The 58,190-nt window shown below is 31.3% G+C and overlaps 6 protein-coding genes across 9 annotated transcripts; 5 read left to right on the top strand and 1 right to left on the bottom strand.

Annotated features, from left to right (window-relative positions):
* Nucleotides 1-11,777: 11,777 nt before the first annotated feature.
* On the top strand, nucleotides 11,778-13,867 carry LOC114183775 (high affinity nitrate transporter 2.4-like). Its single transcript, XM_028070905.1, has 3 exons — nucleotides 11,778-12,669; nucleotides 12,763-12,878; nucleotides 12,971-13,867. Exons 1-3 carry the CDS (start codon nucleotides 11,860-11,862, stop codon nucleotides 13,626-13,628), a joined length of 1,584 nt encoding a protein of 527 aa, XP_027926706.1. The 5' UTR covers nucleotides 11,778-11,859; the 3' UTR covers nucleotides 13,629-13,867.
* A 9,547-nt stretch (nucleotides 13,868-23,414) lies between these two features.
* On the top strand, nucleotides 23,415-24,148 carry LOC114183129. The gene has a single exon (XM_028070024.1). It carries the CDS (start codon nucleotides 23,472-23,474, stop codon nucleotides 23,778-23,780), a length of 309 nt encoding a protein of 102 aa, XP_027925825.1. The 5' UTR covers nucleotides 23,415-23,471; the 3' UTR covers nucleotides 23,781-24,148.
* Nucleotides 24,149-29,763: 5,615 nt separating this feature from the next.
* LOC114185847 (ABC transporter G family member 3) lies at nucleotides 29,764-35,257 on the top strand. 2 transcript variants are annotated; one of them, XM_028073784.1, is made up of 12 exons: nucleotides 29,764-29,986; nucleotides 30,748-31,383; nucleotides 31,487-31,566; nucleotides 31,666-31,952; nucleotides 32,070-32,241; nucleotides 32,494-32,607; nucleotides 32,712-32,840; nucleotides 33,411-33,602; nucleotides 33,729-33,815; nucleotides 34,210-34,482; nucleotides 34,635-34,742; nucleotides 34,866-35,257. In XM_028073784.1, exons 2-12 carry the CDS (start codon nucleotides 30,912-30,914, stop codon nucleotides 35,124-35,126), a joined length of 2,175 nt encoding a protein of 724 aa, XP_027929585.1. In that variant the 5' UTR covers nucleotides 29,764-29,986; nucleotides 30,748-30,911; the 3' UTR covers nucleotides 35,127-35,257. The 2 variants fall into 2 exon arrangements, with proteins under 2 accessions (XP_027929585.1, XP_027929586.1); XM_028073785.1 differs by lacking the exon at nucleotides 29,764-29,986 and adding an exon at nucleotides 30,207-30,278 and having other exon boundaries at nucleotides 34,866-35,233.
* A 576-nt stretch (nucleotides 35,258-35,833) lies between these two features.
* On the top strand, nucleotides 35,834-43,698 carry LOC114185301 (dolichol kinase EVAN). 3 transcript variants are annotated; one of them, XR_003604779.1, is made up of 15 exons: nucleotides 35,836-36,260; nucleotides 36,337-36,449; nucleotides 36,550-36,738; nucleotides 36,940-37,044; nucleotides 37,487-37,557; nucleotides 37,653-37,733; nucleotides 37,808-38,019; nucleotides 38,673-38,862; nucleotides 39,722-39,787; nucleotides 41,009-41,097; nucleotides 41,210-41,324; nucleotides 42,343-42,394; nucleotides 42,473-42,573; nucleotides 42,731-42,834; nucleotides 43,262-43,334. XR_003604779.1 is itself a non-coding variant. In XM_028072957.1 (14 exons), the coding sequence occupies exons 1-14, from the start codon at nucleotides 36,079-36,081 to the stop codon at nucleotides 43,373-43,375; spliced, it is 1,680 nt and encodes a 559-aa protein (XP_027928758.1). In that variant the 5' UTR covers nucleotides 35,839-36,078; the 3' UTR covers nucleotides 43,376-43,698. The 3 variants fall into 3 exon arrangements, 2 of the variants coding, with proteins under 2 accessions (XP_027928759.1, XP_027928758.1); XM_028072957.1 differs by lacking the exon at nucleotides 42,731-42,834 and having other exon boundaries at nucleotides 35,839-36,260; nucleotides 43,262-43,698; XM_028072958.1 differs by lacking the exons at nucleotides 42,343-42,394; nucleotides 42,731-42,834; nucleotides 43,262-43,334 and having other exon boundaries at nucleotides 35,834-36,260; nucleotides 42,428-42,573.
* A 6,143-nt stretch (nucleotides 43,699-49,841) lies between these two features.
* LOC114182977 (auxin-induced protein 6B) lies at nucleotides 49,842-50,468 on the top strand. The gene has a single exon (XM_028069787.1). The coding sequence runs from the start codon at nucleotides 49,915-49,917 to the stop codon at nucleotides 50,308-50,310; it is 396 nt and encodes a 131-aa protein (XP_027925588.1). The 5' UTR covers nucleotides 49,842-49,914; the 3' UTR covers nucleotides 50,311-50,468.
* A 3,140-nt stretch (nucleotides 50,469-53,608) lies between these two features.
* Nucleotides 53,609-57,762, bottom strand: LOC114185331 (ABC transporter F family member 1-like). The gene is made up of 6 exons (XM_028072997.1): nucleotides 57,526-57,762; nucleotides 57,205-57,423; nucleotides 56,075-56,148; nucleotides 55,766-55,976; nucleotides 55,442-55,676; nucleotides 53,609-54,818 (listed from the first exon to the last, which is right to left on the bottom strand). Exons 2-6 carry the CDS (start codon nucleotides 57,412-57,414, stop codon nucleotides 53,761-53,763), a joined length of 1,788 nt encoding a protein of 595 aa, XP_027928798.1. The 5' UTR covers nucleotides 57,415-57,423; nucleotides 57,526-57,762; the 3' UTR covers nucleotides 53,609-53,760.
* Between the last annotated feature and the right edge of the window lie 428 nt (nucleotides 57,763-58,190).

The following is a 58,190-nucleotide window of genomic DNA, read 5'->3' as shown; positions in this document are numbered from 1 at the left end:
CCCGTTTTATGCCTAAATAGAAGTCATTCGGCTAAGCATAAGATGGGGATAAAATTTCCATAATCTGATTAATCTAAACCATTTTGAATGAAGCATGGTTTGAAGAAGGGTGGGTTTGATTGTTCAAGAAAACAGTGAGATAAAGTAGTTCGATTGTTATTATTTTGAAAAATGATTTTTTATTATTAAACTTTAACAACTTTCTCATACAATCTTCGGAAGCATCTTTAAAGTGATTTTTTATTTTTTTACTTTTTCATTCTTAATATTTTAAAATCACTTAAAAAATGTCACATCATGTTGTAAGTAGAGATTATCAAAATTTAATAGTCAAAAATTTTCATTATTTTTAAAATGTTGGAAAATGAAAAGGTTGAAATGAAAAAGAGTATTTATGTTGGTTGGAATGGGTAGTGGTGAGTGGGGTATTTTGGTCCCCATGGTTTATGTGTATTGTACATTTTATGGTATGATATGGTCCCTCACTGTCACTCACAGTGTGTATGTCATACTACTAGGTGTAAATGGGGCAGACATGCACTTCAAAGGACTCTCTTCGCTTCCATCTATAAACTCACTCATTCAATTCATGAATAATACTTATAATGTTTCATGGTATACCTAAACTAACAAATCTATTCACTTTATTACACTTATTCACACTCAATTTATGGGAATCTTTATACAAAATTTAATTTTTATACAAATTTAGTAAAATGTCTACACCAAACTTAGTCACATAGAATTGATGAATCATTATACAAAATAGTTATAATGTTTCATGGTAATAAATGTATTCAGTTTATGACACTTATTGACAATCAATTTCTGGGGAATCTTGATACAAAATAGTTTTAATATTTCAGACTTTTTCGACCAACTACGTAACATCCCAAAACTGTATCAATTAATCAGCCTCAAAATAATATCATGCTCTCAAAAGAAAAAAAAAACATCTACTCTTTCAAAATAGCGATGTAAAAAAACTGAAAATCACGTCTATTTTATTAATTAATAATAAATAGAATAAATTAACAATTTAAACATATATTTTAAGAAAAAAATAATATCTTTTTAGACCATTTTCTCTTTATGTTTTTTCTACATTTTTCAAATAGTTGTTTATCCTTTGTACACTCCGATCTACCTTAAGAACAAGATTGTTCTATCAAAACCTGTTTAAAAGCAAGTTCCATTTTGATTTTGGAAGTTTTATATGTATGAAGACTTAGGGTCTTGCCTGAGGTATTTAGAATATTGATAAATCTTCCTTAGTCCAAGATCATAAAGTATGTTTACGTATATATTGATCAAAGTTTTTATGTATAGGTTTAACTTTCCTGTTTGATATGAGTAGTTGGAAGCTTAACTTTAAATTTAAACAAGATTTAACAGGTAGGGATAGTTAAGCTTTTATAGCACCTTAAGGTAGATCATATAGACCTAAAGTTTATGTGGTCATAATATTTGATTTTTTTTTGTAAAAATTATGTTATTCAAATTTACTTCAAATGTTTGAGCTTGAATTTAAATTTTTAGAAATATGGTCATAATATTTCATCTTGTAATATAATTCATTTATTTCTGGTTTATTGTAAACAATTTTATTTTATTTTGAATAAACAAGATATTAAAAGCTTAAAAATATTTGAGACTATTATTTTTATTTAAAAAAATGAATACAAATTCAAATATTTTTTTCATGTTGAGCAGTGAAAAGTTATAATACATCAAATGAGTTAAAATTGGTTTAAGTTAATATTTTAAAACAAAATAGTTCATGTTAGGCATATGAAATAAAAAATAAAAAAAACAGTCTTATTGTACCCTTTGGATCACTTGTTATATTTTGTTGTTAGAAATGAATTTTGAGTGTAACTCAATTCCATAAAATCATTTATCTTGTGTATGGGACAAGAAATTAGTGGGTAATTCGTTAGCGGTCCGATATCAGGTAGAATAGAATGTCCAAGAGAAAGTTCGCTAAGATAGACTTTAATTTTCTTTTAAAACAATGATTTTGATACTATGTTAGAAGTGAGTTCTAAGCCTAACTTAACCTCATAAAACCAACTTGTAAGATGAGGATTGCACCGATTTATACATTGTAAATTGGCTTTATCTCTAGTCGATTTGGAACTTTCAACATTTATTTGAATTTTTAAATCATACAAAGTGGTTAAATGAACAAATTTCTTGTTGCGCGAAATTCAATCAATTGAAATTTTGAAAATTTTAGTCATTAGACTAATCAAATTTGTTAGATAAACTATTTAAATTAAACTCTCAATGATTTGATCATTGGACAGGTCAGTTTTCGTATAGTATTCATTCGAGTTATAATTTCTTCTAAAAGTAAAATAAAAACAAAATAAAGTTAATATTTCTAAATTATTCAAGATGTGATCCATCTCTACTATAACAATAAAAGTTAAATTATATTTTTTGTTAAGTTGAATAGAAAAGAGGTTTACTTGTACTTTTGGTTTTTATATTTTACAAAATCCACAATTTAAATCATACTTTTTCTTTTTCAATTTTTGTCGCTTAAGTTTCAATTATCCACGATTTTAGTCTTTTTTTTTCTTGCGTAATTTTAATTATTTATAAATTTATTTAGTTTTCTTATTAAAAGAATATATTAAACCATTGCCAAATTATATTTGGTACCGAGTACATGCAGCAGCTACACTTCTTAATCTTATAATAGAGAAGCCATGACCATAATGTAACGGTCATGTCCGAGTTAAGAACAACTAAACTGAACATAATAAGTTCAAAAAATAACTGAAAAACAAATTAAGAAATCAAAATCATGAAAAAAAACAATCTAAATACTAAAATTTTTAAAAAATAAATTGGAGACGAAAATTACGTATTTAGTAAAATGTAAAGAACACAACTATAATTCAGCCTAGTAAGAATTGTAATCTTTTGTACCCTATATTTTAAGTATAATACTTTTATGACGATTAAATTGTCAGATTCAAAATTGATATTAAAAATTACATTAAGAAAAGCTAAATGGTACATTTATGAAAGTGACTATACTTATTAAAATAAGTTTGATTGAATACAAATATATGAAAAATGTATAAAAAGAGTTAGATTAAACTAAAAAAAAAAATGTTGTGTAAATTGAAGGGGACCATTTTTAATCCGACCCATTTAATCCATATTCTAAAAGGGTTGGACCAGTCTACAAGTGTAAGTCAACCTGTATCATACATATTTATTATATAATATTTTTAATTTTAAAAGTAATATTACTTTTCAAAATACATACATTTATTATAGTTTATATTTATTTAAGTGCCAAATTGTTATATATAAAATTAAAAATAATTTAATAAATATGACTTAAATTTTAAAAATATAAGCTCTTTATTTAAATTTTTTATTAAAAAAATAAATTCGCTTAGAAATTGGGGTGGATGAACCTGATACAATTTTTTAAGTGAGTTATTTTGTGGGGTTCATTGATGAGGTTATAGTGAGGATAAGTCACTAAATAAATGAAAGAATTTGAAGGAAAGAAATAAATAAAAGATTAAAAATGGTCAGTTTCTTTTTTTCAGAGAAACTAAAAATCAAATTAAAAAATATTTTAAGGTATTTTTTTTATTTTAAATATCATACAAATAATTTAAATCTTCCACCAGAAGGCAGATATAAGTTTATTTTTACATACATTCATTTTATCTTTATTTTTTTCATAATATTTAATAACTTAGTTTCATCAACCAAAGAGTGTTGAATAATATTTTGTAATGTTTACAATGTTTCACATAATTAAGTAATATGTGCATATGTTTTTTTAGCTTTTGAATATGTGAGTATTTTTTTTCCTGAAAAAGTAAAAACAAGATTCATATCAATATATGTTAATAAGAAAAGTTTTAAATATTGTCTAAATTTTTGTGTATACTTAATTGAATTTTTATTAATTTTTTGTTTATTAGATGATTAAAGTTTTCATATTTATTTTAGTTTTTTTAATTAATTGAATGACATAATTATCTTATTCCGTCATTTATTTTTTATCTTCACAAGTTTAATATTAAAACAATTAAAGACATTGTCATTTAACATTAATTAAAATCTTATATTATTAATCGCAAATTTTTCACATTTCTTAATAGGTAAGAACAAAAACAAGATAAAAAAAACAAAACAACAACAACACCATTCAATTAACAAAAATGAAATTACAAAACTTCAATTGAAAAAATTCAAATATTTAATAAAAAATATTAAAAATACAACTATAAATACCCTGATTTGTTAAAAAGAAAAAACTCAGAACTTAATTAAATCTATCAACAAAATCCAACCAAAGAGTATTGTGCTATCTCACAGCATAACCATGAAAAAAACAACAGCCACTACTAGCAACATTGCTATTTATACTTTATTTAAAATACCTGCATTTCATCATAAAGATAATAGATTAATTTTAAATAATTATTATTTAAAATCACTCCTTTTATGGGTAGAATGTGTTCTCTTTCCTTTAGACACTCTTTTGATTTATTACCTTACATTTAAAAAAATATCTATATTGATTTATTTAATTTGTGCAATCATTCTAATAAAATAAGAAATATTATATATATATATATATATATATATATATATATATATATATTGTAGGAATGTTTTCTGCAAAACTTTATATAATAAATTCTTTGTGGATTTCAAATTTTTAATTAAACTAATTATCAAAACAACGAATTACCTGTTGATCAAAATTTCCAAAATTTTGTAAAGAAATTAAGTTCTCTCGAATCTATACAAAATTCGGAGATTTTTTGTGTGAACAATAACTTTTGTTAGTATTGGCAAAAAAACATCTATGTTTTCAATTGTTAATTTACGTGGGCTCCTTCGTTGAACAATTGCTGCTGTCCAAATAGTGAAGCAGGCTCCACCGTCCAGTCCAATCACTGAATGGGCTGAATGAAATTGGGCTGATGTTCTTAGCCTACAACTGCACGGATTTTAACATGGGCTTTAAATTTCCAGTTTACTGGTGGAAATGCTAATTGCATCCTTTACATTTTTTCTACAGCTTCGTTTTTATTTTCCATTTTAATATGCTAAATACAATTGGCTTAATTAAGTTTCACATCTGCATTCAAAATCATTATGTGTTTGAATTAAGTTTTTATGATTTAATTATAAATATGAGGCTAATATATTTTTAATTAGAGTAATAAAATTTATTCGTTATTTAATATCGTTTTACATTAAACATAAAAATCTCACATTTAAAAAAAATGCAGAATAAGTAGTTAAAATAGCAACCATATCACGCAGTAAAAAAAATTAAATCACATATATTTAATTAAAAAATATACAAAATTTGAACAATTAATAGAAACTTAATTAAAAATATTAAAATTTATCAAAAACTTAAAATTTAATTAAATCATTATAACTTTAGTTATTTTTATATTTGAACCCATTTTTTTATTCTTTTCCTCTTTTGTTATATTTTAATCCTTATATTTTTTCAAATACACAATTTCCATTCAGTTATCAATATTTGTATATGTTATATTTAGTTTACTTTTTCATCCAATTGAATTCTAGAATTCACACAATAATTTAAGGTGCTGAGTAGTATTTTGATTAACTAAAAAGTAAACAATTGAATATATGCATAACTAAATATTAAACTAAAATTACAAATTATCTTAAATCTGGAGACTATAATCAGTCAACGATAAAGCAAAAAATATCGCAAACTAAAAATTGTGACCGAATAATGGGAACAATATGAATTGTAATTTAGTTTTTAATTTTTTTTAAAGTCTTAATTGAAAATTTAGTGTTAGATTTTTAGTTTATTAGATTTCAATTGCACAAATCATGGAGATATAACATTAGCCTGGTTATAATAGTCGAAGAAAGGGATAGGGTGTAGATATGAATACTCAACTGAAAAGAAATAATATATTAATATTTGTCAATAGAAAAAAAAAATTGCGTAAAATATATAAGTTAGGTACTTCAAATGTGTAGTTCTTTTCTTTCAATTTTATTCTTGTGGATTAGATTCCGTGTGTATTCCAACTTAAATTGATTATCCGTTGACACAATTAAAACCATTTTTAAAATATCCCCACACTCTCTCATAAACTATGCAAAATACATATTTATTATAAAAAAAAAATCAACTAACGAATTCTTTGATGACTCGTATAAAGTTATCGGTGAATTATATAAGTTATTACTATTACAAACAATATAATTAAAATAAATTATTAAAAAACAATAATAATTTGTAAGTAATATCTAAATATTCATAAATAACTGATAATATTTCAAGAATGGTTTATAAAATTGATCTAGTATTATCAATATTATTACATTCATATATTTTCATCTTTTAAAATCACTGTCTCCAAATTAAATAAATAAATAAAATATCAAGTTCATGTAGTTAGTGAATGCTTAAAAAGATAAAAAGAGCTCTTTACCATTAACATGATAAACACAAGTTCTTATAAAAAATGGAAAAGCTCTTATATTCAGCGAATATGCGATTATATAATTATTATTACAAAAAAGGTCTACGCTTATGCTAATTACAATACTTCTTAAACTCTAAGAGCTCTTGAAAGGGTAGGTTGAGTGTGTAAGTTATAGTTTGTGTTGCCATCATTTGCAACAACTTTCAATTACACACCTAAGAAATTTTCATTAACCAATTATTATTGCTTAAGACTTTTTCATTTTTATTATTTCATATATAAAGTCAACTTCGACAACATGTAAACAACAAAATGGATTGAGATGACGAGTAATACATATGTATACATACATATTATACGATGACATGATATCATAATATGATTTTTTTAAAAGAATTAATTATATATATACGATTTTATGTTAAATCCACTGTCTGTAATTAATTAACCAAAATGTTGTTTAGTTTTGTCAAACCTCGATTTTAATCAAGTTGGCCATGTTGAAATGTCGTTTTAATACAACTTGCATGCTAACAACATGGATTATGGATGTTTCAAAAGTGGCTATATTTAAAATTCAACTTAATAATTTGATATAATGCCGACAAAACCCATAAATTTGACTTTTTTTTTAACTAATGAATTTCAGAAAGGACATCACACACTATATGTGGGAAATAAATTTAATAATCTAGAAAATAACACATGTCCGATCGAAATAAATTGTAAAATTAATCATTAAATTTGAACAGAGTTTGAAAATTTGACTTTTAAAACTATCAATTAATAAGATAGTATTATTAGTATACATAACTTTTGAAGCTGTTATTATATAATCAATAAGTAAAATGTATAGACGTAATACTTTATAATTAAATTATTATAGAGAAAACTTGTAACTAAATTATAGTGTACTTAAGTGTTTTAATAGTCGTTGAGAAAGTATCATTTTTATTAAAAAAAAAATCACCAGTTATTTTGTTTAATTACGCTGGATTTCATTCGTTAACGAGACATATTTTGTTAACTAATCCAAAAAAATGTTTAAAACTACCAAGTTAATGTCATTCAAACTAAAAGTTGTTGTAATATATTTAAGATGTTTTGGGGGTCTTTTACAAGCTAAACATGGTGTGATTTTAGTAAAAACAATTTAAGGTATTACAATGTATTTTAAATTAAAGGTTTTTTTATAAACAGGTTAAAATTTTGTAATATAGAACAAATAAAAATTATAATATGGCTGCATGACAGATTCTACCTTCTTTTCCTTCATGTATTGAATAATATTTTAAGTAACCATTAAAAAAAAAATCTTTCTGCAAAGCTTATCCATTGGGCATGTCTAATGTTAATTAAAAGATAATTAAAGTTAGATAAAATAATAATCATAATTTGGCACATATATTACGACTTAGCATTTCCGTATTTTTGTTCCGTACAAATTATTGGAAAAGCAAATAACAAAATATCTTTAGTAGTTGACGATACGATGACGTATACTACTTCGCTTCCTTAAATTTATCCCCAAAATTGGCTTTTTTAATCTTAACAATTTCATTTTTCAATTCAGTAAACAATTCCCTTTTGGTCAGCATTAACCTCTCTTTTAAATTGAAAAAAAAAATACTCCTATTATGGAATACATTTTGATAAGAAAACTTGTAATTCAGAATAGTTTAATTATTTACAGTTTACTTAATTTCATTAACCTTTAAATATCTCACTTCAAATAATGTTAAAACTATTATAAAAAATTGAATCATAAATCTTTTTTCATAATTAATAACTAATATAAATAAAAAAAAGAGAGGTATTAAAAATGTCTCAATCCGAATATAAGTATATCAATTAATATATTGAAAGTGTGAATAAGAAAATTTCAGATACTAGATTCACTTTTCAAAATACAAAGGTCATACATATAACACACAACTCGAACAACACCTTATGATCTTTGTAAATCCAAAACATTACAAAAAAAGTATATTTATACATATATTCTGTTATGTTGTATAGATGAGGTATCATTTGAGAGAAACAACACCAATGAGACATAAGTACAACCACATAAGGATTTAACACCACTCTCAACCCAAAACCTTACGACAATGAGTTTATGGGTCTTTATCCTTATAGTCAATGTGGGACTTAAACTCACTTGAATTCCTAACAATCTCCCCCTCAAGGGTAAGTCCCTTCCCTTCAACCACGTTGGTACACTCTCCCTCCAGCAGAAGCATTCCCAACCATGAGTACTCATTTTTCTGCCCTTTTCTATACCGTCGTTCTTCTCAATGGGACACGCTTACCTGGGACCCTTTCCAGAAAGACTTTCCATATTAGAACCATACTGCACTCGTCTGAGCCAATTTTAACCATCGGTTCTGATACCACTTGTTAGGACTATAGAGGGGGTATCACTGAGGAGAACAAACACCAATGAGACCTGCGCCTAACCACATAAAGTATTGACACCACTCTCAACCCAAAACCTTAAGACAATGGGTTTATGGATCTTTATTCTTATATAGTGCTCTACTTTCTCATTTATAGTCAATGTGAGACTTAGACTCACACTGATTCCTAACAATCTCCCCCTCAAGGGTGAGTTCCTTCAACCACATTGGTACACTCCCCCTCCAGCGGAAGCATTCCCAACCACGAGTACTCATTTTTCTGCCCTTTTCTGTACCGTCGTTTTTCTCAATGGGACACGCTTACCTGGGACCCTTTCCAGAAAGACTTTCCATATTAGAACCATACTGCACTCGTCTGAGCCAATTTTAACCATCGGTTCTGATACCACTTGTTAGGACTATAGAGGGGGTATCACTGAGGAGAACAAACACCAATGAGACCTGCGCCTAACCACATAAGGTATTGACACCACTCTCAACCCAAAACCTTAAGACAATAGGTTTATGGATCTTTATTCTTATATAGTGCTCTACTTTCTCATTTATAGTCAATGTGAGACTTAGACTCACACTGATTCCTAAACAATCTCCCCCTCAAGGGTGAGTTCCTTCAACCACATTGGTACACTCCCCCTCCAGCGGAAGCATTCCCAACCACGAGTACTCATTTTTCTGCCCTTTTCTGTACCGTCGTTCTTCTCAATGGGACACGCTTACCTAGGACCCTTTCCAGAAAGACTTTCCATATTAGAACCATATTGCACTCGTCTGAGCCAATTTTAACCATCGGTTCTGATACCACTTGTTAGGACTATAGAGGGGGTATCACTGAGGAGAACAAACACCAATGAGACCTGCGCCTAACCACATAAGGTATTGACACCACTCTCAACCCAAAACCTTAAGACAATGGGTTTATGGATCTTTATTCTTATATAGTGCTATACTTTCTCATTTATAGTCAATGTGAGACTTAGACTCACACTGATTCCTAACAATCTCCCCCTCAAGGGTGAGTTCCTTCAACCACATTGGTACACTCCTCCTCCAGCGGAAGCATTCCCAACCACGAGTACTCCTTTACTGTACCGTCGTTCTTCCTAACAGGACACGCTTACCTGAAACCCTTGCTAGGAAGACTTTCGATACTAAGACCATACTATACTCGTCTGAGCCGATTTTAACCATCGGCTCTGATACCACTTGTTAGGTTTTACAGATGGGGTTTCACTGGGGAGAACAAACACCAATGAGACCTGAGAAATCATATTTTTCTAATGAAGTCCACATGAGATATATTCTCTCACTACTAAAAAGGACTCATATTTCTTGTCAATTTTGTTTTGAATTTTTTTCTAAGAAATACTTACAAATTTTGTTGTTAAAAAAAATTGCAAGAAATTGCTACCAATTTTCTTGTAAAATATTTTGTACAAAACACTTTTTACAATAAATTTTGTAAGAAATACTTGCAAATTTTATAATTTTGTAGGAAATGATTATCCATGAAAAAATTACCTGCCAATTAAAATTATTGGAAAAAATGACAGAAAAAAGTCTTTTCTTACAAATATTTTAATAAATTTACAAGAAAATTCCCATATAATATGAAAATTTGTAATAGTACCTTTAATGTGTTTCTTTCTTATAATTTCAAAATGTAGTCATTTCTTTTGTAATAAGATTGTTTAAAAAATTTAACAATATATAAACACTGAGTTAGAATAAAATACAAAAATAAGAATATAGTATATGTGACCTCTATTTTTAGCTCACATTTGAACTGTCTTAACACATTAGATAAATTTTTTTTGACATAAAACACCATTCAGATATGAAAAAATTGTTTTCAATATTTTTTTTACCTATGTTCTAAGCTTTTAAATATGTCATTCTAATTTTTTTTATCATCCTTTGTTTGTTTTTAAATATTCCTATGGTTACGTATACTTGTCATAGAAATTCACATAATTTTTCTAATCCTATTATCTTTTATATTCATTCATACAAGGCATATAAAATCGATTGAAATGTCCGATTGTGTTATATTATTGTTATTCATGTGTATTTATAGCAAATATTTCAGACAAGGTAAGTGCTATAGACTTATAAAATAGGTTTTTAATTGATTATTTAGTTGCACACAAAAACACATAAAATTGAAAGATAGTTGTATTCTTCTCATCCCCCTAAACTATCTTTGCGTCAATCATTTTGTAATGCATATTTTTGTGTAAAAATATTTGTTTTCCATTGCATCCATTTTTTATATATTATAATGATTTAATAGTAAAAGTTTTGGTATTTTCTTCCTTCCATTTTCATGTGTCCTATTCTTGATATTCTTGAGTCGATGATATACATCGTGAAATCTCTTGCTTGAAATCATTAACCCCATTTAATTCCTACTAAAAATATTCCCTCCTTCAGATAAAACTTCATTCCAACATCCTATTATTCAACTGCTCATCCGTTAAACCAAAGCTTGGTTAGCATTTGATTTATTATACATTTTAGATAACTTGTGTAGCAAAGATTTTAATGAATCTAACTGATGAATTATAAAATATCATGTTGTAATTTTACCGACCTCATTTGTTACCTCATCATATTTACGTACATGCATTCCGATGAAAACATGCACACAAGCGTGTAGCAGCAGGAAAGTGTTATATTTTATTTATCTATTCATTCAGTATCATCGCGAGATTCTTTACCTTTGGGATATACCATGAGACATCTACGCGTTACACGCTGCAGATATATGCGGCGAAATGGAAATATTACTTTTTATTTTTGAGTTCCACTCTCCTTGGGAACCCACTTGCCTCGTACCACATTCTTACACAGTCAACTCCTTCTTCACTATAAAGCCACACCACACCTCTTCCCTGTTCTTCACAGTACCAACACTTCAATCCCTATTCTACCTCTTCATCCGCCATTGTTGTCAAGCTCAAATGGCTGAGATCGAAGGCTCTCCTGGAAGCTCCATGCATGGAGTCACAGGAAGAGAACAAACATTCGTAGCCTCAGTTGCCTCTCCAATGGTTCCCACCGACACCACAGCCAAATTTGCTCTCCCTGTAGATTCTGAACACAAGGCCAAGGTTTTCAAACTCTTCTCTCTCGCCAATCCCCACATGAGAACCTTCCACCTTTCGTGGATCTCCTTCTTCACCTGCTTTGTCTCCACCTTCGCAGCAGCCCCTCTTGTCCCCATCATCCGCGACAACCTCAACCTCACCAAAAGCGACATTGGAAACGCCGGCGTTGCTTCTGTGTCCGGAAGCATTTTCTCTAGGCTTGCAATGGGTGCAGTGTGCGACCTCTTGGGTCCACGTTATGGCTGCGCCTTCCTCATCATGCTCTCCGCCCCCACCGTCTTTTGCATGTCCTTTGTGAGCGATGCTTCTGGGTATATAGCGGTTCGGTTCTTGATAGGGTTCTCCTTGGCCACCTTCGTGTCTTGCCAGTACTGGATGAGCACCATGTTCAACAGCAAGATCATAGGGCTAGCGAATGGTACCGCGGCGGGGTGGGGGAACATGGGTGGCGGAGCCACCCAGCTCATAATGCCTTTGGTGTACGAACTTATCAGAAGAGCCGGGGCTACTCCCTTCACCGCTTGGAGGATTGCATTCTTTGTTCCGGGTTGGTTGCATGTCATCATGGGGATCCTGGTCCTAACTTTAGGTCAGGACTTGCCTGATGGAAACCTTGGGGCCTTGCAGAAAAAGGGTGATGTAGCCAGAGATAAGTTTTCTAAGGTTAGTGATCCAAAAAGATATTTTCAATATGGCATAACAAATTACAGTGATTATACTTTTCCATGAAGTAACGAATTTCAAATATTTGTTCAGGTGCTATGGTATGCCATAACGAATTACAGAACATGGATTTTTGCTCTTCTCTATGGGTACTCGATGGGAGTTGAATTGACAACAGACAATGTCATTGCCGAGTATTTCTATGACAGGTTAGTTCATTCATGCATTACTTTAATTCCTGTTCCGCAACAAATTGGTGTTTGAACCTTACATAATGAATTATTGAATGAATATGAAACAGATTTAATCTGAAGCTTCACACTGCTGGGATCATTGCTGCCTCATTTGGAATGGCAAACATAGTTGCTCGACCCTTTGGAGGGTATGCTTCCGATGTTGCAGGGAGGTTGTTTGGCATGAGGGGAAGATTGTGGACCCTTTGGATCCTCCAAACCTTAGGAGGGGCTTTCTGTATCTGGCTGGGCCGTGCCAATTCTCTTCCTATTGCTGTGTTGACCATGATTTTGTTCTCTATAGGAGCTCAAGCTGCATGTGGTGCAACTTTTGGTATCATTCCTTTCATCTCAAGAAGGTCTTTGGGGATCATATCAGGTCTTACTGGTGCAGGTGGAAACTTTGGGTCTGGTTTGACCCAATTGGTTTTCTTTTCAACCTCGAAATTCTCCACTTCCACGGGTCTCTCCTTGATGGGGGCGATGATAGTGGCTTGCACTCTTCCTGTGACTCTTGTTCATTTCCCACAGTGGGGTAGCATGTTCCTACCCCCCTCAAAAGATGTCAACGAAGAACTCTATTACACCTCTGAATGGAATGAAGAGGAGAAACAGAAGGGCTTGCACCAGTCAAGTCTCAAGTTCGCCGAGAATAGCCGATCTGAGAGAGGAAAACGCGTGGCTTCAGCTCCAACACCTCCAAACACAACTCCCACCCATGTCTAATTACAGAACAGTATTCAAACTTTAAATTCCCATATATAAGTGAAGCTTTTTCTAATAAAAGACCTTGTACTTAACATGTAGACATCGAATGTTCTGGTTTACTGATTCGTGTAGGAGAGTTGCTTAGCTGTGCTGAGTGCTATACCATAATCAATATGTCAATGCAGATCTTGATGCAGAGTATTGATAGTATCAGTTGAATATTCCAGAGTTGAAATGGAATCGTTTATATTATGCAACTCAATTATTGTTCAGTTTTTTAGGACAAATTGACCTGTCTCATTTGGTGAAGCATAGAATATGCCACGAAATATATAATTATCTGATAAACCACGCAAGCAGCCAAAATTTATGTAAACTAAATGATTTAAAACTCTCTTGTAGATATTTCTATCATTCTCTTTACTTGGTTTGTACGGTAAGTAATAAATAATTTTCATATGAACATAATATAGAAATTATTTATTCAAGCCAGGGGTGACGCATTTTTGGCTGATGGGTGAGGAAAAAGAATGGTGGCCAACTAACAAGTGTGTCGTTTGCTACAAGCTACTTTACGTACGTTTCATTCATTGTTCATATATTTGGCGCAAAAAACAAATATGCGCGCTTGACAACGTTAAAACATGCTATAATTCTTGGCCATTTAGGATACACAAATTCATATTTCAAACGTTAAAATTAAAAATTTGATAAACAATAATTAAGAAAATAAATTTAAAGACTGGAAATAATATTTAAGTTAATGCATCGACGTACGTTTCTTTCTTTGACTGATCCAAGCCCAAGTTTGAACATACATTATTGGCCCAAAATGTTTGCCGGCCCAATGAAAGAAAGCCCACACTCCTAGAGTACGACACATAAAGGTGATTCATTCTAGATTTTTTTTTTAAAGAAAAAAAGTGATTTAATTTAAACATAAATATGATAATAAATTGATTTAAGTATGATAATAGTAAATAATTAAAATATAACAATTATCAGTTATTAAAATCGTTTAAGTTGAATTGTAAGATGAAAATTGTAATATAAATTAATATTATTTTTAATTTTGATTTTTTCAACTTTTTGTTTTTTTTTTATTATTATTCAAAATATTATTTTAGTTCATGAAAATTACCCACTGATAAAAAACCATAATATTTTGAATATACAACTCAGCATTCCAGCAAGATTGAATAAAACTGAAAATACCAATCGTAATACTCGATCCAACACTAAGTAGATTACAAAACAAAATCCAACATAATCAAATATATAGTATGCTTTTTAAGTAAATCTATTTCAATATAAAACATAGGAGTCATAAATTTTTAAAACGAACGCAACAAACAACTTCCAAACTAATTCAAAACTGATAACTTGGAGAACATTATTACAATAAATTTTGATTTAAATAAGGGTTTAATATTCAGTGCTTATCAATATGAAATTTGTTATATTTTATTTTAAAGCAATCAAAACTGTTTTAAAGTAATTATTGTAAAATTTAACAAACTTGTTATGCATGAGAATATATTATTATTGGATGATAGTGAAAAAAAAAAGCATTTCCATGGTTAATTATGCATTCTAGTCAAATTCATTCAAATGAAGACCATAAAAAATTATTATATAATAGTTTCATAAACATACATCTATACAAGTATTATATATATACACACTATTACTTGATTAATTTTTTGAATTGATTTTGTTTTTATTTTTGAAATTAGTTTTTACGAATTACATTGAATGGATTGAAATCATGAGAAGTACTCAGAAAACAAGTTTCTGAAATAACGTGAGAAAGTAAACAAAAACAACACGTCAGTTGAGAAATTAAATTAAAAAATGTCTCTTTACAACAACATTTGTAATTGTAGTGGTTGAGAATAATTAAATAGCAATGCCACAAAACGCAGCATTAATTTCTGTTAACTATGTTGAATTAATTTACTTTGGTTATGAGAAGCATCCGTGCGTGAACGGGAAAAGAAGTGAATGAAGGCTTCAACTATTACGCCTTAAAGATTGCAATGAATTTGCAAGGTGCTTCACCCAACACAACAGAACAACCCTCCAAAAATTACACCCATCTTACCATTATTTATTATGTTGCCTTTACAAAGTTTTGTTTGGCATACCTATCACATATCTATTCAATAATAATTTTTTATTTAATAATGAAATCCATAAAATTAAATTTGAATAAAAAAAATATTCAAGAAGTGTTACATGATTTTTGAAACATTTCGATGGTAAAGAAAGATACACAAACTACACTTTATTTACGTATCATCCGTACCATGTATTCCGGCACAATATTCTATAATTAAGATGTAGATTGCTAAAATAAATCAAAATACACACCTTTTAAAGACACTGTATATTGAGCATCTTTCACAAGAATGGTCTATATATAACAATTATTTAATTTTGAAATTTCTAAACATAAGTTAGTTAAGGAATTTTTTTCAATTTTCATATAAATATTAAAACATTAAGATGTATTATATATATATATATATATATATATATATATATCATAATGTATTTATATATTTTGTTGTGTATTTATATTTACTTGCTCATTTTATATTCAAAAATTTTAAATTAATAAAATTCTTGAAAAATTAAAGTCTGAGTGTAAATTTAATATTATTGAGTGAAAATGATAAAATTAAACAATGAAATACATAAAGATATTGTTTATAAGGGTTTATGTTTAAAATAATGTCAATTTTTATGTGAATTAATTTCATCTTTCACTAACATTTTATTTTCTTAATAAATCAAAATTCATCGGTATTTGAGTTTTTGTTTTCTATTGTTTAAAATATATAACTAAGATTATAATTATTTTTTATCTAAAAAATATCTAAAATCTTGAAAAAAAAGGTTAAATATTTTTTTAAATTAACTCTATTTTTATTACTTTATAAACTAATTTTATAAGATTTATTTAAATTTAAACTTCACTTCTTATCACATGACATTATCAATCCATTAATATTTAGTTTTGTATTCGAAATATTTATATCTCAAGGAATGTGTTAAAAGATCTTATGACTACAAATATAACAAACTGGTTAGTTGAACTAATTAGATCACATCTTAAATCTTTTGATATAAACTAAATTGTATTCCACGAAGACTTACCTATATTGTTTGTATGTCAAATGTTTGACTCTCTTTTTCTACTTTATACCATGTTTACAGGTATGTAAGTTAATTAATATTTACGAGAAAGGATATATATGCACATTGAAAGCTAATGTAGAAGAAAGTAACGAAGAAAAAGCATGGAACCATATTTAAAAATATTGATTAACCCTACCAAAAGAATGTTAGATTTTACAGAGGGGATTTCACTGGGGAGAATAACACCAATGAGATCTGAACCTAACCACATAAGACACTGACACCACTTTCAACCCAAAACCTTAAGGCAATGGGTTTATGGGTCTTTATTCTTATATAGTGCTCTACTTTCTCAATTCTGGTCAATGTGGGACTTAGACTCACACTTGGATTCCTAACAATCTCCTCCTCAAGGGTGAGTCCCTTCAACCACATTGGTACACTCCCCTCCAGCGAAAGCTGCCCAACCACGAGTACTCCTTTTCTGCCCTTTTCTGTACCGCCGTTATTCTTAACGGGACACGCTTTACCTGAAACCCTTATCTGGGACTCTTGCCAGGAAGACTTTCGATACTAGGACCATACTGGTACTGCACTCGTCTGAGCCGGTATTAACCATCGGCTCTGATACCAATTGTTAGATTTTACAGAGGGGGTTTCACTGGGGAGAACAACACCAATGAGATATGAGCCTAACCACATAAGACACTGACACCACTCTCAACCCAAAACCTTAAGGCATATTCCAGCCTTAAAGAGAAACTTAATATCTATAGGGCAGTTGGATGATGAGGGGCATTACACCACCTTTGGAGATGGACACTGGAAAGTAATGAAAGGTAATCTTGTTGTTGCTCGTGGAAAGAAGCGAGGATCTCTTTACATGATTGCAGATGAGGATATGATATCAGTTGCAGAAGTTGGCAACAGTTCCTCTTTGTGGCATCAGAGACTTGGGCATATGAGTGAGAAAGGAATGAAGTTCATGGTCTCAAAAGGTAAAATACCTAACTTGAAGCATGTTGACGTTGGACCTTGCGAACATTGTATCTTTGGAAAGCAGAAAAAGGTTAGCTTCTCCAAAACAAGTAAGTCGTCTAAAGTTGAAAGACTAGCACTAGTGCATACAGATGTTTGGGGGCCAGCTCCAGTGAAATCTCTTGGAGGTTCACAGTATTACGTAACCTTCATTGATGACTCTACAAGAAAGGTATGGGTTTATTTTCTTAAAAATAAATCTGATGTGTTTTCTGTGTTTAAAAGGTGGAAACAGGAGGTTGAGACTCAAACAGGTTTAAAGATTAAATGTTTGAAGTCTGATAATGGTGGAGAATATGACAGTAATCAATTCAAGGAGTTTTGTTCAGAGAATGGGATCAGAATGATCAAGACGGTTCCAGGAACACCAGAACAAAACGGTGTGGCAGAAAGAATGAACAGAACCTTAAATGAGAGAGCAAGATGTATGAGAATCCAGTCAAGATTACCCAAGGTATTTTGGGCATATGCAATAAGCACAGCAGCCTATCTCATAAACAGAGGACCATCAGTTCCTTTAGGCTATCAGTTACCTGAAGAAGTATGGTCTGGAAATGAGGTAAACCTTTCACATCTGAAAGTTTTTGGTTGTGCTTCATATATTTTGTTGAACTCTAATAGTAGAGATAAATTGGACCCTAAGGCAAAGCGATGCTATTTCATTGGCTATGGATCTGACATGTATGGCTACAGGTTTTGGGATGACCAAAACAAGAAAATTATCAGAAGTAGAAATGTTACTTTTAATGAAAACATGTTCTATAAGGACAGGACTGCAGAATTTGCAAATGCAAATAAAAAGCCAGAGCAGGTATCATTAGAAGAAGTTTCAGAAAGTGATGTAGCCAACAGAAGGCAGAATACAGAAGTAGAGCCTGAGTCAGAGCCCGAGTCAGAGTTTGGGTCAGAACCTGAACAGATAATAGAGTCAGTAACTCCTGAATTACCGACTAGAAGGTCTAGCAGAACCATTGTAGCACCACAAAGGTACTCCCCTTCATTGCATTACTTGTTGTTGACTGATGATGGTGAGCCAGAGCATTTTGCTGAGGCTATGCAGGGAGGTGAATCTATTAAGTGGGAGCTAGCAATGGAAGATGAGATAAAGTCTCTTCAGAAGAATAAGACTTGGTCTTTAACCAAGCTTCCAGAAGGAAAGAAGGTTTTGCAAAACAGGTGGGTCTATCGGTTAAAAGAAGAACCAGATGGCAGCAAACAATATAAGGCCAGACTCGTAGTGAAAGGGTTCCAACAGAGACAAGGAATTGACTTCACAAAAATTTTCTCTCCTGTTGTCAAGATGACTACCATCAGAGTTATCTTGAGTATAGTAGCTGCAAAAAATCTTCATCTGGAGCAGTTAGATGTGAAAACTGCATTCCTACATGGAGATCTTGAGGAAGAAATCTTTATGGCACAACCAAAAGGTTTTGAAGTACAAGGCAAAGAGAATCTTGTATGCAAGCTTCATAAAAGTTTGTATGGGTTGAAACAAGCACCGCGACAATGGTATAAGAAGTTTAATGAGTTTATGAGAAACTCAGGATTTCACAGATGTGAAGAAGATCATTGTTGTTACGTGAAGAAATATGTTGATAGTTATATCATTCTTGCCTTGTATGTTGATGACATGTTGATTGCTGATGCTAATATGGCAGAAATTGACAGGTTGAAGAAACAATTGTCAGAAAATTTTGAAATGAAGGATCTTGGTCCAGCCAAGCAAATTCTTGGTATGAGAATTTCCAGGGATAGATCTAAAGGTATTCTAAATTTATCTCAGGAAAAATATATTGAAAAATTGCTTAGCAGGTCCAATGTTGGAAATGCTAAAACCAGGAATACACCTTCGGGAACTCACTTAAAGTTCTCAAAAAGGCAATCTTCTCAGACAGAGGAAGAAGAAAATCACATGTCTAAAGTGCCATATGCATCTGCAGTAGGGAGCTTGATGTATGCTATGGTTTGCACCAGACCTGATATAGCACATGCAGTGGGAGTTGTGAGCAGGTTTCTATCCAATCCCGGAAAGGAGCATTGGGAAGGCGTGAAGTGGATATTGAGATATTTGAAGGGCACTTCAAAGATGCATTTGTCCTTTAAAAGAAGTAATCTCACTTTACAGGGGTTTTCTGATGCAGATTTGGGAGGTGATTTGGATGGTAGAAAGAGCACAACAGGTTATATTTTTACGTTGGGTGGCACAGCTATCAGTTGGAAGTCCAAACTTCAAGGAAGAGTCTCCCTTTCAACCACTGAAGCTGAATATATAGCTATCTCAGAAACAGCAAAAGAGATGATATGGTTGAAGAATCTTCTAAAAGAATTAGGAAAAGGGCAAGATGAACCTTCATTGTTCAGTGACAGTCAAAGTGCCATTTGTCTTGCTAAAAATCCAATTCTTCACTCCAAATGCAAACACATTGAATTGAAGTATCATTTTATCAGAAACTTGATAATTGATGGAGATTTGATTTTGTTGAAGATTCCAGGTGCAGAGAATCCAGCTGATATGTTGACCAAGACTGTCACAACAACTAAGTTGAGGCTTTGCATTGCCTCAACTGGCCTTCGAGAAAATTGATGATGAAGGCACTACACTAGGTGGTAATGTAAATCAAACCCCAAGTGGGAGAATTGTTAGAATTATGGTGCTTGATTTAGTCCCACATCGCTTAGAATAGTGAGATGTGGTTCTCTATTTTACTATATAAGAGACTCTATGTAAAGCTTTAAGATACACCAAAAAATACAAATACTTCCTAATGTAGTCGTGGACGTAGGCATACACATTATAGCCGAACCACGTTAAATTCTCTGTGTCTTTTTTCTCTCCTTTATTCTTTCTTTTATTGCCTTGTTCCTAACAAAGAACACGCCATGTGTCTCATATTGCCTATGAAAACTATTCGCACAATCCCACCACACCATTTAATGACTATTATAAAACTATTATTTCAGTTGAGCTTTTCTGCACTATTTCTGAAAGAAGAAAATTCACCATCCAAAAACATACTAGACAATTTTTTCCACCAAGGAGTGTCAATAAATATCAATTGGTAGAAACTTTAGAAAAGGAAAGGAAAATAAGTGTAATTAAAAGATGACAAAGATTCGCTGAGGTTATTAGATTCAGAGAGGGAGCGGGAAGCAAGTGACATGTTTCGCGTGAGGAAAGTAAATTTGGCTTCTGCATATTTCTGAACCATTTGTCGCTTTTACGCAATAACGAACCCGTGGGTGTGCCCATTTCTCAATAAATATGTAATCTATAACATTTGTTTTTTCAAATTTTATATCACTTTTTTTTATATTTAATAAATAACTCTGATGTATTTTTTTAAGCGATGCTTCTTTTTAAATTAAATTAAAATTTTATCATAAATTAGAGAAATTTTTTCTTCAAATATTTAACATATTCAAATTACTTACCAAGTTAAAAAATAGCTTTATATACACTCGATCGAGGATTTGTCATTGAAGCACCCTCACGTGGAAATTGAATCTCTTTCATCCATTTAATCGGTTGATAAATTTATTGAGTTTGCGAATTATAAATAAGGAAATATTGTGAAGGACCATGTATGTATGAGGTTCTGTAAATGCTTCTGGTAGAATCTTAATTCCGTTTCTTTTCAGTTTTGGATAAAGGAGTTAAAGTGCAGGAGAAGGACCCAACCATGTCTATTATATTTCGAACCAAACATCACCAATTGTTCCCACCGTTGTTAATACCAAAGTTTGATATTTCATATAGGAGGGTGAGAATCATGGGAAGCTGTGCTTTCATTTTCACCACATATATTTTGGCCTTCGAATCATTAAAAACATAATCAATTTATTTTGTTGTTATGGTTGGAGATTCATGTTGTCTAAAAGTAATGTTAATTTATAATATAACCTTGATTAAGTTCATTGTTTATAATAAATTTAGGTGTCTCTATTCAATATTATATTGAATATTTAAAAGCTTTTATATATTTTAATCTGAGTTTCTTTTATTTAACAGTCTCAAACTGATAAGGTAGTATTATATCGGTAAAATCATTCTAAAGGATCAATCATGAATAGAAGAGGTTAAGACATAAATGGATTAGTGAAATCTTAAACAAATTAACTAAAGTAATCATTTAAACAACTTAGGTCCATCCAACAAAGTAAAATTTCATAAATTCAGTATAATTAGAACAGTTCACAAAGCAACTAGTTATGTATTTATTATAAAATTTATTACCTTATGAGACACTTAGGGAGTTGGAGTATCTTTTGAGGCACACTCTATCTCGGATTGGATTATATATAAATTTGTATACACCTTAGATTATTAGGGATGATAATGTGGGCTTGATAAAAAAATATATGGGTCGGGCTGAGATATTGAACCTGTAAGTTCGTCAAAACCAGACCTGCATATCCTGTGGCTTGCGGCCTGCATAACCTAACACCTCTCACCTTAACTTAGTAACAAGTTTATGTATTGATATTGTTTATTAGACTTGTTTTAATGGTTCAGGACATGTTTTATTGAATTGTTATGATGTTGTTTATTGGACTTGTTTTGATGTTTCAGGTCTAGTTTTTTTTTTTTTAACGTTGATGCTCCAAATATTAAAATTATGATGATTCAAATAGCATGGACTATTTTGATTTGTTATATTGGAGTGTTTTCACGTTCCAGAATTGTTTTATTGGACTGTTTTGATACTTCAAATATTAAAATTATGATGTCCAGAACTTGTTTTCTTTTTAAGTCAAGACGTCTAAATATACGAGACAATCAGTAGATCTATAAATATGCGAGACAGACCATATTTTCAAACTCATAACTTTTCTGTGGGGATGGATCAACCCAACCCGCAATGTGTGAAACTAATGCGAATCAGCCGACCTATATTGTCATCTACATATTACCAAAAGCATTCTAGATAAAATCCGAAGAGTGGAGGGAAGTGCTTCTTCCATAGTCTTTAGAATGTGATTTATCATAAAATATATAAGGGATGTGAGATATAATAAACTTTGTTAATATCTAAAAATCACGCGGATCATATCTCTATAAATATTTCACTAATATGGTTTATTCAGAATATTTGTTTGTGGATAGGGGGCAGAGCTGCCAACCCAAAAGAAGATTGCTTTGGTTTCCTAATTATATACCAACCAATTTAATGTGAGCTACGACTAACTTTGTTAATTGTCTTCAATTTTTACTGTGACTCATCAACCGCAATGAAGAAAAACGCAAAAAACTTTTAACTACACTGTTATGAACCCATTAATGTTCCTTAAATGCCTTCTCCAATTGCTTTACAAAAACCTCTATTATTTTACTGCTACAAGACTTTTATTTTTTTTATCTTTTCTCATGTGATGAATGAAAAGGTTGGGTACATAAACACATTAGAATTATTATAAATTTATAACAGTGAGGGGAAAAAAAATGGTTTGGTGCAATAAGATGAACTCACGAGCTTCTTCACTTGCTGCACAGACCAAACGTGCACCCACCTCGCCAACTCATCACATCCCCAAATAATAGCGTACCAATGACCTATTCACGTGCCTATTTAAGGCCCTTAGATTGCAACCCTTTTGCACCACCCATAAATAAAACCTCTCCTTTCTTCAAAGTCCGAAATCAAAGAGTGAGAATCAAGCTACAACTTCAAAAAAATTTAAATGTCTACCACACAGTTTTCTCTTCTTGTAATTTACCTTCTCCTTTCTCTGAACTCTCTTGGCACAACCATGGGTGGAAGAATCATTCCCCCCAGTGCTCCAAGCACAGTTACGAGGCCACTGGTATCCTCAGAGGTTGAGAACTACGTGAAGCCGCTGCTGAATCACAAGCACAAAGCCCTGCAAGCAAGAGAGGTCAAGGGTTGCTTGCCAAAAGGTTCGAGGCATAACTCTGCTCCTAGCAGATTCGTCAACTACAAGACTCTCGGCTCTGCTGGCTGTTCCAGAATGCATTCTGGAAAACCTTGAATAGTTCAAGATATTCTTCTCAGTATTTTGAGAGAACAATTTTGTATATGGCTTTTCAAACATGAAAGGTGACACCAGAAAATCACTTATGATGAGGGTTGCAATTTTCAAAGATGTGCATCGGAAGGTGAAGATGTTCTTATATATTGTATAAATTCGGGAGACATTACCCCAACATTGGAGAAAGAATTATGATGTTTGTTTGAAATGCTTAGGATGTGATGCTGATAGATTAGTTTCTAGGATTCGAACCATCGAATGAAACTCCGGGATATATAGCTACTAATATGGTTATGGTAGGTAGTGTTGTAGTTTTGTAGAAATATAAACACCCTTTAGTGTGATTTGTAGTTCAATTTTGTATTGTGAGTGGGATATATATTATGTTTCTTTTCTGAAAACATTTGCTGCTTCCGTTGTTCTCACAAACAACTACAAAAAGTTTACGTTATTTTGATGTTGTTTCTTGTTTTTAGATATTTATGTGGAAATGAGAAAGTGAACAATTTGAAAACCGAAACAAAGTGAAAAAGGTAAAATTTTGTAATTATTGTCCCCGTAGATAGACAAAGGATTTCTCAAACCAGACAAGCCCTGTAATAATGTTTTCTCAAACAGAAAACGATTTTTAAAGTAAAATCAATGCTATAAAACACAGTTATATAATAACCACTTAAGTAAAATCAGTTACAAAACCTATATATAGTTCGAACTTCTAGACCTTTTAAGTTTAAAAGCCCAAACCTTATTATACTACTGGACTCCCTTGGTCTTAATACGTGAAGGCTATTGCTTCCTGCACTCCTATAATTACTATGTGCACCCCATAATTATACCTCTCCTCTATGACTGCACCACACCACCGCTGTCATCTCCATTTTCATCATCACCGTCGCTGCAGAAAAAGAAGAAGAGAAAACGAATGTTGCAGAGAAAGAAAAAGAGAGAAAAACTTGTTTTAGAAAGCTCTTTCCAAAATATTTTCATGTTTTTGAAAAGTTTGTCTGGAAACACATTTTATGTGTGAGTGTTCCAGAAAATTCATTTCTGAAAGAATTATATCTGAAGAGTTCATTCCATAAACTCTCTTCTGAAATACATTTAATATTTTTTCAAGAATTTTATTTCAAAAATTATAAACTTTAAAAACTTTCAAAACATATAATCGAAAAAGTTACTTTCACAAGATAAAATAGTTATTTTGAAGATGTGAGGTGAGCCCAAAGAAATTGTGGTCTGCAGAAGTAAAGGCCCTACGTGGATCAGCAAATGGTCAATAAGCCCAACAGAAACACCGCAAAATTAAAAGAATAAAAGCTTCGGCTGAATACAAATAATTAAAAAGGTATACCATAATACGATAACAAAAACATTTATTTAAACTGAAAAATGTTTAAATGTTTGTGCTACAAAGGAATAGGTTTAAATGCATAAGCATTTCCTTAATGTTACATATAATAAAAGTGGTAATTTTATATTTTAAAAAATTAGAATAAAAAGAAATTTAAAAAAAATTAAAATCAAAACTAAATAATGATGAAAATATATTTAAACCATTTAAATTAGGCGTACATTTAGTTATGATAATAATGTTATCATGTACTGCAATGATTGCTATGTTGTCATGATTTTGCTTAAAATACAAGTTTGTTGTCATAAAAGCTTGGCGAATAAGGGTAGGAATACTTTACGAAAAGAAAAAAGAAATAAACTCGTCCAACAAATTATGATTATAATGATGAATCATGGATATAATTAAGGTGTCATATGTCACGAATTCAATGTTTTTTTATTTTCGTTGTCAGTTGCACAATTAATACATACACTCTATATTCCTTTCTTTATCTAGAAAATTTTCTCATGAAGAATTTTAGAGAAAAATAAAATTAAAATTACGTTAGGTAAATACTAAAATAGAATAAAATTTTAAAATCTATATGAGAATATTTCAATAAATTAGTTTATACATAAACAACTTCTATCTAAAGAAAAGTTATTTTCATCTTTTTGTTTTATACTATTTTATAAAATAATTTATTTGAATATGTTTGAATCTGCCTGATTTTTCAGAATGATATCTATGTAAACCGATATAAAGAAAAATAATTTATTTATTTTTCATGAATTGAAATAATCTTATTTATAAATTAAAATAACTTGATATATTATATAAAAAAATTGTTAGTATATAAATTACTTTTAACTTATGAAAAATAAATTTTTTAATAAAGATTTATGGAAGAAAAATTATTCACTTTATATTAACATTTTTATCTTTTCTATACCCTGAAAATATTTTCATACAAGACACTTTTAAGACGACATTAACTTTTATATACACATTTCTTTTAAAAATAATTTTATCCTTACATTTTAAATAATTATAGTATCTTTCATTTTAAATTTTCATGTTAAATATATTTTTTCTGTTTAGTTCAATAAAATTTAGAGTTTGTTCCCGTTAAGGATGTACTCTCTATTGTAAAAGAAAAAAAGTTAAATCATTCCAGAGCTCCCAATTTTTATAACGAAATTTCAAATAGGTATCCTCATTTTTAGTTGTGAAATTTCAAGTATGTATCCTCATTTTTATTTGATTCAACTAAGTCCCTATTTTGAAAAAATCGTTGCAAGTAGGTCATTTTCGTTAATAGTGCACTAACGGGTTAATTATGTGCCACAAGTCACAAGTGATTTTTTTTTAAATAAAAATTATCACGTGTGTGACAATGTCACGTGTCACTATTGGATGTGAAAAATCTCGATGTGAATCCTGTATTTGTTATTTTGTCTCAATTTTGTCTCAATTTCTTTAAAACTAAATCAATTTATTCCTAAATCAAATTTAATTTTTATATAAATTTTACAATTGTATTTTTATTATAAGTGATATTTTTAACAAAATTAAGTTTATTTAAATGTATATTTTGCATTGATTTTTATTTAAATTTTGTTTTAAATATTTATATATTTATAATTTATAGATAAATGTTAGAGTTGTTTTAAAAATAAAAACTTTATAAATTTAAATATAAAATTTTAAAACAATTTGGTAACAATTTAAAATAAAGATATTTATTTAAAAGTTTACAATGCGATTTATAAAGTTGTTATTTTTAAATCAACTATAACATTTGTCTATACATTATTCATATATAAATATTTGAAACAATATTTAAATAACGTTCAATACAAAATATTTATTTAAATAAACTTAATTTTGTTAAAAATTGTCAATTATAATAAAAACATCATTGTAAAATTTATATAAAAATTAAATTTGATATAAAGATGAAAAAACATATTTAAGATTTTACTATAAAAATGGAGACCTCTAAAATCATTTAACAACAAATAAAACGAAGATATCCTTGATATGTTTAAAGATTGCAAGATTTATGAGGATAAATTTGGAAAAGAGAATAAAATCTATTTTCTCATAAAGAAACAAGGATTAACCTGGACAATCATATCATCCCATACTATTTTATTAATTTATCCTTAACTTTTAATTAATTATTTATTTTAACTTTAACTGTTTTTCATATATTAATAATAATAATAATAAATATGTTAATAAAAATATTTATAATTAATTTTAATAACTAATAATAATAATTAATATTAATAATAATATAATTTTTATTAATAATTAATAAATTTTATTAGTAATAATTATCATAATAAATATGATAATAAAAATATTTTATAATTAATTTTAATAACTAATAATAATAATTAATAGTAATAATAATATAATTTTTATTAATAATTAATAAATTTTATTAATAATAATTATCATAATAATATAAATTTTATTATTATTAATAACAATATTAATGATAATAATCAAAATAATATAAAAGTAATAATATTAATTGTGAAATTAAAATAGATGAAAAATAATTAAATAATAATAATGATTATTAATAATTAAATTTTGTGTATAATTAATAATGATAATAATAACTATAACAATAATAATAATTACATTTAATTTTACAATAATTTTAATTATAAGAGTAAAATTGTATAACAATTTTATCTATTAAAATATGTTCTTTCATTTATTATAGGCATTAAATAGTTCACAAACACTCATAAACTTTATTTTTAAATTTTTTCATTTTCATTTTTTTATCTCTTAAAACAAGTAATCTCTGTTATCCTATCTTCTTGGCCTCAGATTCATCTAACTCTGCTTTAAATATATCTCGGAAACAATTCTATTATTTCATTTGTCTCACAATGACTACAACAAATAATCTTGCAAATGAGCGTCTTATTGTTTTGAATATTAAATTCATACAAAAGAATGCAAGAGACTTTGACTTTTGACTTTTTGCCCTGCATTTTCTTTTCAAGGTATATCCAAAATGTATTAGTAAATTTTGTTTTTGTCAGCATATTTATTTGTAATTTGTATATTTTCGTATAACAGTTATTGCTATTAATAGATGGTATATGAATGCTAGAACATGATCCTTCAGGTACACAGAGAGATGGACTAAATTATAAAGTTGTAGTTTTTTTTTTTCTTTATTTGTCGCAAAATTTGAATGAAATTTCATTATCTTTTTCTACTAGAATCTGAATTAATGAAATAAATAATATCGAATTAATTTTACTATATATGAAATATAATTAACGCGATAGAGACAGATACATATATTTCAATTAACTATGTAAACGTGGGATAGACCGTTTCCCTCTAAAATTTTGTTGTTGTTGTGAATAAGTTAACAAAAACAGGTATAGAAAATCATTATTGCAAACAACTAATAACGTTTAATTTATCTGAAAACAGAAAATAATAACACTTCATTATTGCACTACAGAACAAAACGGGTACCATAGATGCCTATATTTTGAATTATTTATTTATTTATTAATATTTATTTTAGTTTACATTATTAGTATTTATATAATATTGTTAGAATTAATGATAGTATCCAACCCTAAAGTAGTTGGATTTATTACAAATTTGTTTAAGAAAAATATTTTAACAAATATGAAGAGAATGATGTATATGAAGCATCTTAACATTAATTCCTAACTAATGTGACACTTCTGGTAGTATACAACAACCTATTTCCATAAACCTTATTGTTTGGAAATGATTTCTCTAAGTAAATAATTCAGTTATAAAATTTTTATCCTCTACATAGATCCGAATATATTTAAGTATTATAAATAGTTAATTACACCTTTTACTATTTATTTATTTATAAATAAAGTGCATGCCAACATAACCCCACAACATACGACAGTGATTCATTTCATTAAAAAAAATTGTATAAAAACAAAAAGGTACGAACGAGGAGTTTTATATTTTAGTATTATTCTTTGATGAAGCCAAATAGGCTATAGTTTCATTTGCCTCATCAAATATGGGAATCGAAGTTCCATTTCTACAAAACAAGTATAATATTATTGTACAATATTAGAATCAAATATAATCAATATAAAAATAAAATTAAGAGTTACAAAGTAAATGTTTGCATTAATAGTCTAATAAATTTATATTACTATAGAGAAATATAGAAAAGTGAGGGAAAAAAATTAGATTTTGTTTGTAATGTTCTCGTAATTAAATTAATGTGATTAACTACAATAAAGTTGGAAAAAAGGAATAATAAATTTACATAAATTTGTAACGGATGAGAACACTCTTAACACGGAGGCAAAGTTTAACGTGGATTCATAGTAACGATGTTATTATTACCGAATCTGTAGTAATAGGTTCAGTTGAAAAGGGTGGGAGTTAACAGGTGGCACGCACTTATTGGGTGTTAACAAAGTGGTAACCTAGAATTGTCGCGGTGGCACTTGGAAGCCAACATCATTACACACAACACACTTGTCTTAACAAAAAGGAAAAAGAAACACTAAGTATGTGCAACCCACCCATAAAAGAAAAGACAAGAAGGGAGAAAAATAGTAAAAAGAAAAAGAAAAATCAGAAATGAAAGAAGATAAAAAAAAGTGTGTGTGTCTGTGTGAGAGAGTGCGGGACACTGAGATGCGAAATGCAAAGGAAAGAAAGAAGCAAAGCAAACAATACAAAAACAAAACCGGGTTCGGCAGGTCAAACCATATTCTTTCTCTCATATAAGATACAAGGAGTGTTGTAGTTCATTCCGTTTCTTCACTCTCTTTCTCCCTTTCACATTCACTCTCTCACCACATGCTTTGCCTAGATCCGGGTATGTACAATGTTGTTTGTTATCTATCTGTTTTTCTAAGCAAGTTTGGGCTTGTTGGTCTCCATTAAGGTGGAAGCTTTTGTGGGGTTTTGTTGGTTTGTCGATTTGCCATAGCAGTAAGTGAGGAGTCTATCTTATTTTTTTCTTACCTTCTTTGGTTTTTTGGGTTTTTATATGTTTAGTGTGTTATATGAAGTTTGTTTTTTTTTGTGCTAAATGGTAAGTGAATAATGTGAAAGAGGAGCCTATGTTAGGAGGAGGGGCTGTCTAGAAGGAAATACAGAGTAAAAAGGTTTGATTTTGAAGTTTTTTGTTTCAATTTTCGTGGAGAATAGATATGGGTTTTGTGTCTATGGAGAGGAGGTTTAGGGCATTCTTGCATTCTTTGCATTCCTCATTGACCTTTTTACTTGTTATGGTTGTGTCATTTTTTTTTTTCTGTTAGGATTGTTTTTAATCTCATTTTTCGTATTTCCCCCTACTGTTTAATTTTTTCTTGAATTATTAATCATTACCTTTATCCCATTTTTCCTGTTCTGTTTCCCTATTGCTTCGTTCTGTCTTGCATTATTAATCATTATAGCGAGCTTCTATTCCATGAAAATAGCCAGACACTTTAGTTCATTGCATTATCCAGTCTGTCATTGTGGTGGTGTCTGCTTTGTTTGTAACATAGAGATTAAACTAGAATTGTGATTTGCCCTTAAATTTTGTCCATTTTTTTTTCTCGACATAATTTTTATTTGTGAATTGCAAAGCAGGTTGCTGGTAGACAGTGTTCCGTGTCTGCAGAAAATGTTGTGTATGAGAGATGTGTATTGCTAGCAGCTCGAATGCAGAGTTGAATGAGTATGAGTCTGAGAGAATTCTGCTTCTTTGTGAATCATGCTTAAATTTTGATTTGAGGTAAAAGCAACTCGTAATTATGGAAGAAATACAGTCTCAATCAGATAATTATAGATCTTCATCGTCGTCGGCGAGCAGCCCGGCGAGTAGGGTGCCATCAAGCAACTTCTTCTACCTGCGTAAGCCTGGTTCACTCAGGCAGCCCATCTCCTTTGAGGATTCACCCGAGTGGGATGATACTGATATTGATGTTAGAGTTGAGGAAGGAGGTGACTCTATTAATGTTGCAACAACACCAGCTTCTCCTTCTCTTTCAAAGCTCAACAGTGGCTCCCTGCCATCGCCACGGCTACCGGAGGGTGCAGTAATTCCACGGAAAATCGCCGGTGCTTCTGTTGCCTGGAAAGATTTGACCATTACAATAAAGGGTAAACGGAAGTACTCTGATAAGGTTATTAAGAGTTCAACTGGTTATGCATTACCTGGGACTATGACTGTGATTATGGGGCCTGCTAAATCAGGGAAATCGACCTTATTGCGAGCCATTGCAGGTCTTGAAGCACGCTTCCTTTATCCTTTTTCATGAAGCATTTCATGATTGTACAATGTATATCTGAATTGCCCTAGCTAAAATGGATTTTCTCTTTTCTTCAGGAAGATTGAACTCTTCTTCTAGGATGTATGGTGAAGTTTTCGTCAATGGAGCAAAATCACAAATGCCCTATGGGTCTTATGTGAGTTCAGTATCTCATTAACAGTTTAGTATTGGATCTCCATTGTGTTTATGGTAGCCAATTTTATTGAACTTATCTGCATATCCATTTTCCTTTCAGGGTTATGTGGAGAGAGAAACTACTCTGATTGGATCCCTCACTGTGAGGGAGTTCCTGTATTATTCAGCCCTTCTTCAGCTTCCTGGTTTCTTTTGCCAGAAAAAAAGTGTGGTAGAGGATGCTATACATGCAATGTCTTTAGGTGATCATGCAAATAAACTTATAGGTGGACATTGTTATATGAAAGGACTTCCTAGCGGGGAGAGAAGGCTTGTTAGCATTGCCAGAGAGCTTGTAATGCGACCACGAATTTTATTTATAGACGAACCTCTCTATCATTTGGATAGGTGTTTATCTGAATTCATTTGATTACTTTTACTGTAACAAGTCTCAGTTGCTTGATTGTGTTCTATATATTAAATCCATTTTTATTAACTTTTGCCGTTTGTCTATGTTTTTGGAAGTGTCTCTGCACTTTTAATGATGGTTACATTGAAGAGACTTGCAAGCACTGGCTACACTCTCATCTTGACCATATATCAGAGCAGTACAGAAGTATTTGGCCTTTTTGACCGTATATGTTTACTTTCAAATGGAAACACGCTCTTCTTTGGAGAAACACTAGCTTGCTTGCAGGTAATTTCTATGCATTCTCAAATCTTGCTCATGTAATTTGATTAGTTGAGTTAGTAATCCTTTTTGTACAAAAATTTTTTTTAAGGGCCTTTATTTTTTATTGTTTTGTACAGATACTAATTTATTAATGAAATTTGATCAAAGACGAGTTTTGCAAAATTGTCAAAATCTTTGTTTTTTTTTTTCTAATCTTCTTTCAGTACATGAAATGCATATCTTGTTACTGACTTTTTTAATTTTATGTTGATGAAGCACTTCTCAAATGCTGGATTTCCTTGCCCAATCATGCAAAGTCCTTCTGATCACTTTCTACGTGCGATTAATACAGATTTTGACAGGATAATCGCAATGTGTAAAAACTGGCAGGTGAATATTTTTTGTGAATTAACGATTGATGTGCTCAATGCATTTTGGATGTCTCACTTGGACTTCTTATGATACCTTATTAACATTATCACATCATATAATAGGATGACAATGGGGATTTTTCTTCTGTAAACATGGACACTGCTGTTGCTATACGCACCCTTGAAGCAACTTATAAGTCATCAGCGGATGCAGCTGCTGTTGAAACTATGATTCTGAAACTCACTGAGAAGGTATATTGTAACTTCTGAAATAGAAACATTATACAAGTTAATCTTCTGTTAATTTGGGCTTGGTTTCACCATAGTTCCCTTCCTTTATACATATCATAGTACAAATTGCCAATTTATAGATTTTAGTACATTATTTGTGCTTATAATTTGAACAATCGGGGTTAGTGGTGGTTTGAAAGTTTCAGATGCAATAAGTTAAAATAAGGCAATAGAAATTTGACAGAGTGAAAAGATTTACAGTTTAGGCAAATATCGTTAGTTTGGAACTAATAGAGAAGGAAACTGAGCTTCCATTGTGGGGCATTTTTACAACAAACATTTAATCTTTTGGAAATATGTAATATGAGGCTTGTGTTTCATTGAAGACCATTTAAAAGGGCTTGTTCTAACAGATGGTTTTGTTGAAGTATGGAGTTTGCTTTTCTTATGATAGCTTAATTTTATTTATTCTGAACAGCCAACATACTTTAATTTTTTTTCAGGCTTTATTCTGCTCTACTGCATATAAAGAGCAGTTGTTGTTGGATGTTGAGTTTTAGAGTCATTTTAAAGCTTGTTTTGATTTTGCAGGAAGGTCCAGTTCTCAAAAGCAAGGGTAAAGCTGGCAATGCTACTCGGATAGCAGTTTTGACATGGAGATCTTTATTAGTTGTGTCAAGGGAGTGGAAATATTACTGGCTCCATCTTATTCTTTACATGCTTCTCACACTGTGTATTGGCACTGTATTTTCTAGTCTTGGTCATTCTCTGTCTTCTGTTGGGGTGAGTCTTGACATGACTATTGAATTTTATTTTTCATTGTGTACCTCTTAGAATTTATATCTTCCAGAAGTTCCAGACAAAGTTATGATACATTGGAACTAAATTTTAACATCTGTCAAATTGCAGACAAGAGTTGCGGCAATTTTTGTATTTGTATCATTCTGTTCCCTTCTAAGCATTGCTAGGGTGCCTGCACTGATGAAAGAAATAAAGGTAATTTTGTGCTTGTTTCACTCTACCGCAATTTATTAGTTTCCTTGATGTGCTTAAATTTATTATGCATACTATAATGATGGTATTGGTCTATTCAAACATCAACTATATAACATAATGCCTAAATTTGATAATTCTTACTGACTGGTGAGAAGTTTATATACATTCTAAGTAGTAAGAATTGGAACAAATCTTTGAAGTAGAATTAGGTGGTAGTATTTGTGTTGTGTTTGGCAGAACTAACTCTTTGCAGTAGACTCCACAGAAAAAAAAAAGGTGAAAAAGAAGATACAATTTACATGATTTTTTTGTTGGTCGAAAAGACATGTCTGCTTTAAGGATTCAAATATGGATTTTTTACTGTTTCACTCAGTAATTTTTTTTTTTTTTGCAGATATATTCCTGTGAAGAATCAAACCAACACTCCAGTACACTGGTTTTTTTACTTGCGCAGCTCTTGTCCAGCATTCCGTTTCTCTTTCTCATCTCCATTTCATCAAGTCTAGTCTTCTACTTCCTGGTTGGGCTGGAAGATCAATTTAGCTTGTTAATGTACTTTGTGCTAAATTTTTTCATGACTCTGCTGCTGAACGAAGGACTTATGTTAGTTGTGGCTACTTTGTGGCAAGATGTATTTTGGAGTGTCTTGACACTGTTGTGCATTCATGTGAGTTCCATTGTCTTTTATCATGTGAAGCAAAAGTTAAATGCTACTCAACTACCAGTCTACTAGTCTATATTTTCAACCTAGGTCATGATTACACAAGAACTTTGGCCTTTTCCTGATCTAGCTTCTGATGCATGTGTATGCCATTTCAGGTTGTCATGATGCTTTCAGCAGGCTATTTTAGAATTCGAAATTCCTTGCCTGGACCAGTGTGGACGTATCCAATGTCGTATATATCCTTTCACACATACTCTATTCAGGTAAATATTTTCTGGGATTCAACTTCTAGAACTAGGAGGGTAAACCAGAATATGACATATTCAAAAGATCCAATCTTTTTCCTTATATGGGTATTTATTGAAATTCTTGTGACCATTTGGTAGGGGCTATTGGAGAACGAGTACCTAGGCACCTCCTTTGCAGTGGGGCAGGTAAGGACCATATCTGGGTTTCAAGCTCTCCAAAACGTGTACAATATCTCCCAAGACAGTAATTCGAAGTGGAAAAATTTGTTGGTTTTGTTTCTTATGGCAATTGGTTATCGTATTTTTGTGTTCATTTTATTATGTTTCTTCGTTGGGAGAAAAATATCCCTGCGTAAATGTTTCAAATGTAATAGGGATACAACAGATCATACAAGTTGATGGGAACGGAACGATGTTCGGCCATTTACATTGTATAATTCCTTTTGATCCAGTTCTGCTTGTCAACTCTAGTTTTGTGAATTTACCTTTGACTAATGAAGAGAAAATGTGATGTTATTATTAGCCTAGTCTTCAACTCTAGTAACATGGTATTTTGGTAATTTTTGTTTCTGTTTTTCTCGTGTTACAACATTAGAGCATACGATGTTTATTATGGGTTTCAGCGGATGCCACCAATTCAGAATATGTTTGTTTTGATAAATATAATTTGGTTTTTGACGTAGCCAATTCCACATGCATAGAAATTTGAGTTGCAGGTGCGACACTGATGGCTGGGGCACGCTCCTCCGTATAACATGTCCCTATTCTGTTCACGTGTTAGTTATGTAATCCGAAACTTTTTTTTTTTAATAAAAAAAAAACTTTCGAATTTTACAACTTAATAAAACTATTTTTTAAGGATAAAATAGATATTTACTTATTTAAAAGGTGCAGAAGAAAAATATGAGGTGCAAAAAGGAATCCTTTTGTATGATTGATGATAGCGGGCCAGGTGATTGGGGGCCTCCAAAAGCCCACGAGCCCACTGTGACTGATCAACCCAAAGTCGAATAATCCAAAATCCCAATACAGAAGAAAGTGGCAGCATTTCTCAATTCTATGTTCCTAAATTGTAATCTAATACCAACAAAATAAAATTGCAACCTAACATTTGAAAATTAGAAAGTTAGTTTGTTTTAATGGACGATTAATGAATTAGGAATATGGATTATAATATTTGCAACCGCGTGAATTGACCGTGACGAATTAATGCGTTTCGAAGAGAGAAGAGAAAAGGAATAGGAATCAGGATTGGGAATTTTTCTTGTGCGTGGATTGCGTTTGTTTCATTCTTCTCCTGCGTGATCTCGTTCTGTTCCCGCGTAAAACCCGATTCTGGTGGCGTCCTTCCATGACGACGTCGTTTCTGAACGGCGAGAGAGCGGTGGCGGTGTTTTTCATCGGCATACTCCTCTATTCCCTCCCTCTCTCTCTCCTCTTCCATGGCGTCGCTCTCTCTCTCCTCACCCTCGCCTCCTTCTCCCTCGAAATCTCTTTCGACTCTTCCAATGCCCCTTCTCTTTTCCGCACCAGGTACCTTCCTATCCCCAATTCTTCTATCTCTCTCTCCATGTCTCTTCATTCACCGGTTAATTAATTCCCTTTTCAGGCCAGGTGCTTCTTCCGGAATTTTGCTTGGCGCCGTCACTCTCCCTTCTCTTCTTCTCTCTAAATTGGTACAGCTGTCGCGGGGATTCTCACTAGCTCAACTTCAAATTCAAGGTTTTCATTCTAATTCCCTCCCTGTTGCTTGCTTATTTTTGTCACTACTGGGTAGGAGTTGCAATTTGCAATTTCGTGATGTGTAAATTTTAATTTATAGAGATTCAGTATCTGACATTGCAATACTGGGCCACCTCTGCCAGCGCCTGTGGCGTCGTTTTGTTCCTTGCCTTCGCACGACGCCGTTCTCCACTGTCCCCTTCACATTGGGGTGCGAGCTTTAGCTTATGCTCCATTTTCCTTCAAGTTTTCGTTTCTGTTGCTGCCCTTGCTACCACATCTCAAATTGGTATGTTATTGTTTGGAACTTTCGTGAACTGCAAAAAATCAATATTTCTGTTAGCAACTCGCGTTGGGGAGTAAAATAATTTTAGTTGTTGACGGAAATACGTTAAACAAATGAGAATATGTTTTTCACTTAGAGTAGCCAATTCATTATAGATTACGAATGCACCTTATGGTTAAACTTTCATTTGCCTTTACTTTTCAGGGATGCATCCGGCACTGAAGCTGGCTTGGGTCTTTTGTCATGGATTGGCGTCTGTGAAGCTAATTCAGCATTTCCTCAGAACTTTTCCCTCTTGTGCCTCCATTGGTATTTTTATTTTATACTCACGGTCTTAGTCACCTTTTCTTCTTGGTGTTTATGATTTTACTTTTTTCATAACACAACTAATATGGGATTTAAAGCTCCATCAAAAGAGGAAGATGAGAAACCTAGATTAGCAATTGATCTCTTTTTATATTGATTCTTTCATGTAACTATGGAAATTTTTTGCCACATATGATCCATATAGACCTGGTATATCAATTGAAATTGGAAAATAATCATTACAAGTAAACAGGTTAGTGCAAATGTTAGTCTGGTCTATGTTTTGTTTGTCATTTGTTCAATAGCTGGGTTTATTTGGGATATGTATAATGTTTCATTACTGTGACTAGGTGTTCGCATCTCACCATAATTGCATAGTTGATTAGAAAAAAGTGTGTTTAATTTGTCTGCTATTTTAATAATCATATTTTCTCCTTAATACCAGGGGAAGCATTTTTGGTGACTTCCGGTATTGTTCTCTACTTTTGTGACATGTTGTTGCTTACTACTAAAAAGGTTAGTGCTTCTTAGTGTGATATGTTCCTAGATGACCAACACACGCATCTATATATGTATATGCATAATTATCAGTGATTATATTGTTTGAACAGCTACATGGACTATTGGTCTCGTCAGAGTCAGTTACTGCAGAATATGAAATAAGTAGAAGTGAGATAAGCATTATAATTCAGGTATTGGTTCATAAATTATAAGTTCATTATTAATTGTATAACACGATCTGTTAAAGTTGTCTCTTTTCTTGTAGGGGCTTGTGCTTGGTCTTTTGGTATACCCAATAGCTTTGAAATATTTTCTCCAAATATGGGAGTGGTCTATAAATTCATCTGCTGGAGAAAGAAGATACTACGAGATTGGGAGAACTGTTACTTTTCTTGCTTCCCTTGGATTTGTACTGATTGTGATTGTACCATCATGGATGCAGTTCGTGAAGGAGTTTCGTGTGCATCCTTTTTTCTGGTATTACTTCAATATCTGATGCAAATGGATTCTTTTGTTAGCTTAGCTGCCTGTTACTGATGTTTACAGATGTCATCTGATATAACATGGAAGTGATATTAAAGGACTCTTGGAAAGTAGTTTTATTAATGCTACAAATTGGAATGATTAGGATATAATTAATTTCATGCTGGCAGCTCTGGTGCATGCTTATATGTAGGTGATAAGGAAATGTTAGCTGCTAATTCCAACAGAAACTGTGGAATGATGAATGTTGTCATATTATTTTATTACACTGCATCCACACTCAGTTAAGCATACACATTTCAACCTTTTATCTAGTACGCTTTTTTTTAATTTTTAATATGAATGTTTGTTAAAAATCTGAATGCAATTATCTGAAAAATGTGGTTTACTATAAAAGCAGCCTAAATTTTATGCCTTCCTATATCATATCCACATTAGATTGTAGAAAAGTTTCTGATAGCAGAAACTGAATCTAATCAAACTAGATTTAAAGTTCCAGAGAATTCAAAAGTAGAACCTTATTCAGGCTTGTTAAAATTCAATTATGACTTTGATGGTAGTTTCGTGTTCAAATTATTTTTGTATGAAACAACTGCAGCTACTTTGTTAAAGTACTATATATTCACGTTTGAAACATGTCATTGCAGGGTGATTTCTTTTGTTTTCTCGGAGCCATCCAAAAGGCTGTCTATGTGTATTTATTGGATGTGTATAATTTGTGTTTCTGTTTTGCGATTCTATAACATCTCCAAGAACAGTAAGATTGAGAGAATTCTTTTGCGGAAATACTACCATCTGATGGCTGTCTTGATGTTTTTGCCCGCCCTTATCTTCCAGGTAATTTGGGACTAGAGAAAAAGGGATTTTTCCACTTAGTATCCATTCCATTATCTATTTTCTTTGTACTTCACTTGAAAGTAATAGGAAAATGTACTACTCCTAACACTCCTCAGACTGTTTACCTTATTTCCAAATAGTCACCCTTTAACCTTCAAATCTGGATGAAAGGTCTTTATCTCTCTGAAGCTTGTAATAGATCTTCCATATCTCTGAAGCTGTTCATTAGGACTTTTTCATATATGATGTTGATTAATACATATGATGGTCTTGAATTTTTTCATGTTATTTAAAAAAATCCTCATTTTATTTTATTTTTTTAAATTATTATAGTTTTTATTTTTTACATGTAAATAGATATAGAGTAGTCATTTTTCTATATTTTTCTATTAAGTAACATGGATAAATTAGAGATTGTAATAAGTATTAGCAGACAAAAGGATCTATTAGTAAGTCTTAGAACGCTTAAGGGCCTCTCACCTGATGTTACGTTTAAGGTGACTCACCCAAAATAATTGCAGGTGGTGTCAAAGAATTTTCTCACTTGAAATCAAACCCACCAAAATATATATTAATCTCACATTTATCATATTGGTCCTCCTCTTATTCTTCTTCTAAGGATTTTCTTAAATAATTCTTTTACATGTAATATAGTGTTAGTTTTCATTTTACGGTTGAGAATATGACGGGAAATAATCATCATTCCACAATGTAATTAAAAGAGCTTATGTATTTTTATTATTACACCTGCATTATGGGGGCCACCACTAGTTTAGGTATATATTTTGTGTTGGTCATTTGTAATACTGTTTTTGATGAGTTCATTGATACTAATGTTTGTCTTTTCTATTTCTTTCAGCCAAAATTCCTTGATCTAGCTTTTGGTGCGGCTTTGGCAATTTTCCTGATGTTAGAAATTATTCGAGTAAGTAACGTGATATACACACAACTTAGGACTAGGAGTGGCAAGTTCATATTTTGAAGAGAATGATGTGTGTTCATTGTGTATTGTTGATCATGTGAATAATGAAGGAGTAAAAAATTGAATTCAAATACTTAAGATTTGAAGAACTACTATGAAAGAGCACCCCTGTTATAAATGAGTAGCTTTATGTGGCACAGGGTTTATTTTGGTGGTCCTTTGATATGTATGAGCTGTAATCTTTGTTTTCATGACAGAAAAGAAAGGGTGAGAATATATGGTTACTAATCAGGAAACATTCTGCAAAAACAAATTGTCCAAAAAATGTTGTGAACACTTGAGCTCGGAGCTCTGGATTTCATGAAAATTTACTGTACAATTTATATATTATGACTGAATGAATGTGATTATTTGAACCCAAGAGTAGTATTTCTTGCTCATGATTTCTTGCTCTGTTCTGACTTATTGTAGTATTATGCAGTTCATGGTTGTTAGAATATAGGAAAATAGCATTTCATATCTCCGGATTAGTTATCCTATTTCTTTGTCTTATCATGATTTATTTATCTAGTTTTTTGGATCATGATTGATGTAAATTTGTATTAGTGTTCTAAGTTTTTATGAACGTGTCAACACACTGTAATATAAAAATTTAGTATTTCATTCTCTTTTATCTCTCTTTCTCCCTCGGTATCTAAAACCAGTAATTTTCACAATGTATCGTCAGGGCAACACCATTCTCCATGATTTATCTGCTGAATGTCTCACAAAAAACTGAAGTTCTGTTTATATCCATATTTTTTCCTGAGGTAGTTGTCTATCAAGTGCCATATCCTCTTTTCAGCCAGTCCTCTGTTTTCACAGTCAATATAACTATTGTTTTGCATTTTCTCTGACCAGCTTATGATTAGTATAAGTAAAAGTTAGTGCTCCAGTTTTTATGAATATAGCAATGCATTGCATTCTCTTTTATCTTCTTTTGTACTTGAAAGCCCTTAATTTCAACAATGGTTAATGAAAAAAATTGAAATGTCTGAACTTTGAAGGCTGATCCCTTTTCTTCTTTGTGTTATCCTAATGCTAAACTCTGATATATTGCCTGTAAATTGTGTCTTTGTTTTCTCAAGTATTTCAAAGCAGGCTGATTGGTATACAAACTTCATTTAGATAGATAGAGAGATAGACCTTTCTTGGTTGCTTTTATATTAACACTTTTTGACCTAGGTATGGAGAATCTGGCCCTTGGGACAACCAATAAATCAATTTATGAATGCTTTTACTGATCACCGTGACTCTGATCTTCTCATTGTCAGGTATCATCCCTTTTTCCATTGTAAGCCAAATTGTAGATAGAGCATAGAGTTTATGATACACAAGAGCTACATTTAGTTCCCTTTCAAATCATATCTTCTGTTATTTGTGCAGCCATTTCTCACTCTTACTGGGATGTGCCCTTCCTATTTGGATGTCTACTGGGTACAATGACCGACCTCTAGCTCCATTTGCTGGAATATTAAGTCTGGGAATTGGAGACACGATGGTAAGTTTGATTTTATTTTTTGGGGGTATGTATGCACACTCCCTGAACTTCAGAGCTTTTGCAAGTAACTAGCACAAACTTCTAAATTAAAATGTTCTAAAAGGTGAATTATTTTTTCCATTACGAATGGGAAAAAAAAATTTCTGTTAAGAATGGGTATATGGTCAAATGTGGTGTATAGATGCGACTTTTGTGGACCAATCAACAATGTTTTAAGTAACCATAAATGCAAGAAGCTGAATCAATCTTGAAGGTTCTGTCAGTCTGATAAATTTCTGGACAAGAAAATTACTCCTTGCATTTTCAGGGGGTCGTGATGATCATAATGACTAATTTTGAATTTTTTTAACGAGGAATTTGAATATTTAAAAAAGTAATTGTAGAAATTGTTTTCAGGGTGTCTGAGGGTTGATGATTGTGTGGATACCATTTTATGTGATGGAGTCATAGGCTAAAGAAAGCATTAAAAAATATGTTTTCTTCCTATACATTTTATTTGCAGAAACACAAAAATGGAGTTATTCTGTTAGTGGTTAATTTTCTCTGTAGTTTGTTGGTTATTTCTCAAGAGTCATATTACATCTTTTTTTTTGTAATGCCACATGTCTTCCTCATATTATACTCATTTTTGTTCTTTGTATAAACAAATGGAAATGTTAAGAACAGTCATTTTGTTTCTTGTAAAAAGGATTAGAGGTAGTAACATACTGTCAGTTTTGATATTAAGGGTCTATTTGGACGATCTTTTCCATAAGGACTTTTAGGAGAGAAAAAAAATTAAGTTGATTTCTGTGTAAGTTAAAATAAGTTTATGCATAAACCAATTTGTAGAAGTTCTCTCATATTTTCTTCAGAATTCTCTAAATTTTTATTTTTAAACTATGCATAAGTTTATTTTAACTTATGGAGAGATTAATTTCATTTTCTTTGTATTTTTTTCTGTCCAAGAAGTTTTTCTGGAGAAACTCATATAAACATGCTTACTAGTTTATAGTAATTGATTCTGTGATTTGTTTAGGCATCAATGGTTGGTCACAAGTATGGTGTTTTGAGATGGAGTAAAACTGGCAGTAAGTATTTTCGTTGTTAATTATTTTTATCAGAGTCTTCCATTACGGGATGTGAAGTGTAGCTTTCTCATTTGACAGAGAAAACAGTTGAAGGTACCGCAGCTGGTATAACTTCTGTACTAGCTGCTTGCTCGTTGCTCCTTCCACTCTTAGCATCAACCGGATATTTTCTCACTCAGGTGACTCACTCTCTCTGATATTTTTGTAAGTAAACTCCTAAGTAGTAAAGTTGACGACCCTTAAGTGTTGTAGAAAAAACTTGATTTTGCTGCATAGCTGATCTCCCGGAACCTCTGTTTCACATATTTTTTTCCTTTATAACATGAGGTATCTCAGTTCGGTACTTCCAGTCCATGTCACTCTGTGTAGATGAGGTGTCCCACATCATTCTTATTTCACATGGTCCTGGTACTTAAGAGCACCAAAGCTCTCTCTACTTGGTACGTTTTGTTACCACTGGTTGACAATTTCTTGCATCAATGAGTTAGGAACCTAGTGGCCGAGCATTATTCACGCATATAGTCCAACTGCTGCATTAGGAGTTAGGTCGGAATTCGGGTACCACTTATAGAATGCCTTAAGGGAGTACTTGCTCTCCTTTTGCCTAGCTCTATTTTCTCACCACGGGTAACAACCCCACGTATAAAGGGAGGGAAAGTAATCGAAAGCTAAAACTATACTAGAGGGTAATTTCATCCTCTAGTGTCCCCATTTAATAGGGAAGAAGTACACGAAAGTGTCATTTATCGGGCAGAAAGTGAAAAGAATAAAGCTAAGTGAGGGAAACCTCTTTTCTAGAATAATATTTTAGTTATTTTGGAGTGTTGAGTTTATCTTTGATGTATTCTTTTACTAACTTTTTTGCAGCATTGGTTCTCTCTTCTTCTTGCTGTGACTGTAAGTGGTTTATTAGAGGCCTACACAGCACAACTCGACAACGCATTTATACCACTTTTTTTCTATAGTCTTCTCTGTTTGTAGGCATGAGCAACGGCGAAGATCTGCACATATATGTTGTATCTGGATACATTGTTTTGGCAGAGGTCAGATAAGTATTAACCAATGTAATTGTACTTGACAGTTTAGGATTGTGGATACCTAGTTAGGATTGTATCTCTCTACAGAAATGATAGGTATACGTGTTCATTTAAAGGGTTTATACCCAACACACAGCAAAATGTATGCAGGAGGCAGTTTCACATTTTTTATTAAACCATTGTGAGGGCTCGTCGAGAATACGATTCTTTTTGTACGGTTATGCCTCTAATCTCCTTACAATGGTTATAACATGCTTTGTTGTATAATGCACTGTACAAGAATACTACCCATCAATCTGAAAATATAACCTTGGCCAAAACGTTGCAACTGAACATTGTCACTGATGTTACCTTCAACATTTGAAGATAATATCCCTATTTGAGCATAAAACCTTACCTCTAAGTAGGTGACTAACATGTCTTGGACTATTTGAGCGTAATAATCTGGTCACACGGAAGAAATTCGTTGGTGTAAGGATATATGATTGTGATGTTGAAGTAAAAAACAAATGTAATTATTGCAAAATTGTAAAATTCATGTGACATTATTTTATATTACATCTATCATAGAAATATACTACACAATCATTTAAGCGTAAATATTAATTTTCTTTTCTACATTATAAACATTATTAGCAATAAACCATACAAAAGTAACAAACTAAGATCATTTTTAAAACCAGGTTAATAAATTATAATTAAATTTAAAATCAGGGATTTTTCTTATCAATTGTAATTAATGTATATACATATTATTAAGATTTTGTTTTCCTTACCAAGTTTTATATGTATCATGTAATTTGTTCTTTTCCACCAAAGTGTGATCACTCGATATTTCCATTTACTATTAATTCTGGGTGAAGAATGAATAAGAAGAATGTGGTTGTTACATCGCATGCATGGTGGTGGCAGTACCAATTCATAATTTCTGACATTGTTTGGTTACTTCTCTTGTTCGTTATTGGGTAGTTTTCATGTGCAGGGCTTATTTTCGATGTGTTTCTACTTGCTGCAGATTATATATGTGTACGAAGCCAATGTCTTTTTCTTCTTTAATTGTCTTTTCCTCCCACTTCATGTCTTCATCACCTTTCCTATAATTTACTTCACTCCTCACTTCTACTTTATACACACAAAATAACATAAATATTTTGTCATTTCCATGTTAAATAAAAGATGATATAAATATTTTTCAAGCAAAGAAGATAATTGGGAATATTAATCTGTGAACATAGATGAGAGTAGTACAGGTATTAAATCTTTCTATTGCACTTTTTCCATTGGCATTTTAAATGTTTTCAATATTTAAATTGGTACAGTAGTGAGTCGCTTTCTCGTAATAAATTTGAAATATGGAAAATAGCTTTGAAAGTGACACGACTTCCACCATAGAAACTATTGTCGAAAAGGCTTATATCATCTAATTTTAAGATAAGCGATGTCGAAAATCTGAATATAGCTATGATGGCTTTTCATAATGTTTAAAAGAGAAAAATGATTTTATTAATATTTGATCGAAAAAGAGTTGGTGATAAAATATTTTGAGTCCAGATAAAGTTTACGAGGGAAAGAAGATGATAAAGCCAGCTAAATGCATCGAGAGTCACAGGGTGTAGCAATGGAAAATATCTGTCACAGCTATATATAGTTATGTTAATCCAATCCTAGTTAATGGTTGTTTGAGGAGATAGATTAATTATTGCATCATGAATGAGAAAAAAAGAAAATAATAATAGTAGGGTAGAGAAGTACGTGAACGTATTAAACAAACCAAAATATATCAATGTCTGTGTCTGGGGCATGTCCACGCCATATCATGCATGCATCACAATCTCTTTATAATTATTCTCATTTTCATAATTTAACTTTTAAACACTAATTAATTAACTCATCATATCTAACAAGGACACAAACAAAACAAGTATAACACATTTTAGTTCTTTATTTAGTTCTTTATTGAACTTTGGTATGAACACTTATTGTTCAAAAAATTACTTTTGACACCTCACATATTCACAGCCTTTTTATTATATAGTTAACAATTTTAGAGTAAAAAATAGTTTATTAAAATTATATTTCATTTAAAATTTATACTCTTTAACTAATTCTATAGCCCATGGCCGAGCATTCATAATTAACTAACATTTTATTTGTTTTGTTAGAACCATAAAAGCAAAGGATGAAATGTACAAACATCTATATATTGATACACGAGAAATTCAAATAAAAGGGTAAAAGTATCACTCTTTCAAAACATGCTTAATTATGTAGTTTAATTTAATTGTCTTTTAATCTTAAGTTTTTTATTTTTCTCTTATTTCTCTAAATTTTAAAAATATCATATTTTATTTGTATTTAATTTTTATCTCTTCTTATGATATATCATGTTGTTTTTACTACTATAAATTCTTAACATAAATAAGCCTGTCATCATAACATATACTTCAAACGAACTGTTTTTATATACACTTTCACAAACATAATATAGAATTAGTTTTTCCATAAACTAAAATTGGTTTAAACATAAATCACTTTAAAAAAAAATTATATATATATATTTTAAATTATATAATTTCATTTTAATATAAAAAATATTTATGTAGGTTTTCGGACAAAATATTTCAAATACATATTATAATTTGGTAAATTTAAAATGAGAATATTGTAGGTGTTTTATGAAGGAGTAAATGGTCCTAGCATTAATATTTGTTGGTAATATGTTCTCACAGAATCTAAGCATAAGATGCAGAAGTAGTTACAGTCACAAGATTTCAAACTGTACCCATTCAACTTCTTCATTTTGGGTCCACTTTCATCTGGAGAAAAACTTTACCCTGCGTGTACCTTCAATAAGAGAGATCATACATCGACAAAGTTTTTTTTTTACAAAAAACTTTCTGACAAATAACTATTTTTGGTAAAAAAACCCTAAAATTTTATTATTTTATTATCTTAACTTCCATTAAAAAATAAAAAAGTTACTTTATTTGGTAAGTTTGTCAACTTTGTCAATCAAATCTTTGTAAAAAAATTATTTTCCCTTCAATATAGACTGAAATTAGAATCTAATTTAATATTACTAGCGTAACGAAAGCGTATATGTTTTTTAAATATGCGTGATATTATATTAGTAAGTGATAATATTATAATGTTATTAAATTAATATATATTAAAATTATATTTATTAAAAATAAAGTGAAATATATCAAAAAGATAAAAGAATAATCATTGATAAATAAAGAAGAAGAGAAGAATCAAATATATCTGATTTTATAAAATGTTTGTAAAAATAACGGTTAATTTTTAAAAATTTAATAAATTATTATATTTAAAGGGTAAAATCGATATTTTGAAAAGTGGACACAAAAAGGGGAATCTCCTTTATATATTGTTATAGATAAAATTAATTTATAAAATAAAATTTACATTAATTTATATACTATAATAATTTGATCGTTGATATAAACTCTCTAATTCAATTTTATAAAATTAATTTGTAAATAAAAAGTTATATCAATATATATATATATATATATATATATATATATATATATATATATATATATATATATATATAATTTGTATCTTTAATCGGTATATACTTCAATTAACAGTTTATTCAAAACAATTATATATCTTCCTTAAAAAAATGTGACTAGTTTTTTCAAATGCTACACTTAAATCATCAAACATTCAAGATATACTAGAAGGGGAAGCTTTTATTAAATATATCACTAATATATTTCCTTAATTTTAATATTTTAATTTTTCATCATGAATTAATTAAATAGTACTCTTAAGTATATTTTTTTATCATTAATTAACATGACATATATAACTGGCTAGATCTAAAATTATATGCCACATAAAAGAATCTTTATGAAACAGTATAATAAGTCATGTTTCTTCACCATTTCTTTTATCAACAAAAATAAATATATTAAATATAGATAAAGGGTTGTTCATCCTCATACAAGAAAATAATAATAATAAAAATGAGAAGATTATAACACATTCACTTATTTTGCTATATACGGCATAGACAATTGGTATTTACTCACTCAAACAAAGACATTCTCAATTAGAAAACACATTAAACAGTCTACAGACTAATTTATTTTCCCAAATTTCTTCTTCAAAACTCCCTTTACTTGTTCTGTTGGTATAATTAGAGTTCTTACTCAAGATACTATGCCCTCTTAATTATTTATGAAAAAAATTAATTTTGTTATTTAGTTAAATTATATTTACAGCTAAAAACTTTGTAGCCATAAGATTTAAAATTGTACCTACAGTATCAGACTTTTAAATATGTACCACGTGCAATTCTTTATCGCAGTACCAAAATTTTGCCCCTCCTTCTGCATTTTAGTGTACCAACCAGACAAATAAGTAATAATATTCATAAAATTTTATTTATTATAGATTGTTATAACTTTGAGATATAGAATTACCAATAAATAAATACATATTATTTTAATCGTGTTTTGTTTTATTTTCCATCACTTGAATTGTATATATTCTTATTTTTTATATTACTTATAGAAGTGAAAATGAATTTAAATATTATTCTAATTTTGATAACGAAGATATGATAAGTTAACAAACACTCATATTTTGGATTATTATAATAATACCTTAAACCTAATTATTTTTTAAGGGTTAAATATGTTTTTGTCCCTTAAGTTTCAGTCAAATTTGTAATTAAATACTCTTTGAAACTCTAGAGCAATTTAGTCATTCATCTTAAAAATATGTGAATTTAGTCTTTTTAACCAAATTTTGTAATGTTAAGTTTATGTAAGGTGTAAATATTTAAAATACTAACATGAAATGCGCTTTAAACGTCAGATCATCTTAACAAAATTTGGTTAAAAAGACTAAATTCACGTATTTTTAAAGACAAAAGACTAAATTGGTTTTAAAGTTTTGAAGAAGGACTAATTCTAAATTTCACTTAAACTTGAGGGATTAAAAACATATTTAACCCTATTTTTTATGAAATAAATTTGAAATGTAGAATATAAATTTGTCATATCTCCTGTCAAACCCATCTGATAAACCAAAATGAAAGTTTTAGAAATTCCACATTGTGACAAACTAGGTTTGGAGTTAGGTCGATGAGTCATGTATGACAGCTGGATGCTGTTCTTGTGATTTGGCAAAAGAATTCCTTGAGAATGAATATGGATGAATGGTTTGTGTCATTTCTCTGGAAGCTTCCTAGTTATTGCTTCACACATTCCATGCACATTTGCCCTATACGATTACAAAATCTGATTTATGGATCAAAGGTAAAACTCCCAGTACAAAAACAGAACTATGTAACATGAGCACATGGAATTCGTACGTTAATCTGTCATACCTATGAACACAACCATCTCAGGAAGAAGAAGCTCAGTCAAAATTGGCCAGATGAAGAGAATCAATTGTACTCACCTCAATAACATTAACAGATAGATACACATCAGCCTTATTAAAGACAAATATTTAAGAACTACAATGATATCTTGACTATTAAATTTTGACAACTTTCTTTTACAACATGATATGTTATTTTTTAAGTGATTTTAGAATATTGAGAATAAGAAAATGGAGAACCATTTAAAAAATGTCACCTTAAATTTGTGAGAGAAAATTGTCAAAATTTAGTAATAAAAAATCATTTTTCATTTAAGAATCGTCATTTAGACAATTTCCAAAGTAATAAAATGTTAAGAATCCGTCAAAGTCTCCTATTAAACTAAAGATTGTTCCTCGTAACAGTTAAATGTTCCATGATTTTTTTTTCTTCAAAAGAGTCTCCTAAAGATAACTGAAGGGTTTGAATAATATTTATATAAATTAATTAGTTTGACTTAAGTTGAACTTTTATATATGTATTAGATCATTCACTCTAATTGCAGTGTTGTCTATTTTCTTATCCAATTATACGTAGTGGAAGGTTTTTGCATTTTAAAGATAACGATGATGATGATAACTGATAAGGAATTGTCATGGAACAAGGTCGGGTAAACATCGTCGTCGTTGCTAAAAGAAATAATTGACATTATTTTCGCCATTTCTGAAACAAATGTTAAAAATAGAAAGATATTTTATAACCGTTAAGAAAAGAAGCAGAAAATAGAAAGTGTTACCATGATGATGGTAATAGAATTATGGAGAGAAGATGGTAATAATTACGCAGTTGGAATCCGACACGACCAGCGAAAAGGGACGTTGCATGGTATGAAAAGTCATGTAACACTGCACTCACATGCGCTGTCTCCTCTTCACCAATCTAACACTCTTCACGTTTTCTCAATCTTCATCTTCTGCTACCGTCCAAAAGAAAAAACCTTATCTACAGTTTCACAACACCTATATATAACACACATGCTTCAAACACTCCAACAACCTCAAACAACCGAACCATCACCAACGCACCACCACACTTTATTTCAAGTTATTACACTGTCAACAACCAACAAACACTTGTCAACCATGGCCAAGCTCAGCGTAAGAACCAGCAAGAGAAGTGTGAGTGACATTGTGAAGTTCAAATTCGTGGAGAAGCTTCAGAAGAGACTCTTACCTGGGAGAAGCAAAGAAGGGTCTGTGTCAAACTCAACGTATGTTCCAGAGGACGTGAAGGAAGGACACTTCGCTGTGATTGCTGAGGGTGGAGAAGAACAGAAGAGGTTCGTGCTGCCACTCAGTTGTTTATCCAACCCTAAGTTCTTGAAGCTGTTGGAGCAAGCAGAAGAAGAGTATGGGTTTGATCATGAAGGTGCTGTCACCATTCCTTGCAGGCCCAGTGAGCTTCAGAGGATACTGTCTCACCAATGGCATCAACAAGGAACTCAAACTTCTGCTCCAAGAAAAACTTACACAAAATAATCCATGGAGTTTTAACACAATTTTATTATTCAAAAATGAAGCTGGAATCTTTGCTTGACCTTCTTTCCTGCACCTCTGGTCAAATTCATTTGACTGTCTAATTAATTCTTCCACCAAGGACTAATAAAATGTTCCGGCTCCAATGATACTTTGTTCATCTTCACACTATAATAAGAATATATATTCCACAATACTAATATCATTCAGTTTATCTTCATTGATCCTATGTTTATGAACAGTACACTAATTAGTGTATCGTGTGGTAATATTAATTTGTTGAGTAACTTTAAACTAAGCATAAACTCTGTTTGTAAAACGTACGAGTCCTTCAAACATGAATGGACATTGGTACAAAACGATAAGTGTGTATTTGTTTCTCCGTTGTTGTACAAACGTGACCAAGTCAAATTCTTAAAGGGTTTTGAAAAGTAAAAGAAAAACACACTTGTCCTTCAAAGGGGTGAAGTTCCAACCAAGAGTTGGGTGTGTTCATTACTTTGTTCACGGCCAAATAAACACACCATGATTGGAACAATAGTAATAATATGATGACTAGAATCTAAAAACAAGATATGACGTGAGAAAGTTGTAAATTATGAACAAAACATGTTATGATAATCTGAAACTGCTGGGTTTTTTGAGGAAATATCTTGAACGTGTCTGTGCTCCAACCAGCTAAGATGCACTTTCTGAGGAGTGTATTCCAACCAAGTTAGAAGGTGTTATTATAATTAGGGACATCCTTTCCTATAATGAAATTATGGCTGCGACCAATGATTCTGTTGCTTGTCGAATGACTTTAATGCTATGCAATGAAATTATTTTGGCATTTATATTCATGTATAAAGTTTGAATTTGGGTGGTACCAGCTGTTAATGTACTATGAATAATGTAAAATGCTCAAATTAGTACTCTGCTTTGTGCATCATAATTACACACACTCAGACTAGTACTCAACTTCGGACAGGGCATCAAAAATAATTATCATGAATCAAGACACCATGCCTATTTCGTCCCTTCTACATACCTAAGACAGATACTTTGTATTTACAAAATTTAGTTGTATCTATAAATTACTTTACAATTTTTTTCTAAATCCTTTTTCTATTTACTATTCACTCTTGAATGCAAGAATAATATACAATAGTCTCTACCGTCCAAATAGGGTCTTCAAACTTTGATGAAAAATTAAAATTTATTATTCTTCCAAATTTTCTTACAATTTGGTCTTTAAACTTTGATTATAAATATACTATTTTTAACCTAATTGTATTAAATTTTTTTAATGTATCAAACAACATTTTAAATTGTTGTTTGAGTTATTTATATCGTTTAATACATTTCAACTCAAATATTATTTCAAAATAACGTTTAATATGTAAGAAAAGATTATATTACTAGATTAAGAGAACTATAATCATTCACTTTTAAAACTGAGATAAAAATATATTAATGAACGAATTTTAATTTTGTTTTTATATTTAGAGTCTAAAAGTATATTTAAATCTTAAAAAACTATATAAAAAAATAAAATTAATTTTTTCAAAACAGTTAAAATTGAGGTATTTGTAATATATATATATATATATATATATATAAATTTTTAAAGTTAATATTTTTAACTTATAGATAAATTAGTATTTTAAGTTTAATTTATGACAAACTCATTTAACCTTTCTTTTCTTAATTTTCTAAATCTTTATAAAAATATTCATCGAAAACATATAATAATTATTGTTTTGCTTAAATAACATGAAGTACAAAAATCCTCGTATTTATTTAATATTTTATATTTAATATGATAAAAAAAATTCATTTATATGATTAAAGCATAACTCTATTATAAATATGTTTTGTGAAGTTATCTAAGTCCGTGTTTGTTTCTGACAATTTTTTGTGCATACAAACGAAAGAGTGAATAACGTGAGTTTGTTTAAGATGATTTGAACAGAATTGTGAGTATGGGTTTATAATATGCAACAAAGGAGTGTTCTTCATTATTGTCATGAAAAGAGAGGTAAAAGACGTGTCAGGCATATGAAGTTACACATTGTCCTTCTATGAAAGTTATTAACATGGAAGAGAACGAGAAAAACGATTTTGCAATGATAAGAATTGATTCTCCTCTTCTTATATTTTAAAGAGAATCGATTTTCATTTTCCTCATATAAAACAAGGATCAATTCTTCTCTCATATCTCACCCAGAATCAATTCTTATCCTTGTTTTTACATCCATACAATAAATGTTGATGAGATTGAAATAAAATGCATGGGAGAAAAAATAATAATAATAATAATAATAATAATAAATTTTAAACATTTTGTCAATTAATTTTTTTTAATTTATCAAAAAAAATCACATCACTCATTAACTCTTATAAATTTTTCTTTTAATTTTTCATCTGTCTACATATTTTTCTTCATACAAAAAAATTCTATTTTCATTCCTCTTTATCCTTAAATCCACATAAATTTCCTCTCCAAATTCAACAAACACAGACTAAGTTAAAAATGTGTTTTGGGTGAAGCTGATGAGTCAGATTATGCTAAGTCATATCATAAATTTATGAACTCTTTTAGGACTTGTCATCATCAGCATGGGTATACAATAGTGTGGGGGATGTTTGTAAACTTGTGTATGGGACGTTTAGTCTAATCAGAAAAGCTTCAGTATTTTGAGTACATCTTGTACTCAAATATAATATTATTTTTCTTATAAACAAAAATGTAGGTCATAATAACTTTATAGTATACGTTTGATCTGTTGACGTGTTTCATAAAACGTGTTACATGTTTAACTTTGATGCAGCGGTTGGCAAGTGGCACAGATCTATAACTCGCACTTTATTAGGTTGGTTAAAATCTATCATAGGTTATAAAATTGGAAGAGAGAACTATAAAAAAAGGTAATTTTTTAGGAAAAGGAATGAGGGCTCTGCTTTTCTTTTTTTCCGAACCATAATTTTATAATTCAATATGAGAAACCAAATACGAGGGCTTAGGTATTGTTGAATATTCTGTGAATCAAATTTACAGAGGGGGAAGTAAAAATAAATAAATTAGTCAGACATAATATAAACTTGGGAGGGAGACTTACAAACTCTCTATATACATACGAAGGACATCTCTAGTTGGAGAATTTGTACAATGCGCATGGCCCAATTTAAGTAATGGATTTATTGGATATTTTCAATAAATTTGTAATTATGTTTGTAAAACCTTGATTTGATAAATTTTAAAACAAGGCTTATAGATATATAGTTTTATGTAATAATTTGTTATTAAATAAACAATCAGTTTATCCAAACGTATGAAGTTAGTGGCATAAATGATGAATAACATACCGTGATATGTATGATGGTGGACAGCAAGCATGATTTGTGAACCATAAACTATCTCAAACCTCAGGTTGTATAATATAAACACGTAATTAGACAAATTTGTTGAGTTCAGTCAGATAAACCAGCCTTTGATCTTAAATGCTCCTTAAAATCCATGATGTCACCTTCCCATCTGGTCACAGCTTGATCAGCGCAAACCCATATCTCGTGGGCCACTTGATTTATGAGCCTAAAATCATGACTAACAAGCACCATGCCACCGTCCCATTCATTGAGTGCCTCAGCCAAGGAGTCAATTGTTTCAATATCTAAATGGTTAGTTGGCTCATCCAGAAGGAGCAAGTGAGGCTGTCTATAAGCTAACCATGCGAATATCACGCGGCTCCTCTGCCCGTCAGATAAATTCTTCATCGGCATCACCTGCGCTTTACCCGACAGTCCAAATTTACCAATTGCTGCTCTCATCCTCTCCTCCTCATTTCCGGGGTATTCTTTTATCATAAACTGTAGAGCAGACAATTCCATGTCTAGCTTTTCAGCCAAGTGCTGGTGAAATTGTGCAATTCGAAGGTGATTGTGGCGTCGAACCATGCCATCCACAGGTACCAGATCGCCAGTCATTAGTTTCAGTAACGTACTCTTCCCAGCACCATTGGGTCCAACCAGAGCAATCCTAGAGTCTAAATCAACCCCAAAGTCAAGGTTTTTGTAGATCAGATTATCAGGAGTGTAACCAAATGTCACCTCCACGAATTGGAGGACAGGGGGTGGAAGTTTTCCCACGTCAACAAACCGGAATACCAGAATTTTGTCTCTTACCACCTTCTCTGTCAGTCCACCTCGCTCCATTTTTGCTAGAGTTTTCTCTTTACTCTGGGCTTGGCGTGCCAGTTTGGCTGATCCATGACCAAATCGAGCTATATATTCCTTCATGGAGGAAATCTGCTCCTGCTCCCATTTGTACTGCTTCATCTGGTTCTCTTCAAGCTCAGCACGTGTCTGAACATATTGATCATAATTCCCAGTATAGAGCTTCAGCTTCTTGTTTTGCATGTGGATGATATTTGTGCAGACACCGTTAAGGAAATCCTGGGAGTGTGAAACCACAACCAGAATGCGGTCAAACCTTTTCAAATTCTCTTCTAGCCACACACAAGCCTCCAAATCTGCAAATGTATTTTTGAAAACCTATGAATCACCAATTATTCCAGGACCAAAGATGAAACATACTGACAGATGTAACTAAAAAACAAGAGCAAGAACATTTCACTGAGACCAATACAGTGAAAACAAATAAATTTAATTTAATTTGGAAATGTAACAAATAACATTAATGATGGACGTAGTTAAGATTGTATTATATCATTTGCATTAGTAGAATTACAACCACCATAATAAAATGTTAATGGAAAGCATAGGGTCGACAATTTTTCAAGTAAAATATATTACGAATTTTAAGATCAATGAAATTTGATTGACATTTAAGAGTGAAAACAAATGGATCTGGCATTCACAAAATCAACCATGTTGATATAAAGCATCTAGTGATCTATTAGCCTACCCTGAAGCAATCATGCTACGGCAATCCTTTTTCTATACACTAAAGCTGGCACAAAAGAAAATTGCTCTAAACACTACTCAGAAGCCTACCCCGGTAAACCGGCAGGATTCAACAAATTCAGGGCTACTATTTGATAGACATAATTTATAAAATAGAGAAAGAATCTGCAGGGTCTTCCACTTAAAATCACAAAAAAATAAAACCATTTTTTCTAAGAAGAAGGGATACCGAGGTGATTGGTTGGTTCATCAAGTAAAAGAATGGTCGGGTTCATAAATAGAGCACGAGCTAAAGCTATCCTCATTCTCCAGCCACCAGAAAAATCACGGGTCTTCTTTGCCTGCATCTGCTTGTTGAAACCAAGACCAAATAAAATTTCGGCAGCACGCTTTTCTGCAGTTGATGCATCTAAGGCTTCCAATCGTTCATAAACACGTTCAAGTGTTTCACCACCCCCATCATCCTGGACCCAAGACCACCAACAATTAAGTGAGCCAGAGATCCAAAAACACAAAATGTGGAGCAAAACAGATTCGATACTACTAAACATACCTGAGCTGCCAAAGCTTCAGCTTCTTTCTCCAATTTCAACCTTTCCTCATCACAGCTTATGACAGCCTCCAATGCAGACATATCAGAGGCTTCGATTTCTCTGGTAAGGTGATAAATATCCATGTGATCTGGAATAGGTAGCTCTCGACAACCTATTGCCGTAAGAAGGGTAGATTTTCCACAACCATTTAATCCGAGCAAGCCATAACGTCTGAAAGGAATATATGGTAAGCACAAACACTGAAAAATATTAGTTATGAATTACAGCATCCTAACAAAAAGCAGAAAAAAGTTATAAGGATGACAAACCTTCCATAATTTAGCTCTAATTCAGAATCAACTATCAAATCATGCCCATGGAAAGTAACTGAGAGAGATTCTATCTGTAATTACAGTATAAATGTCAATAATGATCATTGTAAAGGTGTAAGCAAATACCTAAACTTAAGACACAAATATTTTTAGCGCATAAACTTACAGTGTTAACCTTCCTATAAAAAATCGTTATTGGAGAGTGTTTTCTTACATGAATGAGAACGACCAAGGCATATGGTAGTATGCCAATGCTACCAACTCAGTTGTAAGGCTAGGCACTCGTGCAAGAAAAAATAAGCCAAAAGACCCACTAAGCTGGGAATGTCTACGACATTTTAGAACTAAAATATTGCAGGTATAGAAAACATGTATTAATAATTAAAGTTTTGCATTGACTATTCTCCTACCGCTGTTCTATTTCTAGGGAGGAATGAAGTATACGCATACAAAAAAGTAAGGCAGATATTTTTGTATGAGATGGTGAATATTTTTTTATGAGATTGTACATCACCAACAGATATGACCAAATTACAGTATATAAGCAGGTCAAACTCATCTTAGACCATTTTCTATGATGTTATCAAAGTTTATCACAAGGAGATTAGTGTTAGGGTTAATTTAGGCCAAAACCCGCTTTCTAAGAACTTTCAATTAAAAATATTAAGGCATTTTTTCTTGCGAAGTAAACTTGGCATCCATGACAGCATAACTCAAGACAAATATCATCAATATATTACATGGAGCGAAATGCGTGGGCACCATAGTATTTAGGTAACTGAGGGCATCAAAGTAACTACGCACGAACTTTAGGTGCAAGGAAATGTATTTGAATCCTCTAATAAGAAAACAGGAAATAAATCATTCAATTATTTAGAAACCAGATTCTTGGTTCCAGACAAAACCTCTGCAAAATTTTACGGTTTAAACCGAGGGTTACATTAACTAAATCAACGCCTTTCCTCAACAGTCAAAAGAAGGACGTCACAAATCATTCTAAACTCAGCCTCAATCAACAGAACCGAAACATCAAATGCACAAACACAAACTCCACATTATAATAGTAATCAACAAAGTTAACAACAAAACAGAGTATCCAACCGGTGGATGTGTAACACTGTACTCACCCTAATATCCCTAGAAAGAGGATGAGAGCAGAGGACGCCGGTGCAGGTTCGATCGGAAATATAAATCTCCCCAATTCCGTCGGCGAGCTTGTCGGCTGGCTTCTCGGAGGTCGACGTTTTGGAAGAAGCAGCTACCGCTTTGCCACCTCTCTTGGCCGCCGCCGCCGCCTTCTTCTGTGCAGCTTTCTTCTTGCTTGCGTCGGACACCATCTTCAATATCTAATCTCCGAATAGCAACAATCAACTATGAACTTCGAAACAGAAAAAGAAAACATGCATTGATGAATATGAAGGCGAAAATCAGAGGAAGGAAATGCAAACCCTTTGATGAAAGAGCGAAAAGACGACAGATTAAAAGCCCTCCGTTGGATTGATGGTACCGTGAAAGTGTAAAATTCTGATGAAGTAAAGGCTTAGGGTTCAAAGCTTCGGTTGCAGAGGAAGAAGTAGGAGTAAGAGGTGAGGTTTGGTACATATAGAACTGTGCGCTTCCACGTGTCCCCTCCGGAAGGACTTGCCTTAACCTTTTGCTTCCAAATAATATATATACTCGTATAAATCGAATAGAATGTTGTAGAAAAATGCTACACCACCATTGATATTTTCTGAGTCCTGAATTTTTGACTTGCGAACACTTTTTTCATTGCATTATTATATCATTAACTAATTATATTCAACTCTTTCTGAATTTCAACCATCCAACCAATATCATTTTCCTACCATTTCACGTTGCGTCGACAAAATAATTTTTGAGTGGAACACAAATTATAAAGTCACATTCCACATCACAATAATTTGAATATGTCTTTGGTTTCCCAAATTTGGGATAGTTTAATTTTGGTATAAATACATTTGGTACCCAAACTTTTTCGAAAAGTTCAATGTGGTACCGAACTTTAGGAATGTTCAATTTGGTACCCCAATTTTCTAAAGAGGTTCAATTTGGTTCTCTCCATTAAGTTGGAGTTAACACCATGTCCGTACAG

This window comes from Vigna unguiculata, chromosome 5 (assembly GCF_004118075.2).
Source record: "Vigna unguiculata cultivar IT97K-499-35 chromosome 5, ASM411807v1, whole genome shotgun sequence".
Taxonomy (NCBI): Eukaryota; Viridiplantae; Streptophyta; class Magnoliopsida; order Fabales; family Fabaceae; genus Vigna; species Vigna unguiculata.
Note: the sequence above shows the minus strand (reverse complement) of the source record. Positions and strands in the feature narration are given on the sequence as shown.

What these genes read in the sequence shown, in the direction of transcription:
- LOC114182977 (XM_028069787.1), top strand. Translation starts at nt 49,915, where the DNA reads ATGGCCAAGCTCAGCGTAAGAACCAGCAAGAGAAGTGTGAGTGACATT.
- LOC114183129 (XM_028070024.1), top strand. Translation starts at nt 23,472, where the DNA reads ATGTCTACCACACAGTTTTCTCTTCTTGTAATTTACCTTCTCCTTTCT.
- LOC114185331 (XM_028072997.1), bottom strand. Translation starts at nt 57,414, where the DNA reads ATGGTGTCCGACGCAAGCAAGAAGAAAGCTGCACAGAAGAAGGCGGCG. An exon ending in CTCTTTCTAGGGATATTAGG is followed by an intron (nt 56,149 to 57,204) that starts GTGAGTACAGTG and finishes CTGTAATTACAG; the next exon opens with ATAGAATCTCTCTCAGTTAC. An exon ending in TTAGAGCTAAATTATGGAAG is followed by an intron (nt 55,977 to 56,074) that starts GTTTGTCATCCT and finishes TATTCCTTTCAG; the next exon opens with ACGTTATGGCTTGCTCGGAT.
- LOC114183775 (XM_028070905.1), top strand. Translation starts at nt 11,860, where the DNA reads ATGGCTGAGATCGAAGGCTCTCCTGGAAGCTCCATGCATGGAGTCACA. An exon ending in CCAGAGATAAGTTTTCTAAG is followed by an intron (nt 12,670 to 12,762) that starts GTTAGTGATCCA and finishes ATATTTGTTCAG; the next exon opens with GTGCTATGGTATGCCATAAC. An exon ending in GCCGAGTATTTCTATGACAG is followed by an intron (nt 12,879 to 12,970) that starts GTTAGTTCATTC and finishes AATATGAAACAG; the next exon opens with ATTTAATCTGAAGCTTCACA.
- LOC114185301 (XM_028072957.1), top strand. Translation starts at nt 36,079, where the DNA reads ATGACGACGTCGTTTCTGAACGGCGAGAGAGCGGTGGCGGTGTTTTTC. An exon ending in CCTTCTCTTTTCCGCACCAG is followed by an intron (nt 36,261 to 36,336) that starts GTACCTTCCTAT and finishes TTCCCTTTTCAG; the next exon opens with GCCAGGTGCTTCTTCCGGAA. An exon ending in TGATGTTAGAAATTATTCGA is followed by an intron (nt 39,788 to 41,008) that starts GTAAGTAACGTG and finishes TTTTTGACCTAG; the next exon opens with GTATGGAGAATCTGGCCCTT.
- LOC114185847 (XM_028073784.1), top strand. Translation starts at nt 30,912, where the DNA reads ATGGAAGAAATACAGTCTCAATCAGATAATTATAGATCTTCATCGTCG. An exon ending in AAATGCCCTATGGGTCTTAT is followed by an intron (nt 31,567 to 31,665) that starts GTGAGTTCAGTA and finishes TTTTCCTTTCAG; the next exon opens with GGTTATGTGGAGAGAGAAAC. An exon ending in ATTCTCTGTCTTCTGTTGGG is followed by an intron (nt 33,603 to 33,728) that starts GTGAGTCTTGAC and finishes GTCAAATTGCAG; the next exon opens with ACAAGAGTTGCGGCAATTTT.